Source organism: Arvicola amphibius, chromosome 3 (genome assembly GCF_903992535.2).
Source record: "Arvicola amphibius chromosome 3, mArvAmp1.2, whole genome shotgun sequence".
NCBI lineage: Eukaryota > Metazoa > Chordata > Mammalia > Rodentia > Cricetidae > Arvicola > Arvicola amphibius.
Window position 1 is genome coordinate 104,089,255 of NC_052049.1, and position 72,089 is coordinate 104,161,343.

General features: G+C 42.0%; 2 protein-coding genes across 2 annotated transcripts; one reads left to right on the forward strand and one right to left on the reverse strand.

Annotated features, from left to right (window-relative positions):
- Window positions 1–21,214: 21,214 nt before the first annotated feature.
- Window positions 21,215–22,477, reverse strand: LOC119810033 (60S ribosomal protein L3-like). Its single transcript, XM_038323329.2, is given in 1 exon segment — window positions 21,215–22,477. A coding segment is annotated over 1 exon segment (1,212 nt). The 5' UTR covers window positions 22,468–22,477; the 3' UTR covers window positions 21,215–21,255.
- Window positions 22,478–35,026: 12,549 nt separating this feature from the next.
- On the forward strand, window positions 35,027–36,426 carry LOC119808790 (prostate and testis expressed protein 14-like). Its single transcript, XM_038321236.1, has 3 exons — window positions 35,027–35,087; window positions 35,754–35,867; window positions 36,302–36,426. Exons 1-3 carry the CDS (start codon window positions 35,027–35,029, stop codon window positions 36,424–36,426), a joined length of 300 nt encoding a protein of 99 aa, XP_038177164.1.
- Window positions 36,427–72,089: the final 35,663 nt, after the last annotated feature.

Genomic DNA, 72,089 nt, shown 5'->3' on the forward strand with positions numbered 1-72,089 from the left:
TTCATTGACCAGAGTCGCATGATCAGTTCCTGTCTCGTGAATGAGCCTCTTACGCCTGCTTTCATCTTTTCAGCACTGTCTTGCTTCCAGTGTGAGCTGTTGAACTCGGAGGGGATTTGTGAGAAAGGAGAAAGCACCTGTGAGACTGAACGTGACCAGCAGTGTGCTATGGTGGAGGTCTCTACAGGTGTGTCTGCCCGGGAGTCTCAGGGGGACCCAGCTTGCTCATGGGAGGGAGATAAAGTCCTTTTCACAGTGCTGACCACAAAAGCAGTGTGTGTGAGCAGATGCCTCTCTGAAAGGTAAAAGTACCTTTGCTTCTGATACTTGTTGCTACAGGTTCCAACAAACTTCTGGAGGGAGAAAAATACTTTGTGAGGAATTTGGATGGTTCTTTGGGTATACTGGGTGAACAGACCCAGGGACGAGAGTATCTGAACTCAAAGAATCCACTCAGCACTTTAGGGAACATAAAGCCCTCCTTTGGCCAAATTAGTGCTATGTGGTGATGACCCAGAGAATTCCCTCTGATTACCTCAGTGTGGCTAATGGACCTTCCACCTGGGAGCCTGATTTTCCTCACTGTTGAGAGCTGATTCTTTCCACAAATGTATACACTTTGATTCTTCCCTTTTTCCTGCGCAGGTTCCAGGATCCAGTATATAATCCAGGAATGTTCTAACTTGTGCATCAATCAGACCTTTACAGAAAGATACATCACTGTGAAATACATATGCTGTAACAACATGTCTTTCTGTAACCAGCCTTAGAGCCCCAGGCCTTCTTGGCTTGTTCTACTGCAGGTGAGCTGTTAGCCCTTCCCTATGCTCCTGTAGCCATATAAACCCTGGGCCATCTATTCCCAGGACTTCCCAAAGCCTCACACTTGTCTGTACTGAGTGACGGGTGTGGATACTCCAGAAGATCCTTTGAGGCCAGAGATGCCCTCTGCTTCCCATCACCCTGGGTGCTCCACTCCTCTCAAATTCTGGTTTCCTTCCCCCCCTTCCTCCTTCCTTCCATCCCTGACTGACATATCGCACACTCTCCTCACAGTTACGTTTTGTCACAAGTGCCCTCACTGATATAACCTGCAGTAAGACACTTATTCTGTACAGGTGACTATGACACACCTGACACCTACTCTTGATGAAGCTTCTGCTCAGTGATGCTTTTCCTGCCAGGTTAGAAATCCCACCATGCCCTGCAGCAACACAGCTTGTTTCCATGTTCAGCTGTGTGCTTCAGAGTTTTTTATGATCATGGATATATCATGGCATGTGTTTTTATGTAAGTAGAACTATTTATATACTTGCAAATATAAAAAATATATCCTTTGTTTGCAGTGCTGTTCATCGACTCATGGTCCAAGAGCATGCCAGCAAGCATTCTGCTACCAAAACATGTCTGGAACCCTGCATCCTGCATTCTACATAATCATCTTAGATGATTTCCTAGTCTACACAGATAATGCCATACTCTTTTTGATGTTCTGTTGTGCACTATATGCCTTATAAAGTTTATTCCACTAAATCTATATGGTGGTTTATATTTTCAATAAAACAGCTTTACTTTTATTTATTTATTTGTGTATTTATTTTTAACATACTTATGTCACAGTGTGTGCAGGGAGAGGGAGGGAGGGAAGGAAAGAAGGAGGGAGGGAGGGAGGGAGAGAGGGAGGGAGGGAGAGAAGGAAGGAGCGAGGGAGGGAGGGAGGGAGGGAGGGAGGGAGGGAGGGAGGGAGGGAGGGAGGGAGAGAGGGAGAGAGAGAGAGAACCCAGCAAGCAGCAGTGCTCTCCTTCCTTCATGTTTGTTCTCAGGAATGAGCTCAGTGCTCCACCTCCGTGGTTAATGCCAACACATACTAAGTTGTAAAATTATATAATTAGTGGAATAATGAGACTTCTCAGTGGGTGAGGTCATTTACTGCCAAGCTTGATGACCTCTGTTCAATTCCCAAGGTAGGCATGGTAGGAGAAAAAATTACTTCTGCAAGATTTCTCTGACCTCCAAATGCCAGATGTTGTAGTGTGTCACACACTACACACACTCACACACACACACAATAAATGAATAAATAAATGCAAATACATAATTACAATGGTGGAATTTATTTCTTTAATTTTAACAATTCCACCTTCTGAATTTTAGGAAATACGTTTTCTCCCAAGCACCACAATTAAGATGCACAGTACTTGCATCAGCACCAGAAGTTGATTCTTACTTTGCTTTCACAGATTCATGCTCTCACAATCATACTCAGCCCCTTACAAATGCTACCATTCCCTTTTGATACGTTGTGAAATTCTTAGAACAGCTGCCGCCCTAATTTTCTTTCCTTTGGTCTTCTTCAGTTGTGCCATTGCTCTAGCCAAGTCTTCAGGTCTACATTGAATAGGTATGCAAAGTGTGGGCAGCTTCGTCTCCTTCCTGATACTAGTGGAATTACTTTCAGTTTAGGTTGATGTTGGGTATAGGCTAGCTGTAAATCACCTTTATTGTATTTGGGAAGGTCCCTAGTCTCCAGGACTTTTATCATGAAAGAGTGTTGGATTTGTACCAACAGCCTTTCTGCATCTAATGAAATGATCATGTGGGTTTTTTTGTCTTTCCTTCTGTTTTATAGTGATTACATTTATCAATTTACATATGTTGAACAATCCCTACATCTCTAAGATGAAGTTTACTTGATCATGATAGATGATCCTTTTGGTGTATTTTATTGAGTATTTTTGCATCTATTTTTGCAAGTATTTTATTCAAAATTTTTGCAACTTTGTTCATAGGGAAATTGGTCTGTAATTCTCTTTCTTTGTTGAATTCCAGACCAGAATGCCAGGGGATTCCCAGGTAGAGTGTCCCCAGGTCTTGGTGACTGACACAAAGGGAAGGGCTAATGAAGAAAGACTGTGTCTGTACAGAGAATTTGCTGAGTTCCCAGGAAATGGAGGCAATGAGGAAGGCCAGGCCCCTGCACACGGTCTACTATAGGGCTGTGGATGAGACTCCTAAATGAGGTTTCTATATCAGTTCTTCCAAGAACATGTGGAAGAGCAGGAAGAGTGAATGCAAGAGCTGGAGCATGGGCAGGAGTGCTGGGGAGTGCTGTCCCCTGCACATGCCATGGCTACTGTGCTCACGGACTCACTGTAGCTATGGTTACCTAGATGTGAAGGGGGAATTGCTGGGGAATCTCAGAGAAGTTAGGGTGGGTAGGCTCAAGAACATTGTTTACATTAATAAAACTAAAATTATAAACTTATAATAATAGCATCCTCTTTCTCCTTATTTTTTATGACTTTACTCTTTCTTTAAAGATGTTGTTTTACTATTTTTACACTATTTTTGTAATTGTTTATACCTATTTTTTCCTTCAGCACCTAAGCACCTTTTTAAGCATTGTGTGTGTGTGTGTGTGTGTGTGTGTGTGTGTGTGTGTGTGTGTGTGTGTGTGTGTGTGCGTGTGTGTGTGTGTGTGTGTGTGTGTGTGTGGTGTGTGTGTACACACACGTGGGCATGCATGTGCTGGACCTGGCTTTTTGGCATCTGCAGTTGTACTCTTGCATGTTGCAGGGGGCAGCTGCTTGTTCATCCAGGCTGCCCAGAATCAAAATAACCACACAGAAACTATATTAATTAAATCACTGCTTGGTCCATTATCTCTAACTTCTTATTGGCTACCTTATTGGTGGATGGACTACTGAACCTCGGTAATGAGGGCTGCCAGGCCCAGGATTAGACCCCAGCATCTCTGATAAGAAGATGACTAGTTTGTGTGTTTATCAAAATGACTGTTACTAAGGAATTGACCTATAATTGGTCAAAGTCCATTAAAAACTGTTTCAACCTTTTAAAAATCTTTTTCTTAGTCCTTTCCTCTTCTCTAGAATCACATTATCTTTTAGCAATGTATAATAAATTTTGAAACGTAGGCTACTTATGATTCAAGTAGCATGGCCAATTTTCCAACTGGATAATAGATTTATTAGAAGAATTACTAAAGCCACAGGTAGCAACATAACAACAATGATGGCCACACTTCAAGCACATGCCATGGCCATAACATGGTTACCTAGAGTTCTTTATCTTCTCAAACTGTACATTTTGTTTCTTTCTGTACCATTTACTCCCTTTCATTGTATACTTGTATAACCATTATCAATCGGTAACAATCATTCCATAGATTCAACATTATGTCATCTTGTAATTTCTTCTGCCAAAGAGATTAGTCTTTAAATTTAGCCTCAGCTCAGTTCTTAGGACAGTTTAAGAAGGCAACCAAATTTTTTCTTAAAATCTCACAGGATTGGATTCTAGCCCAGTTCGTATTAAAGTTCTTCCTTTCTTCTGAAACCTCTTGAACTGGGTCTCTACAGTCTGCTTTGCTGCCAGAATTACTGTCCTTCAGGCTTCTACTAAGTTGAGCCATTGATGTCTGCTTGTATCATTTAATTACCTTTTTAATCCATAGTTCCAAAGTCTTCCACTTTACACACACACACACACACACACACACACACACACACACACAAATGTGTTTTGTTTCTTCACAGCAATGCCCAGGAATACAAATCACAAATGCTTTACTTTTTTTATCACAGGTTTTAGGTTTGAGTTGATGTTAAGAGAATTAAACAGTGCAATCAAATCCAAGAGCACAGGTATCAAAAAAAAAAAAAAACAGAGAAAGAATTTAATAAAAGATGTTTGAGAAAAACCAAGAGGAAGTCAAAATAAGTTATAAAACATTTCACTTCTGATGCCCTTGCCATTAAAATACCCTGAAATAAAATAGTGTCTACAAAATGGTCCTGGCAATGGTGTTCCTCTCAGGCATTTGCACAAATCATCAAAAATAAGAAGGATTTCAAAGATTGCTCACAATCAGTTTGTAGTTCTGCCCGGACCCACACATTGTTACTATCTATCTTCTCCCACCGTGCCCTTAGCGTCTAATGATTATTTCCTTTTAATTTGAGATGAATCTCTTTGGTGGCCTCTAACTCTCCATGTAAAGAAGGCTGTACGAACTCATTGAGATCTGCCCACTTCTGTTCTCTGACAGATGGAGTTAAGAGTAGACCACCAACTCTTGGTCTGGAAAACATGTTATTTTCAAGTTAGTTTCTATTTTTAATTTATGTTTTATTCTTAGAAATTTCTGGAATGTGTGTAATGAGTTTTAGTTCCTTTTTTTTCCTTTTAACTTACATCAACCCCTCCTTCTGAAGTTGAAACTGTCTATTTCACAAGCAGTTCTCTTGCTAATTTCAACATTTTGAGATGTATGGTACTGCTGACATCAGAAATGCAGGACGAAATGTCTTATGCTTACTTGTTTCCTGATTCGCACACTGCCAGATGAATCAATTCATGATAAAATCAGGTGTTAATTTCTCTTATTGAATCACACAGTCAAGGCAGAGTTACAATGGAAAGGACCCTGAGATCACTCAGACTTACCAGTTCTCTGTGGTGTCTGTGTAGAAATTGCGTTGTTGTCTGTACAACAAGCAGTCTCTCTTGGATGACAAGTGCACCTTCATCAAATACAGAGGTTGTCTGTGATGCTGGGGCCTAATGGTAAAGCTCATAGTTTTTATTGTTTATACTGCATACGTGAGGAGAGAAAGCGTTTGTTAATTTATTAAGTAGCAGATTATAAGAATGGAAAGAACTCTTCTTAGGATCCGAAGTCTGAATGTTGGAAAATCCTCAAACCCCGTTTCCCTGGCTGAACCTTTTCAACAACAGATAGAGATGCTCCCAAGCAGATGTAAGAACAAGCTCACTTGTGAGTCCAGGAAAAGGTAAATGTAGGCATTTATTATCTTAAATTTAATATTTGTAAAATGTTGACAGGTGAGAACCAAACCAAACCATTTAGGCCATGTGACTGTGAGCCTGCCATGGTTTGTCACAGCAACAGAAAGTCTCTGGACGGAACCTTACCGGTAGACCACAACCATGTGGCAACACACAGATTAATAGAAACAGGTTAATTTAGAGCTAGCTAGCAATATGCTTAAGTGATTGACCAAGCAGTGTTTCAGTTAATACAGTTTCTGTGTGTTTATTTTGAGTCTGGGTAGCCAGTAAACACACTAGCAGCCTCCGCCAACACCAAGCAGCACAGGGTCCAAAGGAATCCATGGCATCAGCGCATACAAGACTTTTCTATCTGAGGGGGTTAGGAAAAAAGACCTTCACATTCTCTCTTGGTGGGTCCTTCTTTATTCTCTATTCTTTTCATGTTCTTTCATTGTCGTTTCAAGAAAAAAAAAGGCACCCCAAAGTGAAATTTTCAGGTCTATGTGATATCAGGAAGATCCAGCCTCTTCTGATGAACTGACTGGACTGGACTGGGCCCTAAACAGCCATACAAAGGTGCATTTATTGATAATTACACAAAGTAGTTCTTCATACTAAGGTCCATAACTTTAATTTACACATCTCACTGAAGGGGAGCATCATATGAATCCATGACTCTAGTCCATTATCATGTATCTCTTGTGCAATATACAGTAATACAAGAGCCTCGGGTGTGTCTGGGGTGTCTTGTGACCAAAGTCGTGAGATGGCTACAAAGTCCCTTCAGCAAAAAAAAAAAAAAAAAGTCACTGTCTTCCACAAAGTTTCCTCAAGGTCCAAGTACTTCTAAAAAACAGCTGTTCATTCTAGTATCTACCCCACACAGTGATTCTGCTAAATTCCTACAGAGTACAGTTAAAAGCCGTTCCAGCTAATGATGCACATGGACACCTGTGTCTGTGGCTTTCAGCATTAAGATGAAAGGAATTTGAGGTAGCCTGGCTGTGATTAGCTGTTTGTCTTAATCATATATTTGAGCTATGATCTATTCAGCTCCTGGACCTAGGTGTGTAACATTTCCTTGTATTTACTTTTATTCATCAAAACTCTTTATAAGCTATTATTATCAATTAGACAGTACAGTTTAGGGAGAAATCATTGTTTTACAATAATCCAGAGGTAAAAATGTCAAATAGAGCAGAATGTTTCCATGAGATAAACACATTACATTAAAGGCGGTGGAAAATCTCCCCATACCTACTTCAACCATGCCAGATACCAGAGAAAGGTAGCAAGAGCAAACATGTAAAGTCACAGCAGAAGCAAAAACATTCTGGGGTCTGGGGTCTTGGGGCCTTGCCTAACTGAGGCTGACAGTCTCCTCCTGGTAGACTTGTACTTTTTATGGACTTGTTGCTGTTGCCTGTTGTGTGGTCCCTGTCTCCCAGATGTCAGGGGGTGAGAAGACATGGAAGCAACAACACAGACTCCGAGAAATTACAATACAGAAGCTCTTTATTGTAAAAAGGTTGGGTTTATTTTTATGGGGTTAGGGAAACTAAGCTGCCATGGGAATGTTTCTGGTCGGTTCTTTTGAAACTGATGTTCTGTGATTGGTTAGAAGCACATGTCATTACCATGCTTTTGGTCTGCTGACAGGTTGTCTTGCCCAGTTTGCTTATTCATTGTAAGTTTGTGTGAGCTTGCTTGTGTTATTGCCCTGCCTCATCTCACCCTTTTTATTTTATTTTTATTGGACGACCTAGTGGGAGTTATGGATTTTTATAACCCTACCTTGGGGACCCCAAGCATTTTGGGCTGTGCCTGTCTTAGGTTGGCTTCCAGTCAGGCTCTTACCTGCTTTTGACTAACAGTCCTCAAAGGGTTGAGTTCCCAGAAGGTCAGAAGTCAGAAGCAAGGGGAGACTTTTAGGAGAACTACAGTCTCATGCCCAATGATAGCCCTTTAGACTTTTAGGACATTTGGTCTTTGGACAAACCCTGTGACAATCCCTGTGTAAGTGACCAGACTGCCCTGGAGCATCCAGAGTTTGCAGGCCTTGAAGGCTATGTCAGATATTTGTTGGTAATAGGTATGCAGGCCAATCATGGATTGTGATACAGGATCAGTGTATTGTTCACAGCTAGTAAGCATTTTGAGGGTGACATTAAGTTCAAATTACAAATTTATATGGGCTTGTGTCTCTGATACATCATCATAGGCTGAATGCCACTGGAGGAAAACTGAGGGATCAAGAGCAGTTTTCGACACAGTGTACCAATTGTAATGGGTTTAAAGCTGCATGGCCCACTGTCTGAGAACCTGCTCAAAATAAGGGGAATCAGGACCAGACTCATTAGCTGTCTTTCTAATAAGGGCCAAATCTGCAAGTGGAGTAAGAACCTAAGATTGAGCAGCAGCACTGGGGCCCACATTGATAGGGAAGGAAAGAATGGTAGGGGGTAACTGTTGGTAAGATGCAATTTCAGGTTACTTTGAGGGGGAGATTTAGGAACAGGAGACATTGCCATGGGCCTATTTCCAGCCTCCATAGGACCAGAGGGCTGAATATCTTCCCCAAAATAGAAAGACTCAGTGGGACAAAGTATTGTGAGGGACAAAGAACAGGAAGGCTTATGTTGTAGTTCCCTCATGTCTCCTGGTGAGATTCATGATACAGCAAAGAGGCCTCCAATGGGAGGGAGGACACCTTTTGCACAAGGTTTCCAATGATGGGATATAGAGGAAAGGGTCAAGCTTGTGGAAGTACCAGCCCTCCGAAGAGAATGTTCCAATCTCAGAAGGGAAAGGGGATTCAACCACAGTCAAATGGCCAAAGTCTTTCAGTGAATTAAGAGACCAGCCTCTGCCCTAACAGTTTGTAAATGGTGGTCACGAAACCAGATTAGTTGAAAAGAGAGACTAGGAAATGAACAGTCTCAATGATTTACAAGGACTGAAGGTAAAGAGAAAGTAGTATTTGTGACCCAGTGTGCTGCTTATGAGTGAAGGACTTCCGAGGTTTGTTATGCCACAGTCGTATGCTCACACAGTCTCTTGGGGCAAAAAGAACTGGTCGGAGGGTCCATTATTGGTTCTACCTCCTGGGTGGTCAGCCTTATGTGGAGGTAGTGTAAAGAATCAACTCACAGTGGAAAGTTCCTAACAAGGATGACAAACAGGGGAAAGAAAAGAAAATGTAGGAATAGGAAAGAAAGTCCCAACCCTCCAAGGGCTTAGAAAATGACAATAGGGGTCAACTCACTGAAAATAGCCAAAGGGGCAAACTCAAGATGCCAGCAAAGAATTGGGATGGGCACAGCATTGGATCAGCAAGCAAGAAAGAAAAATGCCCTAAAGAGGGTAAGAAGAATCCAAAAAGAGAGCAAACGGAAAGGATTCACCCAGGTCGGGTGCCAGTTGTAGTTTTTGTGGGCTTGTTGCTGCTGCCTGTTGTACGATCCCTGCTCACCCGGGCGGGGGGGGGGGGGGGTTGGTGAAGAGGCAATGACTCCAAAAGATTCCAAAGCAGAAGCTCTTTATTATAAAATGGTTGGGGATTTTTATGGGGTTAGGGAAATTAAGCTGCTGCAAGGAAGTTTCTGGTTGGTCCTTTTGAAACTGGCAGTCACTGCTGGTGTGTTGTGATTGGCTAGGAGTACAGCATCATCAGTTGCCATACTTTTGGTTCACTGACATGTTGTCCTTGCCAATTTGACTTACTCATTGTGAGTTTGCATGTGCTTGCTTGTGCTTGTGCTCTTGCCTTGCCTCATGGACTGACACCTTGAACTTTAATTGTCACCTGCTGCTCCTCTGACATGGCCACGGACAACATGGAAGGGCTACAGTGACACTGGAAATGGAGTCCCATGGAGGGACTGCCATGACATTACATACAGGGTGACATGGAAGGACTGCCATGACATCACATACAGAGTGAAATGGAAGGACTGCCATGACATCACATACAGGTAACATGGAAGGACTGCCATAATATTACATACAGGGTGACATAGAAGGACTGCCATGACATTACATACAGGGTGACATGGAAGGACTGCTGTGACATCACATACAGGGTGACATGGAAGGACTGCCGTGACATCACATACAGGGTGACATGGAAGGACTGCCATGACATCACATACAGGTAACATGGAAGAGCTACAGTGATACTGTATAAGGAGTAAGGGGCCTATGAAGAAAGGCTGCAGATCTTTGTATTTCTTCTGCAATTGCCATGCATTTGACATTTGCATGTGACACAAATACCATGATAGATTCTTATTATTTTTCTTTGATGACAAATTGCTTCCTGCAGTAATTCAAAAACAGTGTTGATATGGGATGTCCTTCGGAATGTGTTACTTTTATTGGTTAATGAACAAAGCTGCTTTGGCAGAATATAGCCAGGCTGGAAGAGATAGAGAGAGAGAGAGAGAGAGAGAGAGAGAGAGTAGGTGGAGTCAGAGTGACACCATGTAGCTGCCAAAGGAGGCAGACACCATGTAGCTTTCCAAGAAGCAAGAGATAACAAAGTACAGGCCTCATGGTAAAATACAAAATAATAGAAATTGGTCAATATAAGATATAAAAGCTACCTAGAAATATCCCTGAGTTGTTACCCAAACATTGTTGTAATTAATATAGTTTCTGTGTTATTATTCAGCTCTGGGTGGCCAGACACGAACGAGCAGCCTCCAACTACATAGTGTCTTCTACATTTGCCTTCATTCTCCCAGTTTGTCTCTACCTTCTGTGGGCCCAAGTAGTTTTCAGAGTTTCTTGTAAGAATTTCTATTGGGTGTTGACCAAGGTTTGTGTCCCACCTGGTCCCACAGCCCCAAAGAAACACACAGAGGTCTACATTAATCATAAACTGGGAGACCTATTAGCTCAGGCTTCTTATTAGCTAATTCTTACATCTTATATTAGCCCATAATTCTTGTCTGTGTTATCTATGTAGCTTGGTACCTTTCATCAGCAAGGCATTCTTATCTTCCTTCCTCTCTGTCTGGGTGACGACTGCAGACTGACCTTTCCTCTTCCCAGAATTATCCTGTTCTCATTGCCCACCTCGAATTCCTGCCTGGTCATCCCACCTATACTTCCTGCCTGGCTACCAGCCAATCAGTGTTTTATTAAAAATAATACAAGTGACAGGATAAAAGACCATCGTCCTACAGTAACTGGGGACTGCAAGTTCCCAAATAATGACATGTAGACTTATTATCAATTACCAAAGTTTGAATTTAGCTTAGGCATGTTCCCAACTATATCTTATAACTGAATATAATAAATCTTCTGTGTGGCTTTTTACCTCTCCCTGCTCTGCATGTCTGACTCCTTCCATGTCTTTCTGGCATCTAGGTTCATTTCCAGCTCCTCACTCTGTCCAGAAGTCCCACCTAACCTCTCTTGCCTAGTTATTATCCACTTAGCTCTTTATTTATCCAGTCAGGTGCCTAAGGCAGGCTAAGGAAAACAGCAACACATCTTTATTCAGTTTAATCAAATATCCCCCAATGCCTAGTTTCCATTTGCTGTCATGTTTCTGTTGCTTGTATGCCAGAACTTCTGTTAAGACTTTCATAGTATTCTGCTGACAATTAAATAATGACCTGATAGATTATTTGCTTAGCAAGTTTACTTTTAGCTTAAAAACTGTACTTCTTAATTATAGCACTCTAATCTATGTGTGTTATTGATTTACATTTAACCTTTCAGTATTTGAAAGCTGTCACTGCATTATCTCCTACATTATTGTTTCTGATGAATGTGTGGCATAGCTTCTGATTTTGATCATCAAATAAAGTGACGTTTTCTCTTTATTGTTGTTTTTCAGATAGTTGAAGGTATAATTTTCAATATTTATCATATTTGGGAATTTTTAGGTTTGCTGGATGTGTTTTTATGGTTTTTTCTTCTTTAGAAAATATTGGTGGTTAAATTTTCATATATATAAATTATGTGAATACACACACACACACACATATTCTGTCCATTGCTCTTCTATACCAGAAAGAATTCATCTACACCACAATATTTGGTGTTTTCCACAACTTTTACATTTTTACATGCTGAGTTCTGGTTTCTTCTTGCTTTATCTATTTGTGCTTTACTCTGAATTTGTTTGTTTGTTTGCTTGTTTCTTCATTTTTATTTATTGTGGCAGAGTAGCCCAGGCTGTACTCCTACTTGCTATGTAGCCAATGATTGCTTTGAACTTCTTATTTTGGTTTCCAGCTCCCTAGCTGGGTTTACATGTGTTCTTTATCACACTCAGTTTTACATGGTGATGGGGATTGAACTCTACCAACTGAATTACATCCCCTGCTTCCCATTCATTTGTTGTTACGATGGAGCCTTTTTCAGGTGAGATTCAGGGAGCACTAGGAAGATCACACAGCTGGCAATTGCTGGGAAGCCTGTGAAGAGGGAATCGTCGTTTATATAGAATGTAGACCAGTAATGAAGAACTCATGCTTTTTTTTCTTCTTTTTGTTTTCTTCTCATGCTTTTAGTATCTCCCCATATTTCCCTATTTTTCCAATTGAGTTTTGAAAGACTAACTATCACCTTCATGGACAATAAGGCAGCATCTGATATTTTAGCTTTAGGGTTTTATTGAGTAGCAATACATTGTATTTCCATTAAAGTAGGAAATTTAATATCTAGATGTAGCAGGCTCAGGAAATTCGTTTCCTTCTGACTGGAAAATCAGGGCACAGTGTGTGGTTACCCCTCCCTCCCACACACACATACACACATACACACACACACACACACACACGCACACACACACATTCATTCCTTTAATCTCACTTGAAAGTAAGTAAAACATTGTGGGAAGGAAGCCAAAAGTCCCTGGTCACTGGCTGTGGGAGCGGAGGTGAGCAGAGCCAGTGAGGAATGTAGGATACCTAGGATATGGGCTTCCCCCAGGCTATCTGCTCAGTTCCTGGGCTGGAATTCTCATGGCTGGTCCTCACTGCCTGGGCTTTTCTAGATGCTTGACTAGCCCAGGATGGACTCTGAGTGTTCTGTCCTGCCTTCTGCTTCTCTCTGACCCAGGGATACCATGGGAAAGCACCTCCTGCTGCCCATGCTGGACTCCTTGCTGGCGGGTTTCCTGCAAGATGAGGTCCTGGCAGATAGTAGGAACTGGTGCTGGGAAACAGACATACTGGTGACTGCAGTGTGTTGCTCTTTGCAGATGAGAGGAGCAGGAAAATGGACCTGAATACCTTTAGCAGCAATCACTGCACTTTTCATTCCCATTTCTCCACACCCCCATTCTCCCCTTGCTTTTGTTGTGAACACCAGAGTCTCCTTTTCTTCCTCCTTGCCCTCGAGTTCCTCACCTTCCTATTCTTCCTCTCTTCTGCTTCACACCCTTAAAAATTTTAATACCTTTTGTTGTCATTGTTGGTGGACCTGAGTTTGGGTTGACAGTTGGGCAAGCAAGGTTCTTGACAAGATGAGACAATGAAGGAATAGGAAGATTTTTCTAGACCTAATGGTAGGATCAGCCTCCTGCATTGGAGCTTTTATCTTCCTCTGTAAATCTGTCCTTTCCCAGGATTTAGGGTAGGGAAGCCTCCTGGCTCTCCTCAAATTATCATGGGCCTCCTGTAGGGGTCAGCTCTGGTTAGGACAGCTCCTTCTCTGATCATTTTTTTCTTAGTCATTGACCAGTTCCCATGTGATACTTGAGACTGGGCCCTGCATGAGCCCCTCATACTTACTTTTACCTTTCAGCCTCCACAAATGTCCAGTGTGGTCTGTTTAGTTGTTCTGGGGTTTGTGACGAGCTCTGTGTCTCATCTCTACACGTAAGGATATCCTGGAAGATCTCAGGATGGTCACTTGCCCTGAAGGAAGCAGCCCTATCTATGGACCCAGAGAGTGTGGAAGGGTGTGTTTCCTGTTTCCTTGTGAATGTTGGAAATGTCTTGTGTACTTTTGGTATTGGTAGCTCTGATTGTAGTTCAGACCAAAGTTCATTTTAGGAGGAGAAAGAAATGTTTCTTGATAGATCTCTGGATAGTCCTCAGGGGCCTTGTAGGTGAACATTCCCAGAGATGGAAGGGTTTGTACTCTAAAATCCTACCCTGAACTCTTGCGAATTGGGCCGGATTTAGGGTGGAGCCCTGATAATCCAGAGAGGCCACTTCAGTCATCTCAGTGTGGCTGGTGGACCTTTCACCTGGGAGCCGGAATCTGCTCATTTATTGACTCACTGAGTCTTTCTGCAGGTACTGAAGACTTTCTTTATCCTTCTTCCTCATCAGGTGGTGAACTCCACTCTGCTGTCCAGGGATGTGCAAGAGTGGGTTTCATTAACACCAACGGTGAACTCCACTCTGCTGTCCAGGGATGTGCAAGAGTGGGCTTCATTAATACCAACGTGGAACGAAATCCGACAAAGAATTTTATGTGTTGTGGTGACAAGCATTCCTGTGACAGGCTTCAAGGACAGACCTTGTCCTGTTCTGCCTTAGTTGAGCCCGTTGCCCTTCCCTGTTGTCTAGGTAGGGTTACTATTGCTGTGGCAAAACACCATAACCAAAAGAAAGTTGGGAAGAAAGGGGTTTATTATGCTCACAGTTCATATAACAGTTCATCATCAAAGCAGTGAGGGCAGGAATCGGTGGGCAGGAACTGATGCAGATGCCATAGGGGGAGGGGTGCTGCTTCCTGGCTCTCTGCTCCTGGCTTGATCAGCCTGCTTTCTAAAATTTCAGGATCATGGGCACAAGGATGACACCACCTACAATGGGCTACACACTCTCCCCTCAATCACTAATTAAGAAAATACCTTACAGCTGGATCTTATGGAGGCATTTTCTCAATTGAGCCTCCCTCCCCTCTGATGACTCTAGTTTGTGTCAAGCTGACATAAAACTCATCCATACACCTATGCTCCTGTAGCATGGAAAAACGGGGCCAACTTATCCCAGCATGGCCCAAGTCCTGACATGCCTGGACTCAGCATCAGGTAGTGAAATTTCTACCGTTCAGCTGGGGTAGAGAGATGCTCTCTGCTTCCCAACACTCTCCATGTTCCCGTTTCTCAGATTCTGTTTTCCTTCCTTCTCTTCCTTCATCATCCTGTTGACTGATGTTTACCATGCTCCCCACCCACTCTCTCCAGTCAACAATGAGATGAATGATAAGCCCTGCAGCGAAGCTGCTTCTCCAACAGTGAGTAGGGCACACATGATGCCTGCGTTGATGAAGCTTTCGTTATTAGTGACACGTTTGCTACCAGGCTGACCAGCAAACAACTCCAGCATTTTACTGAGGTCATATGTTAGGTAATTTCTTATGGATGTGACCTGAGTAAAACATTTTCAGGGAGGAGGTTCATGGCATAGAGGAAGTAGAGTTACTCAGTCCCCAAAGTCACATGCCCTGTAACCAGTTTCATCAAACCTGCCTGTGGTTTTCACATTTTACAACCACTTAATAATCTTCCCTAATCTTGAATTTGGAAAAACTTTGCTGTTTCCTTTCTTTCAAAAAAACTCATGGTTTTAAAGTTCATATTTCTTGGGACTTTTACATTTTTTTTCCAGAAGGCTACATGTTCAATCTAAAAAGAAGAAATGCAAACATTGCTAGTCAGAGCATTGCTACTAGATGCATCCCACTGGTAGGCACAGTTTGTTTATACATGCAGAAAAAAACGGTCCATCATATACAATAAATATTAAAAACAATAGCAAAGAGTGATTTTATTATTTCTCTTTGCAGTCACAAACCATGCCCCTGGGACATGTTAGCGCCTTGTCCTGAAGATGATGTCCTGCGTCTCACACCCTGCTTATCTCATCCCCTGTCTGAGACTTTGCTCCTACTGTGTGTTTATTTTCTGTCCGCTGCTTGGTAATCCACTGAATGCCTTACATAATTCATTTTGCTGATTCCCTGCTTTTGTTCAGCTTATTTTCAACTTAAGAACTGTTCTGAATTGATTTACTTTTGCGTGTATATTTATGTGTGGATGTGCACATGCGTGGGTGTGCACAGAGGGAGGCCGCTGTGAGGAGTTCAGAGGTCACCATCCAGGAGTCAATGCTCCTCCTTTCACTGTGTTGATGCTGAGCTCTGAATTTAGGTGGTCATGTTAGGCACTTAGAGCCATAATGTGCTTAGTCATGCTGTAAATGGTCAGCTTTCAAAACCAGATAATTAGGGATCCAGAGGTGGCTCCACAGCTAAAGATGATTATTGCCAAGTATGATAACTTAAATTCAGTCACTAGGAGCCACATAGTGGGAGGAGAGAACCAACGTCCAGAGGTTGCCCTGTGACTTTCGCATACTCTACATAGCTTACAAATACATGTGCACACAAACACACACACCATAGATAAATGTATTAAAATAAAAATAAAATAATTCCAGTATTATTTAAATACAATAAACTTTGGGTTTTTTTAGGTATACCATCTCTACAATTTAGCTAACCTCCCAAGACCCCAGACATACAATATTACTGCCTGCATTCTGATTGTTTCTCCTCAGTCAAACCTCTGTGGAACCACCCTCCCACACACACCACACACCTGGAAGTGTGTCTCCCAGACAATTCTAAACACAGCCAAGTAGACACTGAAGATGAACCATCACAAAACCGTATTCAAATTTTGTTCTCTTTCTTGGCGGGCAATATGTACTGTGAGATTTTCTGGATGCTGGCAGGGATGGTGACCCCTCCCAGTCACCTGTGCCACCTCATGATTGCTGTCCATCAAGTGGTCTCTAGTTCCATAATTTTCCCTACTGTAGGTGGATGTAGTTCAGAGCACATCTGAGGTGGGCCAGGCCATCAGTGATGTTTCATATCCCAGGAGGATTAACTGGTTTTCAACCCAGGGTGGATTTACAGCACACACTCCATCAACAGTTAGTGAGTTCCTGCAGTTCTTCCTGTGGCGTGTTCCCAGTTCTCTTAGGAAAATACTAGTGTATGACCAGTGATACACGGGAGATTAGATCAGCTTCCCAGGAAACCACAGACTCCTGCAAAGCTGATCAGGGTGCATTCTTACTGCAGTATTGAAGCTGCTCCATGTCCATGCCAGCTCTTGGCACTGTCGGTCATTGGTGTGTTTGTTCTCCTGTTTCAGCCATTCTAGTACATGAACAGTGGTTGAGTTTGCACATCACTATGGAAGGGACACTCAGTGCCTTCCACTTGTTCATTCACTGTCAGATCTCCCCTTAGTCAAGTTCTGTCCTTATTGTTTAAGTCAGATTTGTGGATTAGAGAAAATCCTTCAGTTATTCTTATCAAAGTCTTAGATTATTCCTATGTATTCTCAGATATTTAACAATTTGTACCCATTAGCAACAGATTTTAATTTTAATAATATAGATTCTAGTTTCATCAACTACTGTTTTAAAACACTCTAATAGAATATGTTTTAGCTAAAGGGAGGGTTTATTGCATCTCATAATTTGTGATGCACGGTCAATTTTTCTTCTGAGTGCTACAGAGTGGTAATCCACACCAAAATCATATTTTGAAATCAAATTCCTGATGGTCTATCGATGTGATTAGATCATAAGTGTGGAGCCCTCAAAATGAGATTCACTCCCTCATCAAAGACACAGACACAAGAGCTTCATGTTCTCTCCTTCTCACAATGGACGTAGAGAAGGGGGTCGTTTATGAACCGGGAAATGCCCTCACCAGAAACTGAATCTACTGGGATCCTCATCTTGCATTTATTACCCTTCAAGATAAATAAATATCTACTCTTCACAAGCTGCCTATTTTGTAGATTTTCTGTTCAAGACCAGCATTCTAAAAGGACTAAGCAAATAATTATTGTATTTAATTTGAGAATTATTTTCTGAACCAGAGTTCTTAAAGAGCATAACTATTTGGGGCTGGAGATATTTTTCAGTGGTTAGAATACTGGCTGCTCTCCAGAGGAACAGGGTTTGATTCTTGTCACCCACATGGTCACTCACAGTCACTTGTAACTCCGGTTCCAATGGATCTGATGCCCTTCTCTGGCTTCCAAGGGCACCAAGAATACATGTGGTACATAGATATACATGCAGAAAAAAACACCTGTAGGAGAAGGCTGTTTCCCAACAGCCCAGCGGCTCAGACCTGAAATAACCACACCAAAACTATATTATTTGCAATACTGTTTGGCCAATAGATTAAGTGTATTTCTACAATCGATTAAGTGGCTAACTCCTACATCTTAAATTAACCCATTTTCATTATTTTATATTTTAACATAAGGCTCGTGGCCTACCGGCAAAGTTCCAGCTGGCATCTTTTTCTTCTTTGGTAGCTACATGACTTTTACCTGACTCTGTCTTCTTTCTCCCAGTACTCAGTTTAGTTTTCCCGCATAGTTCTACTGTGCCCTATCACAGGCCAAAGCAGCTTCTTTATTCATTAACCAATAAAAGCAACACATAGACAGAAGGACTTCCCACATCAAAGAGAGGACAGGGATTTCTTTTGACCATTGGATTTTTAAATGACTCTGTTGTGCCAAAACAGCATGGCAGCAGTCATCTTAGCCCAATAACTAAGCCAGAGTCCCTTTCCGCAGAATTGTATTTTAAATACTGCCTCATGTGCATTATTCTCTTGAACTTGTTACCTAATGTTCAACAATTGTATACACCTTCAAAGCTTTCCTTGAAGGAACATAATAACACTATACGTGGAAAAAATTTACATTTGACCTTAACTACTCTGTTAACAAGGTGAGCTAGTTTGTGTGTCTATTTATCACCATTTTTGAAAGCAATTGATCTGTCATTCAAAGTGGTCATTTTCTTTTTCTTCTTTTTTATTTATTATTTATTTTACATTCCAGCCGCAGCCCCCCTCCCCTCATTATCCCCTGATGATGGAGGAGTGTCTATGTGTTACTTTCATTGCTTAATAAAGAAACTGCCTTGGCCCTTTGATAGGACAGAAAATTAGGTAGGCGGAGTAAACAGAACAGAATGCTGGGAAGAAGGCAGTGAGGCAGACGCTTCAGGCAGTCACCATGCCTCACCTCTCTGAGTCGGATGCAGGTTAAGATCTCTCCTGGTAAGCCACCACCTCTTGGTGCTACACAGCTTACTAAATATGAGTTAGTCAAGATGTGAGTATTAGCCAATAAGAGGCTGAAACTAATGGGCCAAGCAGTGTTTAAATGAATACAATTTCCATGTAATTATTTTGGGTAAAGCTAGCTGGGTGGCGGGAAGCGGCCTAGTTCTTCTCCTCTGTTCCCTCCTCCCAACCTCCAAATCTCTCCTCTTCCATTTCTATCCTGGAAAGGGCTGGTTTCCTATGAGTATCAATAAAACATGGCATACCAAGCTGCAGTAAGACTAAGTAACTCCTCATGTATTAAGGCTGGAAAAGGAATAACCAAAAGAGTTGGAGATAACCCTTTTCCCCCATAAGACGGTCAATGCCAATCTATACAACTATAAGTGTATAGTGCCTAGGTGAGTCTCATGTAGGCATTCTGGTTTTCAGTTCAGTCTCTGCGAGTCCCTGTCACCCAGGTTAGTTGATTGTGTGAGTCTTCCCATAGTGTCCTTGGGTCCTCTTGGCTCCTACACTGTTTTCTCCTCCTCCTCCATGCAAGGATTTCTTAACTCCACCTAATGTTTGACTGTGGGTCTCTGCATCTGCCTCCATCAGTTGCTGGAAGACAATTGGGGCAGGCACCATTCTGATCACAGGAGATGGCCAGTTCAGACTTCTTATCCACTATTTCTAGGAGTGTAGGCTGGGTTCTTCCCCATAGACTCCTGGGAAATTCCCCTAATCCAGGCTTCTGCTTGACCCTGAAATGCACCCCTAGCAGTTCCCCCTCAGCACTTCCCTGTTCTGTGTCCCACTCCCCAACCTGATGGCTCATGTTCCCATCCCACTTACTCTCAGTCCACTCACAAAATCTCTTCCATTTCCTCTTCCCAGGGAGATCTGGGTGTCCCTCCCCAGCTGTGAACTCTCTTTGTTACCTAGTCTCTCTGGGTCTGTGGATTATAGCATAGTTATCCTTTATATTAGAAATAATATCCTCTTATGAGTGAGTACATATCACATTTGTCTTTATCGGTCTGGGTTACCTCACTCAGGATGATTTTTTTCTGGTTCCATCCATTTGTCTTCAAATTTCCTGGTGTCATTGTCTTTAACAGCGAAGTAATACTCCATTGTATAAATGTACCACATTTTCTTTACCTGTTCCTTGGAAGAGGAACATCTAGGTTGTTTCCAGGTTTTGTCTATTATAAATAAAGTTCTTATGAACATAGTTGAGCAAATGTCCTTGTTGTATGATTGATCATGTTTTGGGTATTATGCCCAAGAGTGGTAAAGCTGGGTCTTATGGTAGGTTGAGTTCCAGTTTTCTGGGGAACCAACATACTGACTTCCAAAGTGACTGTACAAGTTTGCACTCCCACCAGCAATGGAGGAGTTTTCCCCTTGTTCCACATCCTCTACAGCATGAGCTTGTGTTTTTGATCTTAGTCATTCTGACAGGTAGGTGTGAGATTAAACTTCAGAGTCATTTTGATTTGCATTTCCCTGATGGCTAAGGATGTTGAATAGTTCCTTAAGCATTTCTCAGCCATTTGAGATCCTTCCATGGGAAATTCTCTGTTTAGATCTGCAACCCATTTTTAATTGGGTTATTTGCTTTGCGCATATCAAGTTTCTTGAGTCATTTATATACTTTGGAAATCAGCCCTCTGTCAGATGCCAGATTGGTGTCTGCTTATTTGGAGAGTGGTGTCTGTGGGCATTAGTAAATAGATTCCAAATTTTCAGAGAATGAATCACGTGTCACTTAATCAGGCTTCAAGCAGTCAGAGTATGAGCCTAATTGTTGGTAGTCATTTTGCCTTTTATTTTTGATCTTTTTGTCTTTATATTTTCCCCCTGTGAAACTGGCGATAGGACAAAGGTCTCATTATTTTCTGACAGTGAACTTCAGCTGAGAAGGTATATTTGAGGACTATGGTTGGCGCAGATCTGTCATAGAGTCACAGGGCTGTAAGCCTAAAATCCTTGAGCTGCATTTTGCAAAGGAAGAGAGTGTGTATCATGGTGTGTGGAAAGTCAGAAGATGCGGCAAGTAGAAGCTGAAGACACATAACATAATGAAAAACAAGAATAAAGGACTATGGGAGCTAAGAGAACTCACACTAATCTGTAAAAGCTTCCTAGGGATGGAGCCACCCAGGAGGTCTATATTAGTCAGGGTTCTCTATTGGAACAAAACTTATAGAATGGGGACTTATTAAAGTGGCTGGCAGGATGTGGTCCAACTAGTCCAACAATGTCTGTCTTGATATGGGTTGTCCTTTTATATGTGTTGCTTTTTTTTTTCCACTGAAAAAGTTTTTATTAAGACCAACCACGCCGGTCAAGCAAATTCTGGCATTAAGCACCTTCCTCCTTGGCAATGCGGTCTTTCTTGAGTGGTCCCATGAATGTTTTCTTCTCCTCCATGGTCTGGAAACGACCATGGCCAAACTTGGAGGTGGTGTCAATGAATTTCAGGTCAATCTTCTCCAGAGCCCGCCGTTTGGTCTGCACCAGCAAGGACTTGCGGAGTGTGAGCACTCGCTTCTTGGTTCCCACCACACAGCCTTTGAGCATGATGAAGTCATTGGTTACCTCACTATAATGGACAAAGCCACCCAGTGGGTTGATGCTCTTATCAGAAAGGTCATAGTCAGTAGATGCATTGTTCTTGATCAGCTTGCCATCCTTGATAAGGTAGCCCTGACCAATCTTGTAAATCTTCTTGTTGATCTCTGTCCGATGATGGTAGCCTTTCTGCCCAGCCCGAGCCACTGAGAAGGCCACTCGGGCAGGGTGCCAAGCGCCAATACAGGCAACCTTGCGCAACCCTCGATGGGTCTTGCGGGGCAGTTTCTTTGTATGCCAACGACTAGTCACCCCTTTGTAGCCTTTGCCTTTTGTCACTCAGATGACATCAATCATCTCATCCTGCCCAAACACCTGGTTCACAGGAACCTGCTGCTCCAGCCTCTCCGGGGCCCAGTCCAGCTTCTCAGCCACAGTGCCCCCATTCACCTGGATCTCCATCAAGTGTGCCTTCTTCTGGCGCAGAGGAAGCAGACGCACCTGAGTGTGGGCAATTATGCGGATGACCTGGCAGTACTTCTTCATGCTGTTGAAGTCCTTCTCCAGCTGTTTCTTGCCCATGTCATCCTGCCATTTCTTACAGTACTTGGTAAAGGCCTTCTTGTTAGATTTGTGCCAGTTCTTATAGAAACACCTTTTACACTCATCACTGATGTGCTCAGCAAATACTGTCTTGAAGGTGCGGAGGCCTCGTGGGGTTTCGACGTATCCCACGATGCCCACAACTACCATAGGTGGTGTTTCCACAATGGTTACAGCCTCCACGACTTCTTTCTTATTCACCTTGGATCCTGGTCTGTCAACCTCCCGGACAATGTGGGTCATGCCCGCCTTGGAGCCTAGAAAGGCTGTGAGGTGAACAGGCTTGGAAGGGTCATCCTTGGGGAAGCTCTTCACTTTCCCACGATGCCTGCTGCTGCGCTTCCGAGGCAAGAAGCCCAAGGACCCATGCCTGGGAGCGGAGAATTTCCTGTGAGACATGTCTCCGTCACACGCCACCGCCTATAGAGCTATATGTGTTGCTTTTATTGGATAATGATTAAAGCTGTTTCAGCCAATGGCTTAGCAGAGTAAATCCAGACAGGAAATCTGAACAGAGATAGAGAGAGTAGATGGAGTTGAGGGAGATGCCATGTAGCCACCGAAGGAGAAAGATGCCAGAACATTACCAGTAAGCCACAACCTCGTGGCAATACATAGATTAATAAAAATGGGTTAATTTAAGATGTAAGAGTTAATTAGGAATACACCTAAGTTGTTGACCAAACAGTGTTGTAACTAATATAGTTTCTGTGTGATTATTTGGGTCGGGGTGGCCTGAAAACAATAGTGCAGTCTCAATTTACACTGTCTACTAACGGAAGGTCTGAGAATCCAGTAACTGTTCAGTCCATGATGCAGGATGTCCCAGCAGGTCTTCAGTTTACACTGTCTACTAAAAGAAGGCCTAAGGATCCAGTTGTTATCAGTCCATGATGCTGGATGTCCCAGCTGGTCTTCAGTTTACTCTGGATTCCCAAAGAAGGAGGCTCTAGTGCCAGTGAAGGAGTGAACTCGCCAGTGACAGTGAGGGCAATCAGGCAAAGAGCAATGGCTTCCTTGTTTTACATCCTTTATATAGGCTTCCCCAGAAGCTGTGGCCAAGATTGAAGACGAAACTTCCCACCTTGAAAGATCAGGAGTAAAATCAGGCCTTCCAACTTCAAATGATTTAATTAAGAAAAATTCCTGCTCTCTCTCCCTGTCCCTTCCCAGCTTGCACCCAGAATCCTCCCCCCCTCCCCCTGCCTCATCCTCCCGTCTTTGGGGCCACAAAATCCCACAGCTCAGCCTGTTTGGGCTCTGGGGACCTGGAATTGAGTGCACCCAGGCCGGTGGGAGGTCCCCTCCTTCATTTGACTGCCCGGAGCAAGGTAGGCCTTTGTCCGAGAGCTGCTTGGCCTGCAAGGGGACCTGAAAATCTGCAGGAGGATCCATCGTTCTTTGGGGTGAGTGAGGAGTGAGTGCCCGAACCGCGGCAGCTGCCCGGTGAGGGACCACCGACTCTCCACAACTCCCCCTGCCACCAGCACACTTCCTGCTCTTCCTGCAGGGGTTATTCTCCCCGGATACTGCCTCTCTCTCCCTGTCCCTTCCCAGCTTGCACCCAGAATCCTCCCCCCCCCCTTCCTCATCCTCCCGTCTTTGGGGCCACAAAATCCCACAGCTCAGCCTGTTTGGGCTCTGGGGACCTGGAATTGAGTGCACCCAGGCCGGTGGGAGGTCCCCTCCTTCATTTGACTGCCCGGAGCAAGGTAGGCCTTTGTCCGAGAGCTGCTTGGCCTGCAAGGGGACCTGAAAATCTGCAGGAGGATCCATCGTTCTTTGGGGTGAGTGAGGAGTGAGTGCCCGAACCGCGGCAGCTGCCCGGTGAGGGACCACCGACTCTCCACAACTCCCCCCTGCCACCAGCACACTTCCTGCTCTTCCTGCAGGGGTTATTCTCCCCGGATACTGCCTCTCTCTTCCTGTCCCTTCCCAGCTTGCACCCAGAATCCTCCCCCCCTCCCCCTGCCTCATCCTCCCGTCTTTGGGGCCACAAAATCCCACAGCTCAGCCTGTTTGGGCTCTGGGGACCTGGAATTGAGTGCTCCCAGGCCGGTGGGAGGTCCCCTCCTTCATTTGACTGCCCGGAGCAAGGTAGGCCTTTGTCTGAGAGCTGCTTGGCCTGCAAGGGGACCTGAAAATCTGCAGGAGGATCCATCGTTCTTTGGGGTGAGTGAGGAGTGAGTGCCCGAACCGCGGCAGCTGCCCGGAGAGGGACCACCGACTCTCCACAACCCCCCCTGCCACCAGCACACTTCCTGCTCTTCCTGCAGGGGTTATTCTCCCCGGATACTGCCTCTCTCTTCCTGTCCCTTCCCAGCTTGCACCCAGAATCCTCCCCCCCTCCCCCTTCCTCATCCTCCCGTCTTTGGGGCCACAAAATCCCACAGCTCAGCCTGTTTGGGCTCTGGGGACCTGGAATTGAGTGCACCCAGGCCGGGGGGAGGTCCCCTCCTTCATTTGACTGCCCGGAGCAAGGTAGGCCTTTGTCTGAGAGCTGCTTGGCCTGCAAGGGGACCTGAAAATCTGCAGGAGGATCCATCGTTCTTTGGGGTGAGTGAGGAGTGAGTGCCCGAACCGCGGCAGCTGCCCGGAGAGGGACCACCGACTCTCCACAACCCCCCCTGCCACCAGCACACTTCCTGCTCTTCCTGCAGGGGTTATTCTCCCCGGATACCGCCTCTCTCTCCCTGTCCCTTCCCAGCTTGCACCCAGAATCCTCCCCCCCTCCCCCTGCCTCATCCTCCCGTCTTTGGGGCCACAAAATCCCACAGCTCAGCCTGTTTGGGCTCTGGGGACCTGGAATTGAGTGCACCCAGGCCGGTGGGAGGTCCCCTCCTTCATTTGACTGCCCGGAGCAAGGTAGGCCTTTGTCCGAGAGCTGCTTGGCCTGCAAGGGGACCTGAAAATCTGCAGGAGGATCCATCGTTCTTTGGGGTGAGTGAGGAGTGAGTGCCCGAACCGCGGCAGCTGCCCGGCGAGGGACCACCGACTCTCCACAACCCCCCCTGCCACCAGCACACTTCCTGCTCTTCCTGCAGGGGTTATTCTCCCCGGATACTGCCTCTCTCTCCCTGTCCCTTCCCAGCTTGCACCCAGAATCCTCCCCCCCTCCCCCTTCCTCATCCTCCCGTCTTTGGGGCCACAAAATCCCACAGCTCAGCCTGTTTGGGCTCTGGGGACCTGGAATTGAGTGCACCCAGGCCGGTGGGAGGTCCCCTCCTTCATTTGACTGCCCGGAGCAAGGTAGGCCTTTGTCTGAGAGCTGCTTGGCCTGCAAGGGGACCTGAAAGTCTGCAGGAGGATCCATCGTTCTTTGGGGTGAGTGAGGAGTGAGTGCCCGAACCTCGGCAGCTGCCCGGTGAGGGACCACCGACTCTCCACAACTCCCCCTGCCACCAGCACACTTCCTGCTCTTCCTGCAGGGGTTATTCTCCCCGGATACCGCCTCTCTCTCCCTGTCCCTTCCCAGCTTGCACCCAGAATCCTCCCCCCCTCCCCCTTCCTCATCCTCCCGTCTTTGGGGCCACAAAATCCCACAGCTCAGCCTGTTTGGGCTCTGGGGACCTGGAATTGAGTGCTCCCAGGCCGGTGGGAGGTCCCCTCCTTCATTTGACTACCCGGAGCAAGGTAGGCCTTTGTCTGAGAGCTGCTTGGCCTGCAAGGGGACCTCACAGTCTGCAGAAGGATCCATCATTCTTTGGGGAAGAGATGGGCAGGCGCCAATGCAGGAGCTCCTCCAACAACATGAAAGGCAACATGACATCACCACAAGCCAGACATCCCGAAACAACAAGAATTGAACACCCTACCCCAGAAGATATAGAAGAAACCGACATTAAACAGTACTTTATAAAAATAATAGAGGACCTTAAACAGGAGGTAAAAAACTGCCATAAAGAAATGGAGATGACAAACAAAAAGGTAGACGAAATAAATAAATCTCTCAAAGATACCCAAGAAAAACAAGAAAAACAAGAAAAAGCAATCAAACAGGTAAGGGAAACAGTACAAGACCTGATAAATGAAATGGAGGTATTGAAGAAAACACAATCTGAGGGACGACTGGAAATGGAAACTCTGAGTAAACGAACAGAAACTTCAGAGACAAGTATTTCCAACCGAATACAAGAGATGGAAGAAAGAATCTCGGACTCTGAAGATACTATAGAAGAAATAAACTCACAGATTAAAGAACTAAACAAATCTAACAAATTCTTAACACAAAACATTCAGGAAATCTGGGACACCATGAAAAGACCAAACCTAAGAATAATTGGGGTAGAAGAAGGAGAAGAATTACAACTCAAAGGCCCAGAAAACATATTCAACAAAATTATAGAAGAAAACTTCCCCAACCTAAAGAAGGATGTTCCTATGAAGGTACAAGAAGCCTACAGAACACCAAATAGACTGGATCAAAAGAAAGCATCCCCACGCCATATAATAATCAAAACACAAAACATACAGAATAAAGAACAGATATTAAGAGCTGCAAAGGAAAAAGGTCAAGTAACATATAAAGGGAAACCTATCAGAATTACACCTGATTTCTCAATGGAAACCATGAAAGCCAGAAGAGCTTGGATAGATGTGCTACAGACACTTAGGGAACATGGATGCAAGCCTAGACTATTATACCCAGCAAAGCTTGCATTCACCATTGATGGAGAAAACAAGATATTCCAGGACAAAAACAGATTTAAACAATACGCAGCCACAAATCCAGCCTTGCAGAAAGTAATAGAAGGAAAATCACAAACCAAGGAGTCCAACAACGCCGACAATAACTCAGGCATCTAGCGACCCTTCACCAGCACAACTAGAAGAAGGGAAACACACAAACTCTACTACTAAAAATGACTGAAGTTAACAACCACTGGTCATTAATATCACTTAATATCAATGGACTCAATTCACCTATAAAAAGGCACAGGCTAAGAGACTGGATACGAAAACAGAATCCAACATTTTGCTGTTTACAAGAAACACACCTCAACCACAAAGACAGGCACCTACTCAGAGTTAAGGGTTGGGAAAAGGTTTATCAAGCAAATGGCCCTAAGAAACAAGCGGGTGTGGCCATACTAATTTCCAACAAAGTTGACTTTAAACTAAAATCAATCAGAAGAGATGGAAAGGGACACTTTATACTCATAACAGGAAAAATCCTTCAGAATGAAGTCTCAATCCTGAATATCTATGCCCCTAATATAAAAGCTCCCACTTATGTAAAAGAAACACTTCTAGAACTCAAGGCAGCCATCAAACCACACACACTAATAGTTGGAGACTTCAACACTCCTCTCTCACCAATGGACAGGTCAATCAGACAGAAACCTAACAGAGAATTGAAAGACTTAATGGAGGTAATGAACCAAATGGACTTAACAGACATCTATAGAACATTCCACCCAAATAGGAAAGAATATACCTTCTTCTCTGCGGCTCATGGAACCTTTTCGAAAATTGACCATATACTTGGTAACAAAGCAAACTTCCACAGTTACAAAAAAATATTAGTAACCACCTGTGTCTTATCGGATCACCATGGATTAAAATTAGAATTCAACAACAATGCTACCCCCAGAAGGCCCACAAACTCATGGAAACTGAACAGTCAACTACTGACCCACACCTGGGTCAAGGAAGAAATAAAGAAAGAAATTAAAGTCTTTCTTGAATTTAATGAAAACAAAGACACAACATACTCAAACCTATGGGACACAATGAAAGCAGTGCTAAGAGGAAAGTTCATAGCACTAAGTGCCCACTTAAAGAAAACGGAGAAAGCACTCATTGGTGACTTAACAGCACACCTGAAAGCTCTGGAAAAAAAAGAAGCAGACTCACCTAGGAGAAGTAGAAGACTGGAAATAATCAAACTGAGGGCAGAAATCAACAAAATAGAAACACAGAAAACAATCCAAAGAATCAATGAAACAAGAAGCTGGTTCTTGGAGAAAATCAACAAGATTGACAAACCCTTAGCCAATCTAATCAAACGGCAGAGGGAGAACACGCAAATTAACAAGATCAGAAATGAAAAGGGGGACATAACCACAGACACAGAGGAAATTCAGAAAATCATTAGATCTTACTACAAAAGCCTGTATGCCACAAAATTGGAAAATGTAAAAGAAATGGACAGTTTTTTAGATAAATACCATATACCAAAGTTAAACCAGGACCAGGTAAATGCTCTAAATCGTCCTGTTAGTCGCGAAGAATTAGAAACTGTTATCAGAAACCTCCCTACCAAAAAGAGCCCAGGACCAGATGGTTTCAATGCGGAATTCTACCAGAACTTCCAAGAAGACCTAATACCTATACTCCTTAAGGTATTTCATAATATAGAAACACAAGAGTCACTGCCAAATTCCTTCTATGAAGCTACAGTTACCCTGATACCTAAACCACACAAAGACTCAACCAAGAAAGAGAATTACAGGCCAATCTCACTCATGAACATGGACGCAAAAATTCTCAATAAAATACTGGCAAACCGAATCCAAGAACACATTAGAAAAATTATCCATTACGATCAAGTAGGCTTCATCCCAGAGATGCAGGGCTGGTTCAACATATGAAAATCTATTAATGTAATCCATCATATAAACAAACTGAAGGAAAAAAACCATATGGTCATCTCATTAGATGCTGAAAAAGCATTTGACAAAATTCAGCACCCTTTTATGATAAAGGTCTTGGAGAGATTAGGGATACAAGGGTCATTCCTAAATATAATAAAAGCTATTTACAGCAAACCGACAGCTAACATCAAATTAAACGGAGAGAAACTCAAGGCTATCCCACTAAATTCAGGAACACGACAAGGCTGTCCACTCTCTCCTTATCTCTTCAATATAGTGCTTGAAGTTCTAGCAATAGCAATAAGACAACATAAGGGAATCAAGGGGATCCAATTTGGAAAGGAAGAAGTTAAACTTTCATTATTTGCAGATGATATGATAGTATACATAAGCGACCCCAAAAACTCCACCAAAGAACTCCTACAGCTGATAAACTCCTTCAGCAACGTGGCAGGATACAAGATCAACTCCAAAAAATCAGTCGCCCTCCTATACACAAAGGATAAGGAAGCAGAGAGGGAAATCAGAGAAGTATCACCTTTCACAATAGCCACAAATAGCATAAGATATCTGGGAGTATCGCTAACCAAGGAAGTGAAGGATTTATATGACAAGAACTTTAAGTCTTTGAAGAAAGAAATTGAAGAGGATACCAGAAAATGGAAGGATCTCCCCTGCTCGTGGATTGGGAGGATCAACATAGTAAAAATGGCAATTCTACCAAAAGCAATCTATAGATTCAATGCAATCCCAATCAAGGTCCCATTAAAATTCTTCACAGAGATTGAGAAGACAATAATCAACTTTATATGGAAAAACAAGAAACCCAGGATAGCCAAAAAAATCTTATACAATAAAGGTACTTCTGGAGGCATTACCATCCCTGACTTCAAACTCTATTACAGAGCTACAGTATTGAAAACGGCTTGGTATTGGCATAAGAACAGAGAAGTTGACCAATGGAATCGTATAGAAGACCCGGATCTTAAACCACAAACCTATGAACACCTGATTTTTGATAAAGGAGCCAAAAGTACACAATGGAAGAAAGAGGGCATCTTCAACAAATGGTGCTGGCATAACTGGATGTCAACCTGTAGAAGAATGAAAGTAGATCCATATCTATCACCATGCACAAAACTCAAGTCCAAATGGATTAAAGACCTCAATATTAATTTGAACACATTGAGATTGATAGAGGAGAAAGTGGGAAGTACTCTACAACAAATGGGCACAGGGAACCGTTTCCTATGCATAACCCCAGCTGCACAGACTTTAAGGGCAACATTGAATAAATGGGACCTCCTGAAGTTGAGCAGCTTCTGTAAAGCAAAGGACATTGTCACTAAGACACAAAGGCAGCCTACTGACTGGGAAAAGATCTTCACCAACCCTGCAACTGACAAAGGTCTGATCTCTAAAATATATAAGGAACTCAAGAGACTAGACGGTAAAATGCCAATTAACCCAATTAAAAAATGGGGCGATGAACTGAACAGAGAATTCTCAACAGAAGAAGTTCGAATGGCCAAAAGACACTTAAGGTCATGCTCAACCTCCCTAGCTATCAGGGAAATGCAAATCAAAACAACTTTGAGATATCATCTCACACCTGTCAGATTGGCTAAAATCCAAAACACCAATAATAACCTTTGCTGGAGAGGTTGTGGGGTAAGGGGCACACTCATCCATTGCTGGTGGGAATGCAAACTTGTGCAACCACTTTGGAAAGCAGTGTGGCGGTTTCTCAGGAAATTCGGGATCAACCTACCCCAGGACCCAGCAATTCCACTATTGGGAATCTACCCAAGAGATGCCCAATCATACAACAAAAGCATATGCTCATCTATGTTCATAGCAGCATTATTTGTAATAGCCAGATCCTGGAGACAGCCTAGATGCCCTTCAGTGGAAGAATGGATGAAGAAACTGTGGAATATATACATGCTAGAATACTACTCAGCGGTAAAAAACAATGACATCTTGAATTTTGCAGGCAAATGGATGGAAATAGAAAACACTATTCTGAGTGAGGTAACCCAGACCCATAAAGATGAACATGGGATGTACTCACTCATATTCGGTTTCTAGCCATGATTATAGGACATCGAGCCTATAAGTTTGGGATCCTTGAGAAGATAATAAGAAGGTGAACTCCCAAAAAAGATATAGTAATCCTCCTGGATATTGGAAGTAGACACGATCCCCAGGCAAAATTGGGAACTTGAGGGTTGGGCAAGACTGGGCCAAGGGAAGATGGGGAGAGAAAAGTGTGAAGGGGAGAGCGGGGGGAGCTCGGAGGAATGGGGTGCTTGGGATATAGGAAGGGTGGATATGAGAGCAGTGAAGCATATATCTGAATTTAAGGAGCTACCTGAGGGTTGTCAAGAGACTTGACCCTAGAGGGGTTCCCAGGTTTCCAGGGAGACGCCCCCAGTTAGTTCCTTGGGCAGCTGAGGAGAGGGAGCCTGAAAAGGCCAGTTCCTATAGCCATACTGATGAATTTCTTGCATATCACCATAGAACCTCCACCTGACGATAGATGAAGAAAATGACAGAGCCCCACCTTGGAGCACCGGACTGAGCTCCCAAGGTCCTGATGAGGAGCAGAAGGAGAGAGAACATGAGAAAGAAAGTCAGGACCGTGAGGGAACCTCCAGCTGGCGACAGATGGGGAAGGTGACTGAGCCCCACATTGGAGCACTGGACTGAGCTCCCAAGGTCCCGATGAGGAGCAGAAGGAGCGAGAACATGAGGGAGAAAGTCAGGAACGAGAGGGGTGCGTTCACTCATGGAGACGGTGGGACAGAACTAATGGGAGATCACCAACTCCAGTTGGAATGGGACTGATGGATCATGCGACCAAACCCGTCTCTCTGAGTGTGGCCAACAGCGGGGGCTGACTGAGAAGCAAAGGAAAATGGCTCTGGGCTCTGATTCTTCTTCATGGACGGGCTCTGTGGGAGCCTTCTCAGCTTGGTCGATCACCTTCCTGGACCTGGGGGGAGTTGGGAGGACCTTGGTCTTAGCATAGAGTGGGGAACCCTGATGGCTCCTTGGCCTTGAGAGGGAGGGAGGGGAGGTATGGGTGGAGGGGAGGGGAGGGAAGGGGGAGAAGGAGGGGAGAGAAAGGGGAGAAGGAGGGGAGGGAGGGGGGAGGAGGAGGGAAGGAGATGGAAATTTTTAAATATAAAAAAAAATAAACCATGAGAAAAAAAAAATAAAAATAAAAAAACCGAACACTTCAAAAAAAAAATAAAAAAATAAACATAAGGTTGTAAAGAAAAAAAAAAAAAAAAAAAGAAAAATTCCTTACAGGTGTACCCAATCTCTGGTTATTTAGTTATATCTAGACACAGTCAAGTCGATTACCAGCAATAGCTACCAAAAGTTATCAAATTTTGCTTTAACCCCAGAATAGTTTGATATTGTCTGACTTTGGGGAGATTTTCCTCTACTTCCCCTGAAGTAGTGGCCTTGAAATACCAACTGTCATTGAGGAGGACACGTGTGCACCAAGTGTCTGCAGAAAGGATGTCTAGGTTTGAAGGAGTATTCTGTAAGAGAGTTGGCACACTGTCTTCACTGTCTTTACAATGGGTGTATGAACAGTTGTGGCAGCTCCAATTTGGGAATGAGGAGAAGGCAGGAAACTCAGAGTTATTTGGTTCTGCTTCTTTCTCTAGATCATTGATGCATTGGTCCAAAAGGGTGGAGGGAACAGAACTGGGGAACAGGGTTCTGGTGGCTGTGGGTCTGACTGAGACAGCCCTCCAGGAGATCACTTCAGTGAATCGGCTCAGTGTTATTCCAGAGTAAAGGAAGCATATAGGATTGGGGAGCCTGGGGACGAACCCTAATTCTCATTAAGTGGTACGCTCCTATCACAGGCTTCCTATGTGGCAGTGGGGCCCTATAGCAAAGCTCCTAGCATAAGTCTTAGTTACCATGTGTGCAGGTGGGGTGGCTTCTAGCAGGAAATGGTGCCTCGGGTCACCCTAGAGATAAGTCAGGAATCTGGGCTTAAAGACAGCTTAAAGATAAGTTCAGTCCTCCAGGGGACCACAGATGTTCTCCAGACAAGGGCAGGCAAAGAGCAGGAAGTCTTACTGGGAGTGGGAAGAGAGTCCCGATGGCTTTGAGATTGTAAAAAGTTGCTAGACCATGATAGATTGTGACCTCTGATCAGTGAGGCCTTCCAGCAAAGTTACCCATCCTTATGGTGCTGTGTAAGCACAGTTTTCTATTGTCTATGAACCTGGTTGGGAGGTTTTTGGAAATCACACATGGTCTCTGTGTACTTTTGACTTCATCAGTGGTGTTTTAAGTTTCCTGACTCCAGAATGGCTAAAATCAAAAACACCAATGATAGCCTTTGCTGGGGAGGTTGTGGAGTAAGGGGTACACTCATGCATTGCTGGTGGAAATGCAAACTTGTGCAACCACTTTTGAAATCAGTGTGGCGGTTTCTCAGGAAATTCAGTATCAACCTACCCCAGGACCCAGCAATACCACTCTAGGGAATATACCCAAGAGATGCCCTATCATATTACAGAAGCATTTGTTCAACTATGTTCATAGCAGCATTATTTGTAATAGCCAGAACCTGGAAACAACCTAGATGCCCTTCAATGGAAGAATGGATGAAGAAAGTGTGGGATATATACATATTAGAGTACTACTCAGTGGTAAAAAAAAAACAATGACATCTTGAATTTTGCATGCAAATGGATGGAAATAGAAAACACTATCCTGAGCGAGGTAACCCAGACTCAAAAAGATGAACATGGGATGTACTCACTCATAACTGGTTTCTAGCCATAAATAAAGGACATTGAGCCTATAATTTGTGATCCTAGAGAAGCTAAATAAGAAGGTGAACCCAAAGAAAAACATATAGTTATTCTCCTGGATATTGGAAATAGACAAGATTGCCAGGCAAAAATTGGGAACTTGGTGGTGGGGTGGGATGGGGGTAAGGGGAGATGGGGAGAGAAAAGTGTGAAGGGGAGGATGGGGAGAGCTTGGGGGAATGGGATGGTTGAGATAAAGGAAGGGTGGATATGGGATCAGGGAAGTATGTATCTTAATTAAGGGAGCCATTTTAGGGTTGGCAAGAGACTTGACTCTAGAGGGGTTCCCAGGTGTCCAAGGAGATGTCCCCAGCTAGTTCCTTGCACAGCTAAGGAGAGAGAGCCTAAAATAGCCCAATCCTATAGCCGTACTGATGAATAGCTTGCATATCACCATAGAACCTTCATCTGGCGATGGATGGAGATAGAGATAGATCCCCACATTGGAGCACCGGACTGAGCTCCCAAGGTCCAAATGAGGAGCAGAAGGAGGGAGAACATGAGCAAGGAAGTCAGGACAGCGAGGGATGCACCCACCCACTGAGATGGTGGGGCTGATCTAATGGGAGCTCACCAAAGCCAGCTGGACTGGGACTGAAAAAGCATGGGATAAAACCGGACTCCCTGGATGTGGCAGACAATGAGGGCTGCCGAGAAGCCAAAGACAATGGCACTGTGTTTTGATGCTATTGCATGTTCTAGCTTTGGAGGGGCCTAGCCTGTTTAGATGCTCACCTTCTTAGACCTGGATGGAGGGGGGAGGACCTTGGACTTCCACAGGGCAGGTAACCCTTACTGCTCTTCGGACTGGAGAGGGAAGGGGAAGGGGGAGGGAAATGGGAGGTGGAGAGGAGGCGGAAATTTTTAATAAAAATAATAATAATAAAAAAATGTTTCCTGACTCCATCAGTGGAACAGGGAAACCAGACCCAGAATGAAAGACCTGTTTTCCTATAACGCTTTCCTTCCATGAACCTATAGTTTTTCTTGTCTTTCTATCTGGCCCCCAGGTAGATTGCTGCAGCATGCATGGAAGATGAACCCCAATCTGCAATTTGGGTTGCAGTGATTTATTGGGCAATTAATTATATCCCACTCAAAAAGGGTCAGGGAATTTAAAATCCGGACGTAGAGGCTAACGGTAACAGTTTCCTTCTACGTGGGGAGTCATAGCCTAGTGTGTGTAGCTCCCTCTAGGCTCCTCAGCCACCCAGTCTCAAAATTCCTTCATTATCACAACTATTCATCCCCAATTGATAGTTAGTGAAATAAATATGCAGGCAAGATTGCAGAAGTAGTTGAATCACAGGCCAGGGGTGTGGAAGTGAGTAGGTATAGTGAAGCACGTGGATCTGTGCTTCCCCCAGGCTATCTGCTCAGGCCACTGGCTTGGGATCCCATTGGCTTCCCTTCTAGCCTGAGCTCATATATAAGCATGCACTGTTGAGGCTGAGCCTTGAGTGCCTTGTCCTGCTCTCTGCTGCTCTCTTAACCTGGGATCCCACTGCCATGGGGAAGCACTTCCTGCTGCTCCTGCTGGGCCTCTCCCTAGTGGTGGGCTTCCTGCAAGGTGAGATCCTGGCAGATGGAAGGGGCCATTGCTGGTGGGCAGACATCCGTGGAAGGGCATTGGGTTTGGGAGGTCAGGAATAAGATGTAAGACCTGACTCCTTTTACACATGGACCCCACAGCCTTCCTCTGCATTTCCTCTCCTCTCCATCCTTCCCTTCCCTCTGTTGTACACAGTATGGGCTTCTCCTATTCCTCCTCCTCTTTGTCATGCCTTTGCTTCTGGTGTCCTTTCTCCTGGTTGTTTGGTTCACCTATTTGTTCTTAGCAAACAAGCATTTTCATTTCCTCCAACTTACCTGTGTATAGGCCTAAAATTATATTGGAAATGATGTAAGAAAGATTTATGACAGGATGGAGATAAGAAAATGATGGGAGCACTTGTCTGGTTATAGGTGGTAGACTCAAGCTCCCTACGCCAGAGCTTTGATCTTCCTCCTCACAACCCAGCCCATTTACAATATTTGAAGTGGAGAAACTTGGCTCTTCTCAAATCCTTCCTAGGGTCTAAGGTCATGGGCTACCCTTTAGAGGTTAGTTCCTCCTATATCTAGCTCTTACCTTTAATTGTTTCTTCTTCATTGATGATAGCAATAGGCTTAGCTCCTGCCTGATGCTTGATGCGGTCTCTGAATGAACCTCTTATATTTGTTTTTTTCTTTTCAGCTCTGACATGCTTGCAGTGTGACATGCTAAACTCTGATGGAGAGTGTGAGAAAGGAGAAAGCACGTGTGAGGCTAAAGACGACCAGGAATGTGGCATACTGGTAGTGTCTAAAGGTATGTCCAGACTGGGAGATCTTGGGTAACCCTGTTTGCTGCTCAGGCATGAATCAGCCCTCTTTACACTTCTGGGGACAAAGCAGAGACTGGGAGGCTGTGTTTCTGTGTAAATTCAGGAGAAGGCTTCTTTCTTTCCATTTGGTACTGGTTTTATTTACCTTTCTTTGCCAGATGAAGATACTTTTTTCAGTGGGGTCTCTGTACTTTCTGGAAAACATATTCAGGGATGTAAGGATTTAAACTGAAAAATTCCAGTAAGTAATTTGGTAATGGAAGGAATGCCTGCAAGGCAGATTACAGATTGATAGGTTATAACTATAATCACCTCATTGTGGCTGGCATACTTTTTACCAGGGAGTCTGATTCTCCTCATTTTCTGAGACTGATTTTACAAATATTTAGGGCTAACCATTGTTATTTTTCTTGTACAGGTTATGATATCCTGTTCGGGCAGCAGGATTGCTCTTCTAATTGCTTAAATAAGACTTTCACCCATCATGGCCTCACACTGGACTTTACATGTTGCCATGACCAATCTTTGTGTAATGAGTTTTAGAGGCTGGGCCCTTCCTTGCCCAGTTCTGCTGCAGGTGAGTCTTTATTTCTTCCCTGTGCTCTCAAGGCTCATGACCCTGAACCATCTATTCCCTGCCCCACCCAAGCCCTGACACCTGCTTAGATCAGCATCAGATATTGTTGGGTCAATAGTTCAGTTGGGATTAGAACAATGTTCTCTGCTCCCCATCTCTCAACTGCTTCTGCCTTTCAGATTCTTTTTTCCTTCCTTTTCTTCATCCATCCTTCAATCACTAATGGATATTTGCCAAACTTTCCCCTATTCACATCACCTTTATTTTTATCAACAGTGGTTTTATATAGCAAATACCACAGAGCTCACATTCCTTTGTGAACCTGTAGGTTAGTGGTGCCTCTTCTGCCAAGGCTCTAGCAGACATTAGTTCCATTATCTCACTCAATTCTTATTCATTTAGTGGAAGACATATGCTATCCAATTTCTCACTGCTGTTTACCTGAGTAAAACATTATAATGAAGCGATGATCAAGTTTAGTTCATGATTTTAGAGGTTTTCATCATGTTGGAGAGGATGCCATGGACCAGAGCTATTCACATCATGGTGTGTAGGCCACACAGCTGATCACAGTAGGAAGGGCCCAGGACAGGATACACCCTCCAAGCCCATGGTCCTTGCTTTCTCCATTTCAGCCTGTAACTCTTTTATAATGTACCCGAAATTTGAATGTATTTATGGCTTCAATAGCTTAATTAGGTCAGAGACTTCATATTCTAACCATGTCTAGAAATGTGACCGACACACCCAGAGCAGTGTTTGAGGAATCTCTTAGTTATCCTCGATACAGTAAGGTTCACAGTTAAGATTCACCATCACATGGGCTGTGGTCACATCAGCTGCACAGCATCCAAGTCTAGTTTGTGTATGCATGGAAAGATGGCCCAGTTTAGCTTTATTCCTAGTAAATTACATAAATTTAAAGTTGATGTTGTTTGCATCTTTATTTTTGTATTTTTCAGCACATTGCATACTAACCTTAGAAAACACAGACAGTGCTGTCCAAGGAAACATGGCTAGTAATTCCACCCTGCAAAGACACAGCTTGTTTAGCTGTTCAGGCATATAATTCAAAGTTTAAAAATTATTAATAAGCTTTGATGCACATTTACATGTGTTTACATATGAATATTTATATACTTGACAATATTATAAGTCATTCTAACCTTGTTTTTCAGTGCTGTTCATTGAATCCTGCCTCTGGACCATGGGAGCAAGTATTCTGCTGCTGGCCTTGTCTTGAACCCTATATCTTGGTCTTTCCATCATATGCCTTAGATGTCTTTTGTAGTCTAAATGTATCTTACTGTATTATATTGGATATGCTATCATTCTTGTGTGCCTTTAAAAGTTTAATTTGTTAATTCTATATAGTTGTCTAGATTACTTTCAATTATAAAACATTTGTGGTTTTTTTTTATTTTTTATGCGTGTTTCTCTCTTGACATGCCATGACACACTTGTGTAGTTCCAAGGTAAACCTGCAGGAGTCAGTTCTCTTCTTCTGCCCTGTTGGTTTTGAAGACTGAATTTAATTACTCAGATTTATTGGTCAATGCACTCACACTCTGTGTCATGTTATCTCTCCTCAAGTTTAAAATCATATGATTAGGGGACCAGTGAATAAAGTTGTTTGTTACTAAGCCTGATGACTTGAGTTCAGTTCCTGGGACCCCCATCATAGAAGGGGAAAATGGGTTTATACAAGCTCTTGTCTGACCTCCACATTGCTGCCTGTTACAGGACACACACACACACACACACACACACACACACACACACACACACAGCAAAACAGACAGTCTGATACACAATGAATGCAGTGGAAAATAATACAAATATAGCATTATCTGTTTATCCCTTTCTACATTTTCTCCTCTACCCTACCCTTCCATCTTCCTCCCCATTTAACCCTTTCTGTGTCACTGTTTTCTTTAAGCCTTGATACCACTGCACTATAACTTTCTTCCCTTGAAGTCCCTCTATCCTATGGCTCTTTAGTAATTTCCTGATATTTGTGAATATTTCAAATTTGGAGTGCACATGTCTGAAGAATCAGAGCTAACAAATGACAAATTAAATACCAAGAAAATAAATCTACCAGTCAACAAATGGGTAACAGGAATGAATAGATAGGTTTTCAAAAAGAGAATGAAAAAAGAAAGAAACACATATGGCCAATAACCTATTTAAAAGGTGTTCAAGACTAGGTAGAAGGAATGGCTCTCCCTAGGAACCTGCAATAGAATAAATAGTTATGGAATGTGAGGCCCAAACAAGGATGAGGAGCGAAGTATTGGTCAGGGACAGAATTCTGGGAGTGACAGCTACAGCTAAGGGTCATATGAGGGGTCATATGGAATCCTAATACTATAGAAACTTCCCATACATAATGAATACGAGCTAAATGAAATTATCAAATAATGGGGGAGACAAAGCACCAACTGTACATCTCTCATCACCAACTGAAGTTTCCAGTACTGGAAATTTCTACATCTAATTGAGTTGTTAGACAAAGGAGTCCTAGGGTATAGTGATTTGAATAAAAATTGCTCTCATGCTCTCTTTGTCTGTTTTCCTTCTCAAAAGGCAGTCTCTGCCTTCTACCTTCTCCTTCTCTCTCTCTCTCTCTCTCTCTCTCTCTCTCTCTCTCTCTCTCTCTCTCTCTCTTTTCTATAATCCCATTAACCTTACACCCTTCCCAATACCCACTAAATAAACTCTATGCCCCCCCCAAAATGACATGCATAGGCTCATAGAGAGGGGCACTATTAGGAGGTATGACCTTGTTGGAGTAGGTGTGGCCATTGAGAAAGTATGTCAGTAGGGGTGGGCCTGGAGGTTTCAAGTGCTCAAGCCAGGCCCAGGGTCACTCTTTTTCAGGATCTAATGAGATGATCATGTGGTTTTGTCTTTCAGTTCGCTTATATGGTGGATTATATTGACAGATTTTCATATGTTGAACCATCCCTGCATCTCTGGGATGAAGCAACTTGATTGTGGTGGATGGTTTTTTAGTGTATTCTTGGATTTAGTTTGGCAGTATTTTATTAAGTATTTTTGCATTAATTTCCTGAGTAAAACTGATCTATAATTATCTTTTTTAGTTGTGTCTTTGTGTGGTTTGAGTATCAGGGTAGCTGTAGCCTCATAAAAAGAATTTGGTAATGTTTCATCAAGAAAACTTTAAAAAAGCAATCAAACAAGTGAAAGAAACATATCAAGACTAGTAAACTGAAATGAAGGCAATAAAAGAACCTAAACTGAGGGAAATTTGGAAATGAAAAATCTCGGTAAGCCATCAGGAACTACAGATGCAAGCATAAACAACAGAATACAAGAGATGGAAGAGAGAATCTCAAGATTAAAGATACAATAGAAAAAAATAGATCTATCTGTCAAAGAAAATGCTAAATCCAACACATTCTTAACATGAAATATCCAGAAAATATGGGACACAATGAAAAGACTCATTGTAAGAAGAATAGGGATTGAAGAAAGAGAAGTCTATCTTGAAGACATAGAAAACATTCTCAACAAAATTATAGAAGGAATTTTCCCAACCTAAAAAAGGACATGTCTATGAAAAAGTGGAAAAACTCCATGTGTTTTATCAGACCATTATGATTTAAAGTTAGAATTCAACAACAACACTACTTGCAGAAATCCAACAAATTCATGGAAACTGAGAAATTCTCAACTGAATCACCTGGGTCAAAGAAGAAATGAAGAAAGAAATTAAAGGCTCCCTAAAATTTAATGAGAATGACTATACAACATACCCAAACTTATGGGATGCAATGAAAGCAGTGTTAAGAGGAAAGTTCATAGCACTAAATGCCTGCATAAAGAAGCTGAAAGAAATCACACACTAGTGAGTTAACAGAACACCTGAAAACTCTAGAACAAAAAAGCAAACTCACCCAGGAGAACTAGATGACAGGAAATAATCAAATTGAGAGCTGGAATCAACAAAATATAAACAAAAAAACAATACAAAGAATTAATGAGACAATGATTTGGTTCTTTGGGAAATTCAACAAAATAGACAAACTTTTACCCAATCTAATAAAAAAGCAGAGAGAATATCCAAATTAACAAAATCAGAAATGAATTTTGTTGTTATGTGGGGACATAACAACAGACATGGAGGGAATCGAGAGAATCATCAGGTCATACTTCAAAAACCTGTATTCTACAAAATTGGAAAACTTAAAAGAAATAGACAATTTTCTGGATAAATATCACTTACCAAAATTAATTCAAGACCAGATAAGTAAATTAAATAGACCAGTAACCACTAAGAAAATAGAAACAGTCATTAAAAGTTTCCCAAGCAAAAAAAAATCCAGGACCAGATGGTTTCAGCTCAGAACTCTACCAGATTTTCAAAGAAGACCTAATAACAATACTCCTCAAAATGTTTCACACAGCCTGGAGAAGTGAGACACCACTGCTTAGAGGGCTCAGCTCTCTAGGCCCTTGCCTGGGGAAGAACATCCCATTCCCCCATCCCAACCCACCAAGCTCTGGAGACTCTGAGCAGCCTCCACACACCCGCGACCATTCTCCACCACATCTGTGACAACCAGATCCTTTTTTCCAGAATCCCCTTGGAGAGGAGCCCCAGAGTCTTGTCAGCATCCAGGAGAGGAATGAACCTGCCTGCACCTGGAGGAAGAGCAACCGTCTAAGCCACAGGTGCCACCTTCACCAACTGGAGAAAGAGGGACTCCCTGAAGCAAGGCCCCATCTGCCCCCACTGAAGGAAAAGATGGGCAGACGGCAGTGTAAGAACACATTCAACAACATAAAGGTCAATATGGCACCACCAGAAGCTAGTGACCCTACAACAGGAAGACCTGAACAGTCTATCCTAGAAGAAGCAGAAGAAAATGACCTTCAATATAACTTTATGAAGATGATAGGGACCCTTAAAGAGCAAATGAAAAATTCCCTTAAAGAAATGGAGGAAAATGCAAACAAAAAAATTGGAAGAAATCAATAAATCCCTTAAAGAAACCCAAGAAAAAATAATCAAACAAGTGAAGCAAACAGGTCAAGACTTGAAAACTGAAATAGGGGAGATTAAGAAAACACAAACAGAGGGAATTCTGGAAATGGAAAATCTGGGTAAACAAACAGCAACTACAGATGTAAGCATAACCAACAGATTACAAAAGATAGAAGAGAAAAATCTGAGGAGTTGAAGATAAAGTAGAAAAATTAGACTCATTGGTCAAAGAAAATGTTAAATCTAAGAAATCTTTAAAACAAAACATCTAGAAAATCTGGGACACCATAAAAAGACTAATTCTAAGAATAATAGTGATAGAAGGAGAAGTCCAGCTCAAAGGCATAGAAAATATATTCAACAAAATCATAGAAGAAAACTAAACTTTCCCGACCTAAAGAAGGATATGACTATGAAGGCACAAGAAGCTTACAGAACATCAAATAGACTGAACCAGAAAATAAAGTCCCTCACCATATAATAACCAAACACTAAACATACAGAAAAATATTAAGAGCTTCAAAGGAAAAAGGTCAAGTAATATATAAAGGCAGACCCATTAGTATTACACCTGACTTCTCAATAGAAACTCTGTAAACTAGAAGGTCCTGTTAAGATATGCTGCAGAGCCTTTTGTCTGGGCTGCGACCCTGGGCTGCCTGGAATCCCTGATCCTGTGCCCTGACATTCCATCTGAACTGGTGAGTGAATGCGGACCTTGGGGCAACCTGCCCTGGAAGAGAGCACAGACCCCCTACCCCCACTTCCCTCTGCAGGCTTGTGTCTCCCAAGCTTTCCCTAGTGTTCTCAGGTGTCCTGCTCCTGTTCTAAGGCCATCCACCCAAAGGGGTCAGACTCTGGCCTCCAGGCAGGTCTGAGGATTCCTGCGGAGGGGTGCGGGCTCCTTCAGATTGTGCTGCCAGGTTCGCTGTGTGGTATTCCATCCCGCCCTGCCCCCACCTTGGCCCTTTTGTCTGGGCTGCGACCCTGGGCTGCCTGGAATCCCTGATCCTGTGCCCTGACATTCCATCTGAACAGGTGAGTGAATGCGGACCTTGGGGCAACCTGCCCTGGAAGAGAGCACAGACCCCCTACCCCTACTTCCCTCTGCAGGCTTGTGTCTCCCAAGCTTTCCCTAGTGTTCTCAGGTGTCCTGCTCCTGTTCTAAGGCCATCCACCCAAAGGGGTCAGACTCTGGCCTCCAGGCAGGTCTGAGGATTCCTGCAAGGGAGTGCGGGCTTCTTCAGATTGTGACACAAGGAATAGGTCCTCCTCTGGCACTGGGGAGATCCAACCAGTTTCAGTCACAGCAAAGATTGGTCTAGGACACCAAACGCCTCCGGGCTCCTTTTGAAGGAAGAGATGGGCAGGCGCCAATGCAGGAGCTCCTCCAACAACATGAAAGGCAACATGACATCAACACAAGCCAGACATCCCGAAACAACAAGAATTGAATACCCTACCCCAGAAGATATAGAAGAAACCGACCTTAAACAGTACTTTATGAAAATAATAGAGGACCTTAAACAGGAGGTAAAAAACTGCCATAAAGAAATGGAGATGACAAACAAAAAGGTAGACGAAATAAATAAATCTCTCAAAGATACCCAAGAAAAACAAGAAAGACAAGAAAAAGCAATCAAGCAGGTAAGGGAAACAGTACAAGACCTGATAAATGAAATGGAGGTATTGAAGAAAACACAATCTGAGGGACGACTGGAAATGGAAACTCTGAGTAAATGAACAGAAACTTCAGAGACAAGTATTTCCAACCGAATACAAGAGATGGAAGAAAGAATCTCGGACTCTGAAGATACAATAGAGGAAATAAACTCACAGATTAAAGAACTAAACAAATCTAACAAATTCTTAACACAAAACATTCAGGAAATATGGGACACCATGAAAAGACCAAACCTAAGAATAATTGGGGTAGAAGAAGGAGAAGAATTACCACTCAAAGGCCCAGAAAACATATTCAACAAAATTATAGAAGAAAACTTCCCCAACCTAAAGAAGGATGTTCCTATGAAGGTACAAGAAGCCTACAGAACACCAAATAGACTGGATCAAAAGAAAGCATCCCCACGCCATATAATAATCAAAACACAAAACATACAGAATAAAGAACAGATATTAAGAGCTGCAAAGGAAAAAGGTCAAGTAACATATAAAGGGAAACCTATCAGAATTACACCTGATTTCTCAATGGAAACCATGAAAGCCAGAAGAGCTTGGATAGATGTGCTACAGACACTAAGGGAACATGGATGCAAGCCTAGACTATTATACCCAGCAAAGCTTGCATTCATCATTGATGGAGAAAACAAGATATTCCAGGACAAAAACAGATTTAAACAATACGCAGCCACAAATCCAGCCTTGCAGAAAGTAATAGAAGGAAAATCACAAACCAAGGAGTCCAACAACGCCCACAATAACTCAGGCTTCTAGCGACCCTTCACCAGCACAACTAGAAGAAGGGAAACACACAAACTCTACTACTAAAAATGACTGAAGTTAACAACCACTGGTCATTAATATCACTTAATATCAATGGACTCAATTCACCTATAAAAAGGCACAGGCTAAGAGACTGGATACGAAAACAGAATCCAACATTTTGCTGTTTACAAGAAACACACCTCAACCACAAAGACAGACACCTACTCAGAGTAAAGGGTTGGGAAAAGGTTTATCAAGCAAATGGCCCTAAGAAACAAGCGGGTGTGGCCATACTAATTTCCAACAAAGTTGACTTTAAACTAAAATCAATCAGAAGAGATGGAAAGGGACACTTTATACTCATAACAGGAAAAATCCATCAGAATGAAGTCTCAATCCTGAATATCTATGCCCCTAATATAAAAGCTCCCACTTATGTAAAAGAAACACTTCTAGAACTCAAGGCAGCCATCAAACCTCACACACTAATAGTTGGAGACTTCAACACTCCTCTCTCACCAATGGACAGTCAATCAGACAGAAACCTAACAGAGAATTGAAAGACTTAATGGAGGTAATGAACCAAATGGACTTAACAGACATCTATAGAACATTCCACCCAAATAGGAAAGAATATACCTTCTTCTCTGCAGCTCATGGAACCTTTTTGAAAATTGACCATATACTTGGTAACAAAGCAAACTTCCACAGTTACAAAAAAATATTAGTAACCACCTGTGTCTTATCGGATCACCATGGATTAAAATTAGAATTCAACAACAATGCTACCCCCAGAAAGCCCACAAACTCATGGAAACTGAACAGTCAACTACTGACCCACACCTGGGTCAAGGAAGAAATAAAGAAAGAAATTAAAGTCTTTCTTGAATTTAATGAAAACAAAGACACAACATACTCAAACCTATGGGACACAATGAAAGCAGTGCTAAGAGGAAAGTTCATAGCACTAAGTGCCCACTTAAAGAAAACGGAGAAAGCATTCATTGGTGACTTAACAGCACACCTGAAAGCTCTGGAAAAAAAAGAAGCAGACTCACCTAGGAGAAGTAGAAGACTGGAAATAATCAAACTGAGGGCAGAAATCAACAAAATAGAAACACAGAAAACAATCCAAAGAATCAATGAAACAAGAAGCTGGTTCTTGGAGAAAATCAACAAGATTGACAAACCCTTAGCCAAAATAATCAAACGGCAGAGGGAGAACACGCAAATTAATAAGATCAGAAATGAAAAGGGGGACATAACCACAGACACAGAGGAAATTCAGAGAATCATTAGATCTTACTACAAAAGCCTGTATGCCACAAAATTGGAAAATGTAAAAGAAATGGACAGTTTTTTAGATAAATACCATATACCAAAGTTAAACCAGGACCAGATAAATGCTCTAAATAGTCCTGTTAGTCGTGAAGAATTAGAAACTGTTATCAGAAACCTCCCTACCAAAAAGAGCCCAGGACCAGATGGTTTCAATGCGGAATTCTACCAGAACTTCCAAGAAGACCTAATACCTATACTCCTTAAGGTATTTCATAATATAGAAACACAAGAGTCACTGCCAAATTCCTTCTATGAAGCTACAGTCACCCTGATACCTAAACCACACAAAGACTCAACCAAGAAAGAGAATTACAGGCCAATCTAACTCATGAACATTGACGCAAAAATTCTCAATAAAATACTGGCAAACCGAATCCAAGAACACATTAGAAAAATTATCCATTACGATCAAATAGGCTTCATCCCAGAGATGCAGGGCTGGTTCAACATATGAAAATCTATCAATGTAATCCATCATATAAATAAACTGAAGGAAAAAAATCATATGGTCATCTCATTAGATGCTGAAAAAGCATTTGACAAAATCCAGCACCCCTTTATGATAAAGGTCTTGGAGAGATTAGGGATACAAGGCTCATTCCTAAATATAATAAAAGCTATTTACAGCAAGCCGACAGCTAACATCAAACTAAACGGAGAGAAACTCAAGGCTATCCCACTAAATTCAGGAACACGACAAGGCTGTCCACTCTCTCCTTATCTCTTCAATATAGTGCTTGAAGTTCTAGCAATAGCAATAAGACAACATAAGGGAATCAAGGGGATTCAATTTGGAAAGGAAGAAGTTAAACTTTCATTATTTGCAGATGATATGATAGTATACATAAGCGACCCCAAAAACTCCACCAAAGAACTCTTACAGCTGATAAACTCCTTCAGTAACGTGGTAGGTTACAAGATCAACTCCAAAAAATCAGTCGCCCTCCTATACACAAAGGATAAGGAAGCAGAGAGGGAAATCAAAGAAGTATCTCCTTTCACAATAGTCACAAATAGCATAAGATATCTGGGAGTATCTCTAACCAAGGAAGTGAAGGATTTAATTGACAAGAACTTTAAGTCTTTGAAGAAAGAAATTAAAGAGGATACCAGAAAATGGAAGGATCTCCCCTGCTCGTGGATTGGGAGGATCAACATAGTAAAAATGGCAATTCTACCAAAAGCAATCTATAGATTCAATGCAATCCCAATCAAGGTCCCATTAAAATTCTTCACAGAGATTGAGAGGACAATAATCAACTTTATATGGAAAAACAAGAAACCCAGGATAGCCAAAACAATCTTATACAATAAAGGTTCTTCTGGAGGCATTACCATCCCTGACTTCAAACTCTATTACAAAGCTACAGTATTGAAAACAGCTTGGTACTGGCATAAAAACAGAGAAGTTGACCAATGGAATCGTATAGAAGACCCGGATCTTAAACCACAAACCTATGAACCTCTGATTTTTGATAAAGGAGCCAAAAGTACACAATGGAAGAAAGAGGGCATCTTCAACAAATGGTGCTGGCATAACTGGATGTCAACCTGTAGAAGAATGAAAGTAGATCCATATCTATCACCATGCACAAAACTCAAGTCCAAATGGATTAAAGACCTCAATATTAATTTGAACACATTGAGCTTGATAGAGGAGAAAGTGGGAAGTACTCTACAACAAATGGGCACAGGGAACCGTTTCCTACGCATAACCCCAGCTGCACAGACCTTAAGGGCAACATTGAATAAATGGGACCTCCTGAAGTTGAGCAGCTTCTGTAAAGCAAAGGACATTGTCACTAAGACACAAAGGCAGCCTACTGACTGGGAAAAGATTTTCACCAACCCTGCAACTGACAAAGGTCTGATCTCTAAAATATATAAGGAACTCAAGAGACTAGACGGTAAAATGCCAATTAACCCAATTAAAAAATGGGGCACTGAACTGAACAGAGAATTCTCAACAGAAGAAGTTCGAATGGCCAAAAGACACTTAAGGTCATGCTCAACCTCCCTAGCTATCAGGGAAATGCAAATCAAAACAACTTTGAGATATCATCTTACACCTGTCAGATTGGCTAAAATCAAAAACACCAATAATAACATTTGCTGGAGAGGTTGTGGGGTAAGGGGAACACTCATCCATTGCTGGTGGGAATGCACACTTGTGCAACCACTTTGGAAAGCAGTGTGGCGGTTTCTCAGGAAATTCGGGATCAACCTACCCCAGGACCCAGCAATTCCACTATTGGGAATCTACCCAAGAGATGCCCAATCATACAACAAAAGCATATGCTCATCTATGTTCATAGCAGCATTATTTGTAATAGCCAGATCCTGGAAACAACCTAGATGCCCTTCAGTGGAAGAATGGATGAAGAAACTGTGGAATATATACATGCTAGAATACTACTCAGCGGTAAAAAACAATGACATCTTGAATTTTGCAGGCAAATGGATGGAAATAGAAAACACTATTCTGAGTGAGGTAACCCAGACCCAAAAAGATGAACATGGGATGTACTCACTCATAATCGGTTTCTAGCCATAATTAAAGGACATCGAGCCTATAAATTTGGGATCCTTGAGAAGATAATAAGAAGGTGAACTCCCAAAAAAAGATATAGTAATCCTCCTGGATATTGGAAGTAGACACGATCGCCAGGCAAAATTGGGAACTTGAGAGTTGGGCAAGACTGGGCCAAGGGAAGATGGGGAGAGAAAAGTGTGAAGGGAAGAACGGGGGGAGCTCGGAGGAATGGGGTGCTTGGGATATAGGAAGGGTGGATATGGGAGCAGAGAAGCATATATCCTAATTTAAAGAGCTACCTGAGGGTTGTCAAGAGACTTGACCCTAGAGGGGTTCCCAGGTTTCCAGGGAGATGCCCCCAGTTAGTTCCTTGGGCAGCTGAGGAGAGGGAGCTTGAAAAGGCCAGTTCCTATAGCCATACTGATGAATTTCTTGCATATCACCATAGAACCTCCACCTGGCGATAGATGAAGAAAATGACAGAACCCCACATTGGAGCACCGGACTGAGCTCCCAAGGTCCTGATGAGGAGCAGAAGGAGGGAGAACATGAGAAAGAAAGTCAGGAACGTGAGGGGTGCGTTCACTCATGGAGACGGTGGGACAGAACTAATGGGAGATCACCAACTCCAATTGGAATGGGACTGATGGATCATGCGACCAAACCCGTCTCTCTGAATGTGGCCAACAGCGGGGGCTGACTGAGAAGCAAAGGACAATGGCTCTGGGCTCTGATTCTTCTGCATGGACGGGCTCTGTGGGAGCCTTCTCAGCTTGGTCGATCACCTTCCTGGACCTGGGGGGAGTTGGGAGGACCCTGGTCTTAGCATAGAATGGGGAACCCTGATGGCTCCTTGGCCTTGAGAGGGAGGGAGGGGAGGTATGGGTGGAGGGGAGGGGAGGGAAGGGGGAGAAGGAGGGGAGGGAAGGGGGAGGAGGAGGGGAGGGAGGGGGGAGGAGGAGGGAAGGAGATGGAAATTTTTAAATATAAAAAAAAAAATAAACCATGAGGGAAAAAAGAAAAAAAAGATATGCTGCAGACACTAAGAGATCCTGGATGCAAGCCCAGACTAGTATGCCTAGCAAAGCTTTCAATCACCATAGACAGAGAAAACAAGATATTCCATGACAATACCAAATTTAAACAATACCTATCTACAGATCTAGTGCTACAGAAGGGAAACTCCAACCCAAGGAAATAACTGCACCCACAGAAATACAGGTAACAAGTAACCTCATTCCTCATACTAGCAAACCCCAAAGAAGGGCAATACACAAATACTACCACCAAAAATAGCAGAAATAGACAATCACCAGTCGCTAATATCTCTTAACATCAATGGACTCAATTCACCTATAAAAAGACACAGGTTAGCAGAATGCATGTGAAAACAGGATCCATCCTTCTGCTGCATGCAAAAAAAAGGCACCTCAACCTCAAAGACAAGCATTACCTCAGAGTAAAGGGTTGGAAAAAGGTATGCCAATCAATATCTAACAAAATAGACTTCAAATTGAAGTCAATCAAAAGAGATGAAGAAGTACACTTCACACTCATCATAGTAAAGCTCCATCAAGATTAAGTCTCAATTCTGAACACCTATGAGAGCATCCACATATGTAAAAGAAACATTACTAATGCTTAAATCGCACATCAAACACCACACACAAATTGTAAAAGACTTCAGCACCCCACTCTCACCAATCAACAGGTCTGCCAGACAGAAACATAACAGAGAAATAAGAGAACTAACAGATGTCATGACTCAGATGGACTTAATAGACATCTACAAAACATTTCACCCCAAAACAAAAGAATATACCTACTTCTCAGCAGTTCATGGAACCGTCTCTAAAACTGACCATGTATTTAGTCATGAAACAAATCTCAACAAATACAAAAATAATTGGAATAACCCCATGTATCTTATCAGATCATCATGATTTAAAGTCAGAATTCAACTAAACTAATTGCAGAAAACCCATGAACTCATTGAAATTGAACAGTGCTCAACTGAATTGTCCCTGGATCAAAGAAGAAATAAAGAAGTTAAAGACTTTCTTGAAATGAATGGAAATGAAGGCACAATGTACCCAAACTTATGTGATACTTTGAATGTAGTACTAAGAGGAAAGTGCCTACAAAAAGAATTTGGAGAAATCTCACACAAGTGACATAACAGAACACCTGAAAGCTCTAGAACAAAAAGATGCAAACTCACCCAGGAGGAGCAGACACCATGAAATAATCAAATTGAGGGCTGAAATCAATAAAATAGAACCAAAGAAAGCAATACAAAGAAGCAATAAAACAAGAGTTAGTTCTTTGAGAAAATCAAGAAGATAGACAAAAGACAAATCCTGATCCAAACTAACCAAATGGCAGAGAAGGAATATGTAAATTAACAAAATCAGAAATGAAAAGGGGACATAGTAAGAGACACAGAAAAAATTCAGAGAATCATCAGGTCACATTTCAAAAACATATACTCCAAAGAATTGGAAAATTTAAAGGAAACGGTTAATTTTTCTGGATAGGTACCTCACATCAAAATTAAATCAAGAGCACATGAACAATTTTAGTACACCTATAATCCCTAGGGAAATAGAAGTGGCCATCATAAGTCTCCCAACCAAAAAACCAAAGCAAACAAACAAAAACCCAAACAAACAAAGAAGCAAAAAACCTAGGGCCAGATGGTTTCAGTGCAGAATTCTATCAGAATTTCAAAGAAACTATTCCACACAATAGAAACAGAAGGGATATTGTTTAACTGTTTTTATGAGGTGACAGTTGCCTTGCTACCCAAACCACATAAAGGTGCAACTAAGAAAGAGAATTACAGGCCAGTTTCCCTCATGAACATTAATACAAAAATTCCCAATAAAAATGCTGGCAAAGCAAATCCAAGAACACATAAAAAAATCATCCACCCTGATCAAGATGGTTTCATCCCAGAGGTGAAGGCATGGTTCAACATATGAAAATCTGGGGGCTGGAGAGATGGCTCAGCGGTTAAGAGCATTGCCTGCTCTTCCAAAGGTTCTGAGTTCAATTCCCAGCAACCACATGGTGGCTCACAACCATCTGTAATGAGGTCCAGTGCCCTCTTCTGGCCTGCAGGCATGCATGCAGGCAGAATATTGTCTACATAACAAATAAATAAATTTTAAAAAACACATGAAAATCTATCAATGTAATCCACCATATAAATAAACTGAAAGAAGAAAAACATAATCTTCTTATTAGATGCTGAAAAAGCATTTGACAAAATCTAACACTCTTTCCTGGTAAAGGTCTTGGAGAGATCAGGGATACAAGAATCATATCTAAAAATAATAAAAGCAATATACAGCCAGCCAACAGCCAACATCAAATTAAATGGAGAGAAACCCAAAGCTATTCCACTAAAATCAGGAACAACACAAAGCTGTTTGTTCCATAGTTATTCAACATAGTACTTGAAGTTCTAGCTAGAGCAATAAGACAACAAAAGGAAATCAAAAGGATACAAATTATAATGAAAGAAGTCAAACTTTGCTATTTGTAGATGATATAATAGTATGCATAAGTGACCCCAAAAATTTGATGAGGGAGCTCCTGCAGCTGATAAACTGTTTCAGTAATGTGTCAGGATACAAGATCAACTCAAAAAATCAGTAGCCCTCCTATATTCAAACAATAAAGGTGCTGAGAAAGAAATCAGAGAAGCATCACCATTTACAATAGTCACAAATAACATAAAATATCTTGGGGTAGCACTAACCAAATAAGTAAAAGACTGTACAACAAGAACTTTGGGTCTTTGAAGAAAGAAATTGTGGAAGATATCAGGAAATGGAAAGATCTCCAACGCTTCTTGGATAGGTAGGATCAACATAGTAAAAAGGCAATCCTACCAAAAGCAATCTACAGACTCAATGCAATTCTTATCAAAATCCCAGCACAATTCTTCACAGACCTTGAAAGAACAATAATCAACTTCATGTGAAAAAATGAACAAAAAAGAAAACCAGAATAGCCAAAACAATCCTCTACAATAAAGGAACTTCTGGGGGCATCACTACCTCTGACATCAATGTCTATTATAATACAGTAATAAAAAAATAGCTAGGCATTGACATAAACAGCTCTTATCACAAAAGAATAAAAAGACTGATTATTCTGGCATGAAATATAAATGATCACAGCCCCAAAGTACAGCTTTAGATTTTCCCAAAAAAAAAAAAAACGTGTTTTAATGAGGTAGCAAGGTTATGAAGTTTTTATAGTAAGAAAGCAACGTGTCACAAATGAAGACACTTTTTAAACACACTGGTGAAACCTTCAGATAAATTGGTCACAGCAGAGCAGGGCAGCTCCGTTAGGGAACTCAGATATCGAAATACGGTCTTGGCTTTTTCATTGATACTTGTGGTAGCCTACTAAGTCAATACAGCTCAGAAGATTCCACCTGACTACCACAATAATTCAGACCAGACACAGAGGTGGGAAAAGGGATGTCAGGAAGGAAGCTGCAGACAGCCTGAGATAAACTTGAACTAGGCTCCTGACCTGAGACATTCGGACAGCTCCTTTTACTGCTCGCCACTGAGAATTTGTCCCTTGTAATTGGATGATGGAGGACAGGTAGGCAGACTTGACTTGAGGCACACATTGTGATCTCCCAAGTTTGACAGCATAAGAGCAGTTACATAGGATTAAGCCTCATTTTGGGGGGTATATGCTGCTCATGAAGAGAAAAGATGAAAATTGCCAGCAAGTGTTGGAGTCATTTTACTCCAGAAACATTTCCCTATTTTTCTATGATAACAACTTCAGTTTTTTATTTACTCATCTTAGTAAAATGAGTTTGAACTTTGATTTAGATAAAAATCTAAGCCTAGATAAATCTCGTTCTGATTGGTACACTCAGGCTTTGATTTTCTGTTTGTCTTTGGAATTTGTTTTTGTTTTTCAATTTGGGGGTTCATTTATTTGGTATAGTTGCCGTTTGATGACTGGCTTTGTCTTTCAGAGTTCTGCTGAACAATACTGGGTTTTATTGTAAACTAGAGAAACACAGTGATCATGGTTGTAAGGAAAGAGAAAACTGAATTTAATTGGGATCTGACCACAATGTTACTTGTGTAGATATGTTTACAGGGATGAGAATTTTGCTAGGTTTTTAGACTAGGCATGACTCCCCTCTTGTTGAGTAAATCTTAAGTCCAATTAGAAAGCTATTGGTCTAGGTATTGGTGGCCATGTCTTTAATCCCAGCACTCAGGAGGCAGAGAAAGGTGGATCTCTGAGTTTAAATCCAGCCTGGTCTACAGAGTGAGCTCCAGAACAGCCAGGGCTTCACAGAGAAACTATGTATCAAAAAAACAAAGAAGAAAGAAAGAAAGAAAAAAGAAAGAAAGGAAGGAAGGAAGGAAGGAAGGAAGGAAGGAAGGAAGGAAGGAAGGAAGGAAGGTAAAATAGAATATAACTGATATGCTATGAGCAAAAGGATGGAAGGTATTGGGTCCGGGGGAGAGGGGGGGAGATTGTGCAAAGATGGGTCCAGACCACCAAAGTCTAATAAACCAAAAGCAAATTTATTCCAGAAACCAGAATCCAAGAAAAAATAAAATAAATAAAATAAAAAAATCTCCATGGGGCACAAAAAGCTTATCAGCTAGCTGAGACCACAGCCAGAGATAGATTTTGTAAGGTTGTGGCAAAGACCGGTTTCTGAACCCATCTTTTTATTGTCGGAGCATCAAGCATTAGGTCTGAACAAAGGAATTTTTACAATCTCAAGGTGACACTCAGATACAGATTGCCTTACTTTATAATCTCCATTAAACAGAGTTTTTTAATTAAACTAGTGTTTGTACTTAATCTATTGTCTTCCTTGGTACTTCCAGGTAGTGTTTACTGAAGCCCTGTGCTCTCCCCTTTAATAGCAGGGATAACGCATAACCCAGCGGTCATATATCTATTTCCTAAAAGTTGACTCAGTTCACATCCATAGGCTAGGTCTCAGTTTGCAAAGAGATGCTTTGGCCTTGTAAATAGAGCTTATGGGTTGTAAAATGGAGTTACCTACTGTTAATAGTTAATCCTTAAGCTACTGAGAAAACTGCTGACAGTCTGTTCTCATTCTCCTAGTCTTCCTTTATTTCTGCATTCCTATTTCTGGAATCTACATGTTTATATTCTTATTCTTGGACCCTTCAGAAAGAAGGAAGGAAGGAAGGAAGGAAGGAAGGGAGGGAGGGAGGGAGGGAGGGAGGGAGGGAGGGAGGGAGGGAGGAAGGGAACTGTTTGTTGTTGGTTACCACACCTAATATTCATGGAAGGCAAATCATTTTAAAATATTACAAAGAAAATATAAAATAGAATATAACAAAATTTTACAAAATGTTTGACTGCAACTACAATAGACATAAAAAGAATGAAAGAATAGTAAGAAAAAATCCCTGAGGAATAAATAGAAAATAATAATAAGTGTGATATATATTTATCACATTCTGTCAACAGTCACCCTAAATATTTATGGTCTCAGAAAATGAACTGAAAGATTGCTGAAGAGGGACCTAAAGATAAAACTCAATTGTATGTTGTCTACATGACACCTTATTTTAAGTATTGTTTGATTGTTTGATGGATGGATGGATGGATGGATGGATGGATGGATGGATATCTTTTGTTGGATTCTTCAGGTATGTTAGGAAAACACTATACCTCTAAGATATAAGAAATTGCATAGGCAATTAAAGTTGATATATTGAGAAAAAGTATTCCATGCTAGTACTGGCCAGAACCCAAACAGGAATATATAGTTTTGTTTTGTTTACTTTTTATTTTTATTGTTTTTATTGAGTTATACATTTTGTACTCTCCCTTCCCTTCCTTCCTTTCCACATTCTACACCCTCCTGTGACCCATACACTCCAAATTTACTCAGAAACTCTTCTCTTTTTCTCCACCCTATGATGATCTATGTATGTTTCTTTTAAGTTACTCTTTGTTGTCTAGGTTCTCTCTGTTGTGGACTATAGGCTAGGTTTTGCTTTGTTTTATGTCTAAAAGCCACTTATAAGTGAGTATGTATTTGTCTTTCTGGGTCTGGGTTACTTCACTCTGTTTTTTTCTAGATCCATCTATTTGCCTGCAAATTTTAAGATGTCATTATCTTTTATTGCTGAGTAGTACTCCATTGAGTAAATGTACCAGATTTTCTTTATCCATTATTTGGTTGACAGTCATCTAAGTTGTTTCCAGGTTTTGGCTATTACAAATAATGCTGCTATGAACATAGTTGAGCACATGTCCTTGTGACATGATTGGGCATCCTTTTAATATATATCCAATAATGGTATTGGTGGGTCTTGAGGTAGATTGTTTCTGAGAAATTGCCATACTGATTTCCAAAGGGGCTGTATGAGCTTGCACTCCCACCAGCAATGCAGGAATGTTCACCTTACCCCACATCCTCTCCAGCATAAGCTGTCATCAATGTTTTTGATCTGGCCATTCCGACAGGTGTAAGAAAATCTCAGAGTCATTTTGATTTGTATTTCTCTGATGGCTAAGGATGTTGAGCATTTCCGTAAGCCATTTGAGATTCTTCTGTTGAGAGTTCTCTGTTTAGGTCTGTACCCCATTTTTTAATTGGATTATTTGTTCTTTTGATAACAAGTTTCTTGAATATTTTGGAGATCAACCCTCTGTCTGATGCTGGTTGGTGGAGATCTTTTCCCATTGTGTAGGCTGCCATTTTGTGTTGTTGACTGTGTCCTTTGTGTTACAGAAGCTTTTCAGTTTCAGGAGGCCCCATTTATTAATTGTTTCTCACAATGTCTGTACTACTGGGGTTATATTTAGGAAGCGGTCCTTGTATCAATGTGTTCAACTGTACTACCTGCTTTCTCTTCTATGAGTACCAGTGTTGCTGGTTTTATGTTGAGGTCTTTGATACATTTGGACTTGAGTTTGTGTATGATGATAGATATGGATCTATTTTCATTCTTCTACATGTTGATATCTCACTATGGAAGCACCATTTGTTGAGTATGCTTTCTTTTTTCCATTTCATATTTTTAGCTTCTTTATCAAACATCAGGTGTTTGTAGTTGTATGTTTTGATATCCAGGTCTTTGATTCAATTCCATTGGTCCTCTTGTCTGTTTTTATGCCAATATCAGGCTGTTTTTATTGCTTTAGCTTTATAGTAGAGTTTAAGTGCAGGATGGTGATATCTCTAGAAGTTCCTTTGTTATACAAGATTTTTGGGTTTTGGCTATCCTGGGTTTTTTTTTTCTAGGATATATGTTCTAATTTCAGACACAGCAATTAATAACGCAAGGAAAATCACCCAGGGTAAAGTTTTATATAAAGATAAAGGAGTCAGCTTTACAATAAGACATAACAATCTTTCACATTATGCACCTCATTAAATAATCACAAAATGGCAATCAAAGGTATTACACACTTTTTATAGGTTCACATGGAATCCACACCCAGTCAGAACTAATTAATATTAGTGTCACACTATAAAGTCAGGGTACAGTGTCTAGCAGTCCTTCAGGCTCATCAGTTACTAGATCTCAGAACCCCTTTGAGTCTCACAGCCATGAATCCACTTTTGAAAGTCAGTATCTATCAGAAAAACACACAACTTGGCCACGAGGTGGCAGTAGAGGCAAACACAACATTGATGATTCAGGGTCTGGCTCAGCCTTTCTCTAGAGTATTTATCTGCTCAGTGCATGACTAGGAATCCCATTGACCACTCCTCCCAGCATGAGCTTTTATATAATGTGGATCTTGCTGAAGCTGGACTCTGAGTGCTCTGTGCTCTCTGACTGTCTCTGGTGTAGAAGAAACTTAAAATAATAGAGATGATGTTAGCAGAGTTGCCTCCGAGACATTAAATTACACAAAGAAGAACTTAGGTAAGGAATCACTAACTTCTCTCCCACAATACCCCATAGATACATGTTTGCTAAATAGACCTGTTACAGATGAATGAAATTTAGGATGCTAGAATGTAAGTATCTGTTCACCAGGATTGAATAGCCGTCATGCCCCATTCCCACATCAAAGACACATCTAAAGAGCAGAAAGTGGCTTAGGTTCACAGCCATTGTTAAATTCTGGTCTATAATGAAGTCTTCATGTTTGTAACAGGAAAAATATAATTATGTTATATGGGTCTGATGATCCTAGGTGACAACTTTTCACAAAAGCACAACATTGTTATACTTAAAAAATTAATTCTGGCAATATCTTTCTTGTGTAAATCTCCCCATCTGCCCAAGGGGCCAGATTTATAGCATCCTGTCTCCATTTAAACTGTTCCAAGTGTAACCTAAAGCCAGGACCTAAAAGAGATTTAAGGATAACAGATAAAATGCCTAAGTGAAGGTACATAGTTCTATTCAAGGGTGACTCTTATTTGGGCATCAGCCACAGCCAGCCAGGTACTTCAGTAAAGAGTTTTTCCTTCATGTCTAAGTGTGTGGAGTGATCATTCTCTGAGAAATGTATTACTTTTATAATGCTAGGGCCCCACTAGGAAATCATCTTCTGCTGCTCCTGCTGTCCCCCTTCTTGCTGGTGGGCTTCTGAAAAAGTGAGAGATTCTGACAGTTAGTGGAGCTGGAGCTGGTGGGCAGACATTCTGATTCAGGACTGTAAGACCATGGACCTCCCTAGAAGGATTAGCATAGAATTCCTGCAGTTCCTTTACTTACCTTAGCTTCTGATGAGTGGAAAAGAACCACTGGCTCAGCCGTGAAAGAGCCTCTTATACTTGGTGTCTTGGGCATTTTCACCTCTGACATAAACTCATTGCTCATTTCAATACTTACCAAACTTGTGAGAAAAGGGAACACTCCTGTATTAAAGTGACCAGGAGTATGAGTCGTAGAAAATCTCTGCTGGTCTATAAGACCTGGGACATCTCAGGGTAACCCCCCTAATCTCTCAACCCTTCCCAGATTCCTGGAGGAAAGCAGAGAATGTATTTCCCTCTAACAGTGGGGAAAAGCTCCTAAGTGTCTATCCTGGTTGCTATCGGTGGCTCTTGGTCAGACAAATAAATCTATGAAGAGTCACAGAATCCCCTTTGAGGAATCTTTGGGTGTTCCTCAGGGGAATTTTGGATGGATATACTCAAGGACAACAGAATGTAGACACTAAAGCTTCCCTTATCCCTTTTAGAATTCAAATTGTGGCTGTTGAGAAATGACAGTGCAGAGAGGTCACCTTAGTCATCTCAGTGTGACCCAGGGACCTCCCACCTGGGAGCCTTAGCCCTGTCCACTTACGGATTCAGCCATTCTACCCACAGGTGTTTGTGTGCCTCTTGCTTTACTTCCCTAGGTGACAGGATAGGGTCTGTGTTACAGAATTGTGCCGATGATGATTCAATGGAACTGTCACTAAGTGAAATGTGACAAAGGAATGTGTGTGTATGTGTGTATGTATAACCAAGACAAATCTTTCTGGAGTAGGCTTTAGAGACCTGACCACTGAAGCCCTCAGTGCCTCTCTGCACTCCTGTGGCCTTCACACACTTGACACCTGCCTGTCCCCATCAGGTGTTGTGTTGATGTTTCGGTGTCTCACCTGGGGATAGAGGGCTGCTCTGTGCTTCTTCCCATCCTTGATGTTCTCCATTTTCTCAGATCCTGGCTTCTTCCTTCTCTCCCTCCATCTCCAGCACTGACGAGTGTATAGTGTGTTCTCCCACCTCCTCTCTTTAATCTCACCCATTTCCAACAAGCCTGTCCTGCCTGAAACATGAAGTTAGGTATAGGTTCTCCAAGAGTAAATATGCCAGACCCGACACCCACCCTTCAGTTTAGTGATTCATTTTCTGCCAGGCTGACCAGCAAATAGCAGCTTCCGCATCGTGTTTCTTAGTCATAGAATCCAGGTGTATGTTAGACAGCTTCTCTCTGTCGTAACATGAGAAAGGGAATGAAATTCTTATGTCCAGATCACAGAGTCCCCCCCAAAACCAACCAGGAGATGGAGTCCTGCATGTAAAAGCAAAGAGCCTTTATTCTTACACAAGTTTGCAAACTTGGACGCTCCATGTGTCCATCATATAGGAGTGGTCGAAGAATCCTGAGCTCAGTTAGGGGTGGGGTTTTATAGTAGCAAAGGTGAGGGTGAGGGATTTCTAAGTTTCAGGAGCCCTGATTGGCCGACATTTGTCTAGGGGTGACCTGGTGAAAAGTGATGGGTGTGTGCTGGCAGGAGATCTATCTACAATGGTTGGAACGCTAGAAATTTCCTTTAGACGGTCTGTACCTGGGTGGTGCCTGGATAGTCTCTATTTGTGGTCTTTCTTGGAACCAGGCATTGCCTTAGGGTAAACTACTGAGACTCGGGCCTCTATTGAGCTTGTCATGGATGGGTCCTCCAAAATGCTGGGAAAGAAGGATTTATTTCAGTTCTGAACCAAAAGATCTGTTTCATCATGATGGCAAGAACATAGTCAAAGTGCTCATTATCTTCTCATGCTGGAAGCATAGGTGAATGTCAGAAGGGACCAATACAAGATATTGCTCCCATTCACCTATTTCCTCCAACTAGGCTCTACCTGCCACAATTCTACACCTGGTAATAATCTGTCCAAACAGTGAATGCATAAGTGGCTTAGACCACTGGTTAGATCAGAGACTTCACATCATAACATCTCTGGAAATGTCCTCACACACAGAGGTGAGCTTGATGAATCTCTCAGCCACCCTTAGTACTATCAAGTGAAAGAATCAGACCTCACATGGTAAAGGTGCTTTCTGCATTGTACATCTTAGATTTCCCCTTACTCTATAGACTAACTCTATACTAACAGTTGAGTCATCTCATCTAGCTCCAGCTTTTACAATTATTCTTTATTTTTATTTCTTTTTTTTTTGCTTTCTTTTTATTACAGCTAAAATCATGTTACACTTATTGGTGGTGATGGCCAAAAGAGAAATAAAATAATTTTTTTTAGATTTTTTTATTAAAAATTTCCATCTCCTCCCCTCCTCCTCCCCCTTCCCTCCCCTCCCTTCCACCCATACCCCCACTCCGCCCCCTAAGACAAAGAGCCATCAGGGTTCCCTTCACTATGTTAAGTCCAAGGTCCTCCCAGCTCCCCCTAAGTACAGGAAGGTGAGCAACCAAACTGACAAGGCTCACAGTGAGCCCGTCCATGCTGTAGAATTCATGCTCATCGCCGTTGTCCTTGGTTTCTCAGTCCTCTTCCATCGTCAGCCACATTCAGAGAGTCCGGTTTGGTTCCCTGTTCCATCAGTCCCATTCCAACTGGACTTGGTGGTCTCCCGTTAGATCTGTCCCACCGTCTCAATGGGTAAACGCACTCCTCACGGTCCTGACTTCCTTGCTCATGATCTCCTATGTATATGAGTGTTTTGCCTGCCTACCATCTGCTCACAATAGAAGTGCACACCTACAGATTTCCTGGAACTGGGTCACTGATGATTGTGAGCTTCCACGAGGTCACTGGCAATCGAACTCAGATCCTTTGCAAGAGCAATAAGCATTCTTAGTTGTGAATCATCTATGCAGCCCTGATCTTCAGCTTTTAAATCAGATGACTAGGGAGCCAAGGAGATGGGTTAGTGGGTAAAGGTGCTTGCTGTTAAGACATATGACCCATTGGCACCATGTGGTATAAAGAGAATTTTTCCTCTGACTTCTATATATCTGTTGTGGTACACACACACACACACACAGAAAGAGAGAGAGAGAGAGAGAGAGAGAGAGAGAGAGAGAGAGAGAGAGAGAGAGAGGGGAAGACACACACATATACTCTACATAAATAATAAATACAAAGTCAAATAATTTCAGTACCATTTACATGCAGAATACCATTACATTTTTAGGTCTTCCATGTTTTATAATTTGGCAGACATTTACCTTCTCCTAATCATCACTCTTAAGATTCAGAACATTTGCATCATTTCCAGAATCCCCGTTGTTTCTTTGCTGCTGTGTAGCTATGCCCTCATGTCAGTCCGTGATAAATGCTATTTTGCTACACTCTTAGATTTATACAATAAATGCCTCTGCCTCATTTCTTTTTCATTTTTTCTACTTTTCCCCCTTTCTTTCCTTTCTTTCTTTCCTTTTTTTTTGGATGCTAGGGAGTAAACTCTTAGCCTTGGGTTTGCTAGGCAAATGCTCTACCACAGAGCTGAGTTCCAAAGCCAGCTGATAGGGCTTTTCTTGGTTGAGAACATGTGGTCCTGGGCTCACGTGCAGGGACTGTTAATGACAGGCAAGCCCGCTGTCGCTGAGCTAAATGTCCAGCATAACTGATGGTGTTTTGCATCTACCTTATTTCACTTCGCCAGTTCTGTTTAGATTTAGATGTGTTGATGCATCTTTGTGGATTCTCTTTTAGAGTACTCTATGATTAGAACACAATTGAAGCATTTACTATTTGGTGGCTATTTGGGTGGTGTCTTAGGTTTCTACTGCTGTGATGAAACACCATGGCAACAAGCATTCGGGAGGGGAAAAAGCATCATACACGTCCAGGCCACAGCCCACTGCTGAAGAAGTCAGATCAAGAACTGAAGCAGGGCAGGAATCTGGAAGCAGAAGCCATGGAGGAAGGAACACTGCTTACTGGTGCTTGGTCCCAGTTGCTTGCTTCTATTTTCTTATACCATTAGGACCACCAGCTCAATTCTGTCAGTGGCCATGGTCAGCTGGGACCTCTCACATCCACCATTAATCAAGAAAATATCTCCCAGCCAATATCATGGGGATGTTTCCAAATTGATAGTTTCTCTTCTAAGATGACTCTAGCTTGTAGGCAATCAAAAAAAATCAACCGGGGTAGGCGTTTTTAAATGTTCTACAATGTGAAAACACTTCTATGAAGATTTCTGTATATAAGATACTACAGAACATAACAATGGTACAATTTTATTTTTTTTTTACTTCCTTTTGTGCAAACCTGATTCACATTCAGTAGGAGCCTGTGTTAGTTACCTTTCTCATTGCCATGATCAAATAATTGACAAATGAAACTTAGGAAGGAAGGAAGGAAGGGAGGGAGGGAGGGAGGGAGGGAGGGAGGGAGGGAGGAAGGAAGGAAGGAAGGAAGGAAGGAAGGAAGGAAGGAAGGAGGGAAGGAAGGAAGGAAGGAAAAGCTTATTTGGGCTTTCAGCTCTAGGAAAACACTTCACCACACAGGAAGGCACGGTGGCAGGCATGTGAAGAAACTGTCACACTATAACCACAATCAGGAAACAGAGAGAAATGAATGCTCAGCTGGCATCCTTTACCCATTTTATTTAGACCAAGACTATAGCCCATGGGCTGGTTCCACCAACATTGAGTGGATTACCTCAGTTATATCTCCCGGAAACTCCCTTTGACAAGTGCCATGAGACTCAGAATGCAGAACAGGTACTCCCAGACAGCCGTACTATCTTTCTTATGGTTACTGTGTATCAAATGGCTTTTGTGTCCTTAAACTCAAAGAAAGTTTACTTTCTAGTTATATAATTGTCTTTGAAATGTTTGTGTGAATTTCTGTGGTTTAAAGTGTGAGTCAATTATTTTTATTTATTAAAATTTTTGCCTATGAATGTTTAATCTTTTCTGTGGAATTTTGTTTGAAATACCATGCTTAATTTGGAATTATGTTGTTGCCATTGTAATTATCTAGTGGTCACAGTCAGTTAGGTCTGTTTCTGTCTGTTTCTATTGACTACAAACACTAATGATTGTAGATATTTAGAAACATTGAAGTCAAACAATGTATGTCAAATAGCTTTATTCCTTCTTAATTTATTTTTGGAACTTTAGGTTCTTTGTATTAATAGAGATTTTCAGTTCAGGTGATTGATATCTAAGAAAAATGCTTTACCAGTCTTTCATTTTGGTAATACTGTAACCCCCGCTTGGCAGGTCAGCTATTCAGGGTCCTCTGAAGGGGCGCTAACCTGCAAGAACATGGGCTGGAGAGAGAAATGGAGACCAAGCAAGATTCTATTGTCAAGGTCTCCGTTTATTGGGGTGAAAGTTACAGCTTATATACCCTTGAATGGGGTGGAGGTAGGTAGGCAGGAACTCTGCCGGGGTAACTGAAGGTCATCAGCCAGCACCTGGTGTAAGCCGAAGCATGTGATTCATTAACATTGGAGTAAGGGGTGGGTTCCATTAACAGAATGTTCTCGAGATAGTTGGGATGAGGGGTGGGTTCTCTGTAAACATCCTTAGGGCAATGACCTCTGCTATCCCTGTAAGGACGATGGTCCCTGACAAATCTATCCTTAGGAAAATGGTCCCTGACAAATCTATCCTTAGGAAAATGGTCCCTGACATAATACTGTGCATTTCCTATGACCCAGGCTTTGCTATGTCTTACGTGTTTTTATATGCAGTGTTTCATATTTATTTACATTTTTGTTTATTTGTGGTAACCTAGGTTGGAGGGGACCTAATAGAGAATAGGAAGGAGAAGTTGGGGGTGGATAATATCAAGATACATTGTATGCATATACAAAATTATCAAAGAATAAATAAATAATAAAGAGATTTAAAAGAATAAAATCACTTCCTTACTATCCTTTTCCATTTTCCCAGTATAATAATTAATAATCATAAACTTTTTATTAATGTGTTATTTTCCTTTATTGGGTCAGTTGAATATCTCTGTTATCTAAGCTGTTTCTAGCTATATTGGAGGCTGAGGGTGCATATCTTTAATTTATCACAGTTAGCCTGATTGGGCTATAATATGGCTGCACTTGGGTCATGAATTCCCTTTTGAAAGCCAGTAGACATTTCTAAAGTTGCCGGAAGTACCTGGTTAACTGGGTAGGGAAGGTGAGGTGAGCAGAACACTCAGGCTTTGGGCTCTCTTCAGGAGGCATGCTAAGTCCACGGTCTGGAATCTGACTGGGCACCCCTCCCAGAATAGAGATAGATATAAATGGGCCTTGTTGAGGCTGGGCCCTGCCTGCTCTGTCCTACTCTCTGGTCCTGGATATCACTGCTGTGGGAAAGCGACCCTTACTGCCCATGCTGGACTTCTCCTTGCTGGTGTTCTTCCTGCCCAGAAAGGGCTTGGCAGAAGGTAGGGGCTGGTACCTGTGATCAGACATTCTCATTGCCACAGCTCCCTGTGCTTTGGAGAGACCAGGAGCAGCAGAAGGATCTGACTCTTTAGAGTTGAGCCTTACGTCATTAATCCCCATGTTCCCACATCCACCCTGAAGGATGCTTATGCTATAGCCCTCTTCCCTTCTTCCTTCTTCTGATTCTAATGCCTTTTCCAAGTTCCTTGTATTTCTTTTTCTCCTCCTCTACTAGCTTTCATATCCAAACATTCCCTTTCCCAGCAGCTCACTTCTGTTGACAGGATAACGATAATGAGATGCTGGGAAGAGCTGTCCATCATGGTGGGCTCAAACCTCTTCAGCAGAACTGCCCTTCCTTCTCACTCTGCCCGCAGCAAGCTCCTTCTCCAGCCACTGGTTTTACTCATTCATCAGAACCACAGGCTCAGCTGTTGTTTGATTCTTGACCCCGGGTCCTGAAGGAGCCTCTGACTCTCGCCTTTTCCTTTTCAGCTCTGACGTGTTTCCAGTGCACTGTGTTCAACACTAAGGGAATATGTTTGTAAGGGGAAGGTTCTTGTGAAACTGAAAATGACCAAATATGTGTCCTATGGAAAGCTTCTGCAGGTGTGTAAGACAGGAAGTCTCAGGATGATGGATTCTGCTTTCGCTTGAGGGCTACCTACCTCCCTTGAGCCCAGGGGATAGAAGTAGCTATTATGAGATGACACATTTTCCTGTTGAAGTAAGAGTATGCCCCTGTATCCTTGTGCTGAGACTTACTGAGAGTATCACACCGATTAAGGAGAAAAACATGCCTTTTGAGGGCTCCCTGGTTAGTTATTAGGGAACCACTTAGGTGCAAATGTTTAGGAAGTCAAGATTTAGACCCTACAACTCCATTCAGCAATTTTGAGAGTGAGTTCTATCTGGAGTCAGATTAGGGCTTGAGGGATGATGGCCCAGCTCCATGAGAGCCTGGCTCTCCTCATTTACTGAGTAGCTGGTCCTACAAACACTTACCTCCTGCCTCTTGCCCTACTTCCTCGCCAGGTGGCAGGATCCTGTATGGGTTCCAGGTGTTCTCCCATGTGCCTGAATTCTTCTTGGGGAATGTGACACTGGAAATGAAGTGTGAAGATAATTCTTTCTGCAACATATTTTAGAGGCCTGGCTCATTCTTGGCGTATTCTAAGGAGAGCGCTTAGTCCTTCCTTGTCTTCCTGTGCTCTCACAACACTGAAGCATTCATTCCCCGCACTGGGCAGGCCCTGACATATGCTTATATTCAGCATAGGATGTGATAGATAGTTCAACTGGGCATAGAGATGCTCTCTGCTTCTCATCACCGCAAGTGTCCCTCCCCCATTTTGTAAACCAGATTTCCTTCATTCTCTCCTGCTATTCCTCCAGGACCGACTGATACATTTCATGCTCTTCCTCCTCCTCTTTTCATTCCAACCATTTACAACAAATTTGTCCAGACTGATAAGTGCTGTAGTTAGGTGCTGGTTTTCTGACAGTGAATGTGGCAGACCTGATACCTGCCCTTGATGAGAGCTCTGGTGTGGATATTCTGCCTCACTGGCCCCAAACAGTAGCTCCAGCATCTCACTGCATTCTTATTCATTGGACTTCAGGTTTGTGTCCGGTACTTTTGCACTTCTGTGTCCTGAGTGGAGCAACAGAAGGGATACCTAGGTATGGTGGCACATGCCTTAAACCCCAGCAGTAAAGAGGCAGAGGCAAGAAGATTTTACAAATATAAGAACAGATCATTCTACTTAGTGAGACTGTCTCAAAAAATAATGCAAAGGAGGAATAGCTTATTTTATTATTTCCTCCCCCTCCCTCAGTACTTCTCTCCTTTCCCCAATCCCAATAAACACCCTCCCCCATCTGCTCTTCCATAGCAGCTCTGTACTACTATCCTCCTCCCTAGTGATTGCTTGAGTTGAGTTTTGTCAGTAACATATGTTGTGAATAATTTCACTAGCCATTAGCTTTTCAGAAGTTCAACAATGTCTTCTCTTATATGTACATGCTTTCCCAATGTAAAACCCTTTCAACTGAGATTCATGCCCTGTTAAAGACACAAGAACCCTTTATTTCTTCTTTGTGTTGATACACAGCAGAGGGTATTTCTGAACCAGGTAATACCTCCACCAGGTCACTGAATCACCTGGAAACTTCATGTTCTACTTCTTAGCCTTCAAATATGTGAGAAACAGTTCTCTTGCTCAAGACAGAGATCATTACAGAAAACAACAACCAAGAAAACCGAGTTATGGAGCCCAGTCCCTACAGATAGATCTACAAGCAAATCCTTCACATAAGGCTCAGGGGCCTTGTGGACACGAAGGTGAAAGATTGTAAGAGCCAGAAGATCTGGGAATTTGCTCTGTCTCCTGGGAATACCAGAAGCTGCACTCATAAAGAGCCACCAACATGACTGCCTAAACATCTGCTGAACAAGGAAAACAGCAGTAGAAATTGTCTCTTCCTGAGGGACAGCCACCAGGAGCTCAGGACTCAAAAGGAAATCCACAGAGCAAGCAATCAATAGACATTTTTATCTGAGGGGGTTAGGGAAAATGACATTCACAGACTTTTGATAGTTTTCTATTTTTTCTCTTTTCTTTTTCTGTATACCTTTCCTAACAGCTTATATACCCCCCACAAAATCTTTCAGGGAATATAAAAACTAAAATGGCTACATTCTAATTTTCAAGACAATGATTATAATGAGTACAAGTAAAAACATGTTTTTTGTCTCCCTAACAAGATTAAAACAGAGTCATCCCAAGACCCACATACATTTATATCTAAGTAACTTGTTACAGATTAGCAGAACACGAGCAAGCACGAAGTATTTTTTCTTAGCCAACTCTTTTGTTGTCTGGCTGCATATTGCAGTTACAAAAAAAGAATCCATCACTTTATTATTTATCTAGAAACGTAATTTCATAAGGAATCTTAAAGAAATAACAAACATAACATTTATATATGAAAAAAGTCAGTCAGTGTTGCAGGAGGTACTTGTTCATTTCCCACTTGCACAGACTCCAGAAAATAATCACAAAGAAACTATATTATTTAAATCACTGCTTAGCCAATTACTTAAGTATATAGCTAGCTAGCTCTTATATCTTTGGTTAACCCATTTCTATTATTTTACTTTTTACCATGAGGCTTGTGGCCTACCAGCAAGGTTTCAGCTAGCAGCTCGCCTATTTTCCCTCTGGCAGCTCCAAGGCTCCTCTCTACTCTGCCTACTCTTTCTATACATCTCTTTCAGCCTGGCTTTACTCTGTTAAACCATTGGCTGAAAGCAGCTTCTTTATTAACCAGCAAGGGCAACAGTTATACAGAAGGACTTTCCCCACCAAGTCAGCTCTACTTTAAATCTTTATGGAGCATGCCCGCTCATCAATAGTTTTTTGTATCAGGAAACTGAGGGCAGAAATGGGCATACAGAATTAATCATCACCTTGCATCATCAACCAGTCCTAGCAGGAAAATGTGTCAGCTGGTAATAATAGGCTGCCTTGTTCTTGTTGCCTGACCTTATAAAGAGTACCACAGTCAACTATGTGACTTCTAAAGCTTTAGACTGTCTTCTTGGATTTTTGACCTCAACACTATTTGACACAAACATCTTATTCTAAGTTATTTTCACAGACCTGTATCAGCTGTGATGCACTCTGAACCTGTGAACACATCTCTCAACATTAAGTTTAAAAGAAATTTAAGCTAGCTGGGCTAACTGGGACTCAGTTGCTTTTCTTAAAACAATTAACCTAAGCCGCAATCTATGTTACTCTTCAAGAGAAACTAGTGTGTTGTAGCTGTGTGATACTTCCTTTTTTTATATTTTTAATCACCAAAACTTTATTTAAACTAACATTATTATTATTATTATTATTATTATTATCATTTAGACAGTACAGCTTAGGAAGAAATCACCTTCATAATAATCCACAGGTAAAAATGTCCAGTAGAATAGGATGTTTCCATGAGATAAACACAGTACATTACAGTCAGTGGGGATTTCCCCACACCCATTCACACCATGAAAGTACCAGAGAAGGCAGTGGAGTTCCATCTGGACTGGTGAGTGAGTACAACCCTGGGGCAACCTGCCCTGGAAGAGAGCACAGACCCTCCTCCCCCAGCTCCCTCTGCAGGCTTGTCTTTGTTTCTCATGTCCCTGCCTCTCCCAGGCTTTCCCTAGTGTTTTCAGGTGTCCTGCTCCCTTACTAAGGCCATCCACCCAAATGGGTCAGACTCTGGCCTCCAGGCAGGTCTGAGAATTCCTGCAAGGGAGTGCAGGCTCCTTCAGATTGTGCTTCCAGGTTCGCTGTGTGATATTCCATCCCGCCCTGCCCCCACCTTGGCCCTTTTGTCCTGGTGGCTTCCCTGGGCTGCCTGGAATCCCTGATCCTGTGCAGTGGAGTTCCATCTGGACTGGTGAGTGAGTACAACCCTGGGGCAACCTGCCCTGGAAGGGAGCACAGACCCCCTCCCCCAGCTCCCTCTGCAGGCTTGTCTTTGTTTCCCATGTCCCTGCCTCTCCCAAGCTTTCCCTAGTGTTTTCAGGTGTCCTGCAACCTTACTAAGGCCATCCACACAAAGGGGTCAGACTCTGGCCTCCAGGCAGGTCTGAGGATACCTGCAAGGGAGTGAGGGCTTCTTTAGATTGTGCCACAAGGAATAGCTCCTGCTCTGGCACTGAGGAGATCCAACCAGATTCAGTCACAGCAAAGATTGGTCTAAGACACCAAGCACCTCCCAGCTCCATTTGAAGGAAGAGATGGGCAGGAGCCAGTGCAAGAACTCCTCCAACAACATGAAAGGCAACTTGACATCACCAGAATCCAGACATCCCGAAACAACAAGAACTGAACACCATACTCCAGAAGATATAGAAGAAACCGACCTTAAACAGTACTTTATGAAAATAATAGAGGACCTTAAACAGGAGTTAAAAAAAACTCCATAAAGAAATGGAGATGACAAAGAAAAAGGTAGACGAAATAAATAAATCTCTCAAAGATACCCAAGAAAAACAAGAAAACCAAGAAAAAGCAATCAAACAGGTAAGGGAAACAGTACAAGACCTGATAAATGAAATGGAGGTATTGAAGAAAACACAATCTGAGGGACGACTAGAAATGGAAACTCTGAGTAAATGAACAGAAACTTCAGAGACAAGTATTTCCAACCGAATACAAGAGATGAAAGAAAGAATCTCTGACTCTGAAGATACTATAGAGGAAATAAATTCACAGATTAAAGAACAAAACAAATCTAACAAATTCTTAACACAAAACATCCAGGAAATCTGGGACACCATGAAAAGACCAAACCTAAGAATAATTGGGGTAGAAGAAGGAGAAGAATTACAACTCAAAGGCCCAGAAAACATATTCAACAAAATTATAGAAGAAAACTTCCCCAACATAAAGAAAGATGTTCCTATGAAGGTACAAGAAGCCTACAGAACACCAAATAGACTGGATCAAAAGAAAGCATCCCCACGCCATATAATAATCAAAACACAAAACATACAGAATAAAGAACAGATATTAAGAGCTGCAAAGGAAAAAGGTCAAGTAACATATAAAGGGAAACCTATCAGAATTACACCTGATTTCTCAATGGAAACCATGAAAGCCAGAAGGTCTTGGATAGATGTGCTACAGACACTAAGGGAACATGGATGCAAGCCTAAACTACTATACACAGCAAAGCTTGCATTCACCATCGATGGAGAAAACAAGATATTCCAGGACAAAAACAGATTTTAACAATACATAGCCACAAATCCAGCCTTACAGAAAGTAATAGAAGGAAAATCACAAACCAAGGAGTCCAACAACGCCCACAATAACTCACGCATCTACCAACCCTTCACCAGCACAACTAGAAGAAGGGAAACACACAAACTCTACTACAAAAAAAATGACCGGAGATAACAACCACTGGTCATTAATATCACTTAATATTAATGGACTCAATTCACCTATAAAAAGGCACAGGCTAAGAGATTGGATATGAAAACAGGATCCAACATTCTGCTGTTTACAAGAAACACACCTCAACCACAAAGACAGACACCTACTCAGAGTAAAGGGTTGGGAAAAGGTTTATCAAGCAAATGGACCTAAGAAACAAGCCAGTATGGCCATATTAATTTCTAACAGAGTTGACTTCAAACTAAAATCAATCAGAAGAGATGGAAAAGGACACTTTATACTCATAACAGGAAAAATCCTTCAGAATGAAGTCTCAATCCTGAATATCTATGCCCCTAATATAAAAGCTCCCACTTATGTAAAAGAAACACTTCTAGAACTCAAGGCAGCCATCAAACCACACACACTAATAGTTGGAGACTTCAACACTCCTCTCTCACCAATGGACAGGTCAATCAAACAGAAACCTAACAGAGAATTGAAAGACTTAATGGAGGTAATGAACCAAATGGACTTAACAGACATCTATAGAACATTCCACCCAAATAGAAAAGAATATACCTTCTTCTCTGCGGCTCATGGAACCTTTTCGAAAATTGACCATATACTTGGTAACAAAGCAAACTTCCACAGTTACAAAAAAATATTAGTAACCACCTGTGTCTTATCGGATCACCATGGAGTAAAATTAGAAATCAACAACAAGGCTACCCCCAGAAAGCCCACAAACTCATGGAAACTGAACAGTCAACTACTGAACCACACCTGGGTCAAGGAAGAAATAAAGAAAGAAATTAAAGTCTTTCTTGAATTTAATGAAAACAAAGACACAACATACTCAAACCTATGGGATACTATGAAAGCAGTGCTAAGAGGAAAGTTCATAGCACTAAGTGCCCACTTAAAGAAAACAGAGAAAGCACTCATTGGTGACTTCACAACACACCTGAAAGCTCTGGAAAAAAAAAAAAGAAGCATACTCACATAGGAGAAGTAGAAGACTGGAAATAATCAAACTGAGGGCAGAAATCAACAAAATAGAAACACAGAAAACAATCCAAAGAATCAATGAAACAAAAAGCTGGTTCTTGGAGAAAATCAACAAGATTGACAAACCCCTAGCCAAACTAATCAAATGGCAGAGGGAGAACACGCAAATTAATAAGATCAGAAATGAAAAGGGGGATATAACCACAGACACAGAGGAAATTCAGAGAATCATTAGACCTTACTACAAAAGCCTGTATGCCACAAAATTGGAAAATGTAATAGAAATGGACAGTTTTTTAGATAAATACCATATACCAAAGTTAAACCAGGACCAGGTAAATGCTCTAAATAGTCCTGTTAGTTGTGAAGAATTAGAAACTGTTTTCAGAAACCTCCCTACCAAAAAGAGCCTAGGACCAGATGGTTTCAATGCGGAATTCTACCAGAACTTCCAAGAAGACCTAATACCTATACTCTTTAAGGTATTTCATAATATAGAAACACAAGAGTCACTGCCAAATTCCTTCTATGAAGCTACAGTTACCCTGGTACCTAAACCACACAAAGACTCAACCAAGAAAGAGAATTACAGGCCAATCTCACTCATGAACATTGACGCAAAAATTCTCAATAAAATACTGGCAAACTGAATCCAAGAACACATTAGAAAAATTATCCATTACGATCAAGTAGGCTTCATCCCAGAGATGCAGGGCTGGTTCAACATACGAAAATCTATCAATGTAATCCATCATATAAATAAACTGAAAGTTAAAAACCATATGGTCATCTCATTAGATGCTGAAAAAGCATTTGACAAAATCCAGCACCCCTTTATGATAAAGGTCTTGGAGAGATTAGGGATACAAGGGTCATTCCTAAATATAATAAAGGCTATTTACAGCAAGCCGACAGCTAACATCAAATTAAACAGAGAGAAACTCAAGGCCATCCCACTAAATTCAGGAACATGACAAGGCTGTCCTCTCTATCCTTATCTCTTCAATATAGTGTTTGACGTTCTAGCAATAGCAATAAGACAAAACAAGGGAATCAAGGGGATTCGATTTGGAAAGGAAGAAGTTAAACTTTCATTATTTGCAGATGATATGATAGTATACATAAGCGACCTGAAAAACTCCACCAAAGAACCCCTACAGCTGATAAACTCCTTCAGTAACATGGCAGGTTACAAGATCAACTCCAAAAAATCAGTCGCCCTCCTATACACAAAGGATAAGGATGCAGAGAG

Excerpts from the sequence above, each read along its gene's own strand:
- LOC119808790 (XM_038321236.1), top strand. The coding sequence starts at position 35,027 with ATGGGGAAGCACTTCCTGCTGCTCCTGCTGGGCCTCTCCCTAGTGGTG. Across the intron at positions 35,088-35,753 it reads AGTGGTGGGCTTCCTGCAAG|CTCTGACATGCTTGCAGTGT; the intron begins GTGAGATCCTGG and ends TTTTCTTTTCAG. Across the intron at positions 35,868-36,301 it reads CATACTGGTAGTGTCTAAAG|GTTATGATATCCTGTTCGGG; the intron begins GTATGTCCAGAC and ends TTTCTTGTACAG.